Below are 68,096 nucleotides of genomic sequence, written 5' to 3'. Positions count from 1 at the left end.
AAAAACCGTTTGGTCAATAATTCTTGTCAGTTGTACAGTTGTAAAAGCTTAGAGGATTTTTCTCCCCCTTGAAAACTAGAATCAACTAATAGGATCAGGAATTTGTGCAACAAGACGCTTGGCATAGTCCAAATATTCATATATAGCTGGGCTGCTTCAACCAAGCATATATTTTTTATTCCTTTATCCTTGGTCCTGAGTATTTCTAGTAGATAGTGTGCAGGTGGTGGAGAAAGAAAGTACATGTCTTAGAAAACTCACTGGTCAGACTAATCCACAGCAAGATTCAAATAATAAAGCAGCAGTATAATTTGTATAAAAAATCAATACATTAGCACAGCAGAATTGGGTCTTTAAGTGGGGGTTGAAGATGCAGAACTGGCTGAATTTGGAGAATAAGTTCTGTGGGCATAACCAGGGTGACAGCTCTGCACAGGCACTCTCCAACCTCCCAGCATACTTAGCACCATTCTCCCCTGAAATCTTCTCCCCAGGCAGTTTACACTACAATTAGATAATAAAAAAAAAAACAAACTGCACTATTATATTGTGGTAATAAGTCCCACAAGTTAACAAAACATTGCCAATTATAGCAATCTGTCTATCCATGTTTAATGCTTTCTCATTTCGCTAAATTGTTTCTTGTTCTGGTATCATGGGAGAAAGGGAAAAACATAAATACCCACAAGGTCTCTGCTATAACTTGCCCTCTGAGGATTTGTTCTCTTGATCTTTGCAGTACTACATCTCTCTCAGAATTCTTTTAAATTAAAATCAAGCTGTGCCTTCCCTATTTCTCTTATAATTGTCTGGACTTTTTGATTAGGTAAACAGGGTTTTAGTATTTCTCAACCACAGCAGAGCACACTGCATATGACCAGGAACAGGTGAAAAGAAACCCAAGCATCTAAAACAATCATCTTTTCTCAGAAAAACCTCTGTGGAAAACAGAATATTTTATTTCAGCTATTTAATATGCAATGAGAGCCAGCTGAAAAAGTTATCCCAGGTCCCCTAGGTAGCATTTTTTATTAAAGAGAAGAAGAAATATTGAATTTAAGTAGAACCAGAACCAGAACAATTTTGAGCAATGCACAAGGAGGCTCTATGACCGAGTCTCAAGGGATTTAGAAATACCTTCCACTTATACTTCAGATTTTGGTCTTCACATGAAATAGTCACCTTCTCCAGTAATCAGCACCTTTATGGAAAAGTCAGTCATTTGAAAAAGGAAAGCATTTCTCATTTATTTTATTACTAAAGGTGAAGAAGCTCCAAAAAGGCCAACTAATTTCAGCCCAAATTAATTTCATATGGGATTTCCTTCCAGAGATAGCACTAGAATTCCTTAACCACTCCAGCACTTCAGCCCCTTTTCCTCCCTGAACATATGGATTTGAAGAATTGGTTTTCAACTCCAGCAGTGAGAGAGACACAGCAGTAAGACTGAGAACAAGTTCCCATGATTGCTGGACAGACAAAACTGCAGCATTCCTCTCTCCTACAGAAGACAAAAGCAGAAACACTGCCAGCACAACAGACAGGTCCCCATCCTACTGGCAAGAAGCCTCTTGTCTGGTTTTGCAGTAATAGCAAAATCCTGAAAAGCCTCAATAATAAACTGCATACTCCTTAGTGTCTGCAGATTCACTACCCTGATTTAAGCAGCCACCAGCCTTGAGTGCAGATGAAAAACACACATTTATTCCCTTAAAGATATATAATCTGCTGCAGCCCCAAGCTCCACAGCATGCAGAGACATAGTCATAGCCAGCACAGGATCATTCATCCATGTAAAACCCCCGTAGGTGTATGATCTCATTGAAGGACTTGAGCATCACAACAAGACAGGCTAATTAGGATCATCTGGGGACAAAGGGGCCGGTTTGGCAAGAGGTTTCCTCAAGCATTAAAGATGTTCACCAGCAGCTGAGTGACAGAAATTTTCAGGTCCATGCAGAAAAAGCACGTGAGCCGTTGTCCAAGAGTGATATATTTCATGGCAAGAGGCTATGCTTTGCTTTCAGCCTCAGTATCTGTTTGGTGAGGAACTGAGGGCACTCCAGCAATGATCAGTCCTGGACTGGAGTCCCTGCCACATCTCTGCCTGGCTTTCTGGGGGCTCCTTCCCTTTGGTTCTCATAGCTGTGCTATAACCAGCGCCTTGGAGCTGCAGCTCCCAGAGTCTCAAGGTCACATAGTGGTATTCAAAATAGCACCACTTGTACACCAGAGCCCAGAGGGCCCTTCAGTGCCTGTAGGCAGCTCATATAGCCTGTTGCAGGGAGCCAGGGCTGTGGAGCTCTGAGCAGGTATCATGTGGCCATAAGGAAACTGCCCTTCAGCTGCTCCCTTACAGCAGCACTTTCTTTTTTTGAGCATTTACTATTTTTATCCTTTACCTGAACAGAAGCCTACAACCACACCTCAAACCACTCATCAGAACAAATTACATTGATTCAAAGAAAGCCTTGAAATTTGCATGATCCAGGAATGTGGAAGATCAGACTGCAACTGGAAGACAGGAACTGGAATGGCTTGGCACAACACTGCTTGCTGTGGGGTACTGCTGATAAAAGGCAGGTAACCTGCAGGCCACTGCAACCATGTGGCCTCTATTTCTGCTGTGGTCACCTGCAAGTCTTCCATATCTTCTCATTATGATATCTAATACACAAGATAAAATTGCCACAGAATATTCAAAGGGCTCCACAGGTATGGTCTGTATGTGTATCTTGGGGATGGACAAGGTGAAAATTGCTCCATATTTTGGAGTGCTTGAAGTAAATTTGCTTGAGTAAGCATCAGCCAATTGGACCTTAGCAACACTCCAGCTTGACTCTTAAACTGCAGAAAGGGTATCTCCTCCTAAACTGATGGTGAGTCAGAACATGCCACTGGGATCCTGCACTGCCACTATGTTCAGAGAAAGTCAGCCTGAGAAAAAGGCAGTCAGTGAGGCTTTGCTTGTAGGACTGGGTGGGGCAGACAGAATCCAAGTTCTCTGGGACAAATAATGTTCCTGCTCTGTGTGTTTATGCAGCACAGACAACTAAGGAAAGCTGGTCTAATCATCAAAGTAGTAATATGAAGTCATAACTCCATCATCAGGATCCACTTTTTATGGAGGCAGGTAATTCCCACTCCTGCTTTACAGATAAGAAAACACAGGCCAAAAACACCCCCACAATGAACACAAGGTCAGAGTCAGTTCAGAGCAGGAGAAAACAATTCAGGCAGTGTTGTTAAGAACTCCTGTGCCACATTGCCACTCCTCAGCTCCCTTCCAGCACTGCCACCATACACAGAGCTGCCCTGGTGTGTTTTTACAACTCACACAAGCTCCAATACCTGCAGTTGAAGGCACCTTGTCCTCAGAAACAACTGAACTTCTGCCCCTCCGGCAGCTTCACTGGCAGAATTTAATACTAAAGCGGTGAAGATGTTTTCTGCCTCACAGAATGACAACAGGCTCAGGCTGATCTGACATGCTCTCTGTTCTCTAGCAAAAAATTATTTTCCAAGGGATTTCCGCCCATAATACTACGCCAGGTAGTCTCTCAACACGAGAGCCAGAGAAGGTGTTTCCCTGGGAACAGTAACCATGGCAAAGTCCTTACCAGTCTCTTCCCCTCTCTACTACAGGAAGAAAAAGAACAGCAGATGCCCGAGCTCTGCCTCCATAAGGTCCACAGGCCCACAAAGCCATAAGCAACCTGATCAAATATTCAGGAAGGAACTTCAATGAATTCCACTGTCTTTTACTGGACACCAGACATTTCTGCCCTGCTGCACTGAACTTGGAATGCCTCAGTACAAAGAGTGCAACTGGAAACATCAGTGTTACTGAAAGGTCAGCCAAATACAACAATGCATAGGTAGGCACTGAGCCCAAAGATCAGCATGGATGGATCACCCACAGAAGCAGAGGTACAATGGACTGGCTTTGCAGTTTTCAAACCCTGACATTGTGCGTTAGAGCCCTATTAAAGAAAGCATCTGCAAACCCCAGTTTGTGAGCAGTGGCTGCAGCCAATAACCTGCTTCTGGTCCACCTCTTTTTCTACAGAATATTCTCGATTTACCAGGTCGAATGCAACTCTCTTTGCTGAAGAGATAATTGAATCTTAATAAACAATTTACCTTCCAAGTACTATCATATTGCATGCTTTTGGCAGTCTTCATCATGCACGAGTGAACATGTTATAAATTTCTGGATTTGAGGTTTACTAAGTATTTATTCAAGTTAACAGGGTAAATGAAAGGGGGCTCTTTGAAAAATCTTTCTCTCAATGACATAGAGAAAAAGGGTTCTATGATTCAGCAATCTTGATATATGAATTGACAGTCAACAGCCTAGATTTCAACTACATCACTCCTCTTCAGAGTTAACATGCAGTTAGCACAAATTGCTAGGCACCAGTACCTTATACTAGCAACCCCCCTGAGAGTGGAATACTGCCCTGTACCTGAGCTGACTCACACAGAGCACAAGAATCTCTGTTGTGCAACTTTCTAAATACAGTCAAACCAAAATCTTTACAGAAAGGAAGATATTGACCTTCCACACATTAATTTAGAAGCACAGGGTGACAGGCTCAGCTGGGTCATGACACCCACCACTCCAGCTCTTTACATTTATTTTTTAAAAGTATTTTCCATGCACAGACACCTACTCCTGACTTATACAGAAAACTAAGTGTCTAACACCCAAATGAAATAAATATTTATTCAGAATGAGTCTAAGATTCATTTTAACCTCCTTTAGGTCAAATCACTGCAAATATCCCAGAACTGTAGCCAAGTCAAATGCTGCAGTCACACCTGAGTTAATACCCAAATCCAGACATTTGCCTTTAATTATCACTGACTCCTCAGAGAAAGCATTAAGAATATAATCTCTTTTTTGCAAATTGCCTGGGGATGCAATGCAATTACCACTACAAGATGTTATTTTGTTTAAAGATGCTGCACATACCTTTCTTTGCCATGCGCTCCAGTCTAATGCATCCTCCTATAAAATCATGATAAGATTTCATTTCTCCTTCTGTTATCCGGACAGCAGTGAAAGGCAGATTCCTGGGTACCTGTTGTCCACATTTCCGACATCGAGAAGCCATTGCCCCAGCTCAGGAGACTCTTGTCAGGAATCTGCTCCCTGTTTGCTGGAATCCAGCCTGATTCTTCAGCCGTCAGTCCAGCCTGGTGACTTTATCCCACTTAGTTCATTCAAGGTCACCCTCGCCAGCAGGATGTTCACCATTGCAATTGGCTAAGACTTTTACAGGCTTACTGACTGTGTTTGTTTCTCCCTCCTTGCTTTCAATATCAGTTTACTTTAATCTCTTATTCAGAATGAAAGCTGTGAACCTCAGCACAGCCCATGCCCTGAATGGCTTCCTTATCATTAATTTAAAGCTGTCTTATAAGCAACAATGAAGAGAGAAGATCCCAGAAGCACATTGCAAGATCACAGAATTACTCTTAATAAGCATGCCAGATATGTTCGGAAAATCTTTTTCTTTGAGAAAAGGTTTCTCTTCGTGATTTTTGGTCCCTTTCAGGCTTAAGATTTTATGATTCTTCATCTCTGAGAATGAATTTTTTTACTTCTGCATTTCAGCTTGGACGGTGCAAGGAGACTGCTCTGCAGAGCTGCTCAACCAATTACTCACACGTCTGGCAGTGGCACTGGGAGGCTGCAACTGTACAGAAAAGCCCTCTGCTGCTGTGCACAGTCCCTGCTCATAAGATCTGATAATCGAAATGAACAGAGTAGCAAATGGAGGACAAGGGAAATATTGCTGGCAGACATGTTCTGTTAGCTGTGCAACCCCCCAACTATTTTTTTTTAAACAAAGAAGTTGGATCCATTAGTTAGGCACCAAAAACAGATATTTGAAACATACATTTAGAAATCCCACTCTGAAGGGGCTGGATATTTAAGCTGACTTTTTTTCCCATTTAACAATTACTGTGACACAAACCACTGGTTAGAGAGCCGTATGAAGAAACTAGTTATTGGGAAATTGAGTGCAGAGAGCACTCAATCCTGATACAGTGAATTAAAAAGGACCTTTCCCTAGGATCGGCAGGGGACTGCACAGGAGATGCATAACAGGCACAAGGCCAGCACTGGTGACAGTGCAAAGAATACAATGAGAAACCAATGAATCAGGGCTGAGTTGCCAGCCAGAGCTCAAGTGCAGTGACCTGAGCACAGTATGAGTTTCCTGCAAGGATCTTACACACAGACTGAGAACCTTTGCCTTCCTCTGCCTCAGTCACTAACACCTGTTGGCACCTTACCTAGTGCCAGAACATACAGAGTTCAGCTCGTGGCCTGCTCAGATCACAGCTGATCCCTGGACATGGAGTGGGAAAGCAGAAGGCTAATTAATCCAAATTAGTGAATGACCTAGAGAGGACAAAGATGCTCAGGAGCAAAAAGCCTCCTATGGTACCATAACTAAAATGCTGAATAACTGGCTGGACTGCACTGAATGCCTGTAAACTGAAATATACAGAAATCAACTCATCCACCCCTATTTCTTTCCCATTCCACGTACTTGCAGCTTCTCCTCTGCCAGTTCTGCTGCCTCAGCCACACAGGGAGCGATGTTTAAACTTCCTAACCCTGCACACACAGACTGGCCATATAGTCAAACAGCTACCAGAATTGAGAACTGAGTCTCAGAACCTCTTCTTTTGATGAAATGAAGCTATAAAGGACATTTCCACTCTTAAAGGTAAAAGTTTTTACTACCTTCACCTCCAAATTTGCTATGTGGCATGAAGTTGCTCACTCTCCTGTTCTTTGTCTTTGTCAAAATCCTGCCTGCAAATTGAGAACATTGAAGTACTGATCAGTTGAATAACCTGATTAATTAGCATTTGTAAAATATTTATTAGAGCTTCCATAGAGAAATCTCTAGGTGACAGCAATATTTTACAGATAGGGGGAGCAGTGGTACAGAAGGCAGAAGTACTTTGTAGAAAACTTTCATGATGGGATAAGAAAACTAGAAACACAACCCTGCAGTTTTATCTTTAAACATTTCCTCCCTCTCTTCTTTCATTACAGGGGCTCAGGGTGTCCTTCCTTGCATGGACAAACACGATATATCTTGGCAAATAAACTTTTCTGACAATATGTTCATGTCTGACACACAGAGATGAACAACGAGGGAGAATCCAGCATTTGTGGAAATACATTTCTGTCTGCCACCCTTCCTCGTGAACAGTTTCCCATGGGTACCCACATGGATTTGCAACAGGAGAATCTGTGACATGTTGTATTCCAAGGGGGAGACTTGATGCTGGAAATGGATGCAAGAAGAAATCTGCTCCAGGTGTGAGCTTTGGATGCACAGGTAGCCAAACAGCACACAAAAGGGAAATGATCTAAAATAATTTCCCAGTCTTTCCCTAGGAAAGCCTGATCCATTACAATGCTAAATACAAACCTTTGCTGCCTGGGGTACCACTGCCATCACCCAGCTCCAGACAGAAAAATAAGCTGACTGCAGCTGCTACACATTTAGCAACAAGGCACATAAAGGTCACCTCAGGGACTGAGTTCTGTGATGCAAGGGCTGGGATGGATGGACAGAAGGATCTGCTTGCTCTACTGTAAGTTTCATTGCATTCCCATTCACAAGCTGGGCTAGCTTCTCCTGACACATACAGAAAACCGGACATAAGAGCACTGAGACCTACCTTGTTTCCTACCACATGAATTACCTCTTCTGTACTGGTCTGGCTGTATCTGCACAGGAGCTGCAGAGAGCTGCCTTGCAGAAATTCTTTTATGTAACATGTTACCAAACGCACACACAGTGTGGATGATGGAGAATTCACAAATTTCCTCCATTAGCTGAAAGTAACCTTTTTGAAAGCAAGTTACTGCTCTTTGTGTGCAGAAGGTTGTAGTGCAGGAAACAGGTACAGAAAATGGTAGGCATGCTTCCCTGGGTCTTCTCCATAATCATTCAGAATGGAAGTGTATTACCTTCCTGCTACTTCAAACAACCATAGCAAAATGTCTGGAAAATCCAAGGAGGAGGATATTTCCTGGTAATGAATTGCCAGCATTGCCTAGCAACATAATCTGGGTTGGTCTGTCAATGAATAAGGAAGTAAATAAATGTAAGAAAGTGTCATCAGAATTTAAAAATTAAAAAAAGCCACACAAAAAAAAAAAAAAAAAAAAAAAAAGAAAGAAAAAACCCCACCCCACAACCATGACCCAGATACCCTCATTATCCAAAACAGCCTGCAGAACTGCACTGGTTCGCAGTTTCAGTAGAAATACCAGTTTGCCTTGGAATTGATGCTTGCTGGAAAGTGCTTGCTGCCATGGCTGTGTGGCCAGAGGAGGGCAACAAATTTAAATTCAGCTCAGTTAAATCTGTTTAAGCCACATGTCTCTTCGCATGAAACAAGATGCTTGTGCCTCAAAAAGCAGTGCTGTGATGGTTGGTATCACTGTTAAGCACAAAACATGGAACAAACATGTCGGATCTCAATGATGCTGAGCCCAAGGGACATAATTTCCTGTGAAGAATCAAGATTTGAGTTTGAGAACAGCATCTATGTGTCAGAGGAAGACAAGAAATCTGCTTCTCCTGCAAGTGCAAATGAGGCAGCTAGAAAACACTGTAAAATACTTGCTGTTTGCAACTTACCCCACAGAGTCATTAAAGCAATTGAGGGGAAACAGGCATCACTTTTCCATCAGAGCCTTGTAAGAACCATTAAGAAAGTTTAGTGTAGAAGGGACTGAAAAAATTACTGCTCTTATCCACCAACATTTTAGAAATGAGAAAACATAAAAACCCAACAGCAAAAGGTATCTTATTTATTCATAGAGACCAGAAGCTCCCCCATCAATGTATGTAGTATTCCACAAATCTAAGAAATAAGTAATCTAAATCAAATGCCACTATAAATACACATAGAAGCTAAGAAAATAACCTATATTTCTCCCCTGAAACCCCAACTTCACATTTTCCTATTTCATGATGTTTTATCTGATGTTTGAACTAATCTTTGATAGCTATGCTGAAACACATTTTCATTTTGCATATGCCTCAATAGCCTTCCTTCTGCCTTCCCATCTTCCAGATCATGAATCTGATAAGCCATGAGGCATTTCAGTAGTTTGACACAAAGCTTTCTTTTTAGAGCACTCTTGGTGCAATGGTAACATCCATCCCAATGTTCAGCTAGAAAACAGAAACTAGTATTTTTATTAACTTTCATTTATTTTCTTCCAAGTAATAAAAAGCAGAACAGGACTTCCTCTCCCTCCTTTTTTAATAAAGGGCTACATCCCAGACATTGTTTTAAACCCCAAGGAGTTAAAGGAACAAGCAGAGGAAAAAACATCTCTGTTCTTGAAATTCCTTGTAGTGTACAGCACTGTTGCAATTACAACAGGCAGTTCCTGCACTAGGAGGCACTAATTCCAGTGCCATATGGCTTCAGAATCTCATTACACTGATCTGCTTAAAGTGATTTCTTAACGGACAAGCAAAACATTTTTGGTCACCTTCAGCAGAGGGAAACAACAATTCTGCCACTGTTGACGCACACAGACTCCCACGCAAACTGCCAAAAGCAGGAGTGAATAGTGAAGATCAAAGGACAACCTTAGCCAAAGAACTTCTGTTGTCATCTCAAAGCTGTGAAGACATCAAAGTTATTCAAGGGCCATTACCATCATTTAAAAAAAAATTAAAAATCCAAAACAAATAAACAAGAATGCAGACAAAAAAGAAACCCCCAAGCCAGTGACATCACTGCTGGATTAGATAAGATTCTCAGGAGATCAGGAGATGAGCAGAATCTTTACAGGCCAAGCAGTGGACATGAATTGTTGCTGCACCTGCAGGGTTTATTTTACCTGACTCTCCTGACCTCTGCAACTAAGAGCAGATCACCAAGAGCAGAAGGCATTTCAGTCCTGCTAGGCCTCTGCTTGGCAAGATAAACAAACAGACTCAAGAGTTACAAAAGTGTAGCTGGCACAAGGGCAAACAGTAGCTAGATCCAGGGTTTAGGCTTGGATGCCGTTATTCCAGTCTTGATCATGAAAATTCTTACAGACCTAAGTGAGACCAAGAGCCTTTCAGAGGAATCTACCCAAAACATAAATGGCTCTTGGCTTAAAGTCACAGGAATAAACTGAGAGACAAGGAAATGCAAAAGAAATACGTGAGAGAGACACTGGGTAACGCGGAGAAGGTTGTGATCTACAAAACCAGGCATGCCAGAACCCCATTCTCCAACTCCTAAACCGTATCACCAGTGCAGCACCAGTGCATGGGCACAGTCTTTGTGTCATGGCCCTCCAGCAGTCCCATGGGAGCTGGAAAGGACAGACTCTGGACATTAAGAAGGGAGCATATTTTCTCCTCTCTGCTCTGCCACAGACACACTGTGTCACCTCCAGGACACAGTAACTTAATCCTTGCTGTCATTCAGAGCACTGCACTGGATTCACTGCTCTATTCCTCTTTCTTTTCCCCTTCACCTTTTTTTCCCTGCAAGGAACCTCTGGAGCAGGCCCAGTGCAGAACAGCTGCTGGATCCATGCAGCCAAGACCACCAGGACAGCTTCTTTCCCTGAGGAGCAGCTGTGCACATTCCCTGATGGAAACAGCATTTTTTTTTTTTGCTTGCAATTCATAACTTGAAACACATAAAGGAGAACCAGAAAGACACAGGGATAAAAATAGCATCTGTGAGCATCATAAGGGCTGTTGATACTCCAGGCTTTTGGACACATGCCAAATGTTAGCTGAACAGGACGAAAGAGCTTCTCACATTACAAAGTACAGTAAAGGCCTTTCCAATGTTTTCTTGCCATCTCTCTAGCACTCAACATCAGTTACCACAAGGGGTAGGAGATTGGGCCTTAGGGACTATTGATTTTTCCCTCTTCGCCTGTCTGTGCACTGAGGTTCACTCAGTCACTCTGTGCAGTCCACAAGGAAAGAGCTTTTGTAGAGCTTTCCTAGACACTCCTTTGTCTGACTGGGCTCTCAGCTGGCAGATACACATCAAACACAGTCCTTTAACATCCCCAGGGCAGGGCTTGTGTTCATCTAGGGAACTGAGGATAAAATCAGTCAAAGAGGAGTTATTCCCTCTGCTCTGGTAATTGTGAAGTAGACCTTTTTTTTTCCCCAGGCCAGGACTGCTGTCAGAAACCAGAGGTCTATCCTGAAGGACCTGTCCACACAGGCATTTCTCTGTGCTGAGCACCAGCAAATGAGAGGATGGAACACTCTCCTTTGTGTGCATCCACAAGTACAAGCATACAGGGCAGCTGTATGCTTGCAAACACCTACATCCGGGTAATAGGAATTTGTCCTGCTCAGTGCATTATCCTGCAGAGCTGTTCCTTCCTCATGTCCAGCCCACAGCCTGTACCATTCCCAGCCCAGTTTACCCACCCCAGCTTTGTCTCTAAGCCACTAGCTGTAGCAGATTAAAGGTTCTAGAAAGACACAATCTATGGGGTGATTTCCCAAGTCACACCAAAAACTGGTGTGAAGCAGGAAAATAAAGGTATGGTTAACCTGCTAGCACATGCACTGGTGCGCACCATGTGTGCATTTCCTTCACCTCTCCCCACCTGCAGCACTGCATCACACACCAGGCATGGCAAGGCAAGACATTACCACAAACAACCACACCCCCACACTCTCCCTCTCCTCCTCAGCCAGCACAATTACTGGGTTTTGTCACCATACTCAATCTCGAATATATAAATAGGATAAATTTACAGGAAACCAAGAGTTTCAACTCTTTGTCAAAACCAGGCAAGAGCTGCTAAAATTATATGGAAAAGGGCCAGCTGGAATAGAAAAAGCATGAGTATGAAAGCTTCATTTCCTTTCATACCAAGACTAAAATTATTCATGGATCTATATTAACAGGCAAATATGCCCACACAGTAAAAAAAGACATCTGTAAGTCAGCTTCAGGTGCAGAAAGAGTATAGAGCTGCACCTGACTGATCTTTTCCTACATGAAGCAGCACAAGGGTTTTTCTGCAACATTACACTAAGGCACAAAGACCTTCCCTGTCAACTCCAAGGGTCCCACATGCAGCATTCACGTGCTGGGAGGTGCTGAGCACTTTCTGCACAAGGTTACACCTCCAGCCCACAGGAAATAAGGACAGTGCTTTGATTTCAACAGCACCGTGGACATAAATTGCCTAAAGCTGAGTGGTGCAATGTTCTGATGAGATAAAAAATTACCCTTTAGTCTGTCAGGAAACCCCATTACAAATGTTTTCTGCTGAGCAGCAAAGATTAACTCAATAAAATGTATCTAAATCCCACATCCGTTTATGGACCTTAGTCCCAGTAGGCATAAGGTCACTTCATTGCATGGAGCATTAAATAATGCTTTGTACTTCTCCAGTGATTCTCAGCTGAGCACTCTGGCACCACAGAGAAATTGTTAATCCCATGAAATAGACTATTTCCTTTCTAATTGCCAATAAAAGGATACATTTTAAGAAGAATATTTTTGCTTAGATATATTTGAGTATGCATCTGAGAACTCTTTGAAGAAAGCTTGTGGGGGAAGGAATAATTTCACCTAAAGTTTTGCCCCACAAAAGCCTAAAAATGGGGAGGAGTGTGCCAAAAGCATATACTCACACATCTCCCGCTGGCCTGAGAGCCCTTTGAATTGGTTTAACAATAGTTTTACCGTCTCTGAAACCACTTCTTTGCTGCTCCTTTGTAGAATAAATGCAAATAATTCTACACAATATTTTCTTGTCTCTTGTTTAAATATACTTGCTTCAAGAATAGCAATCAATTGTAAAACAAACAAAAAAATACAATATTTTTAACTATATCAGAAGCATTGTAAAAATCCACCAGAGAACTTTAAAATCTCAATACAAATAATGAAGCATAAGGAAAAAATTCTTCAGCTGGGAACTAAATCCCAAGATATTCATACATTTTGTCTAAGATCAATTGCAATTACTGTAGTAAAGCTAGAAAGGAAAGAAATATCTATTAACATACTAAGAAATATCTCTTTCTTGGTTGTAGCCTTAAGCAAGGCACATAGAGTATTTCTCAATGTTATTTTATATTTTTCATATTTTTTTAATATTTTATGTAGATTTTGTAGATATCTTCATCTTTCCAACACTGAATTTAAAATAGAGTTCTGCTCATTAAGATTTTGCAGCATTATCTGTGTCAGTCTAATTACCACTATGCACACATTCAGGGTCAGCAGGTCTCATAGGGAAGGCTGCTGAACTGAAACAGCTAAGAATGAACTAATTGGGTAAAATAAAAACAAAACACTAATGAGGAGTTTTAAGACCAGGGTCAGTGACTGATCCCATATATCAGCACTGGCAGTGGACATGCCAGGTAATTTAGAGCATGTGAGCTCTATTGAGAAAATATTTTGCATTTGGCAGCAGCATGGAGTCAGTGTACACTGAGTACATCAATCAGCCTGAACTGCCGGAGCATTCTCACCTGAGACTTCCACCAACACACCCTCTACCCAATGCTACTGCATTTAGGAGGGTCCCCACATCCCTTCCCTTTATGCTGTGGGTAATGCTATTTTCAGCTGGTTTCTCTGCTGTTCCTGGCCTGCAGTTTAGGCTTGTTAGATTAATTTAGACCTGATATATCATTTGAATGTCTCCATCTTTGCTCAAGTATTGTAGGACACCTCTCTGGAGGATGAGAATGAACATACTAATATCAGTCTTATTTTTCTGTAAGGTATATTCCTAGGCTTTTTATTTGCTGGCAGATATTTTAGACTTTTAATAACTTCTGTGGTGTTTAATCAAGTTATCAAAATCACAACAGATTCTCACATTTGCTGAAAGAGAAGCTGTTATAAGATTCGGCTTTCCTACATTTTCTACAGATTCAAATAAACAGACGTGTTTTCTTCTAAATAGGAAAATGGATTTTATGTGAAACTTATACTATTGTTTCTAAAAAGATCAAGAATAGCACACGTGTAGTCAAGTGATGTCTTCCTGTAGTATAACCCAGTTTGGATGAAAAGCTGAAATAGAGAACTTGTGTATCCCACTTTCAAAGGTTCAGCCCCCATCTCGCTGTTTATCTCTGGTGACCTCGGTCCTCTCCGAATTAGTGCTGCCGCTACATTGCATGGGGATGCTGTTGCCTCGGGAGCTGAGAGATGCGACGGTTCTTGGGGGCTTGGGCCGGGAGCGGAGCCCTTTGGGGCGGGAGCGGGTCCCCTTTGTGGAGAGGGTCCCCCTTGGGGAGCGGGTCCTTTTTGGGGAGCGGGTCCCTTTTGTGGAGCGAGTCCCCCTTGGGGAGCGGGTCCCCATCCCGCGCCCTCCAGCGGCTCCTCCGCAAACAGGCGGCGCTGGAAGCGCCTGGATCTCTCCAGCAACGAAGAGCAGCTCCTGGGCACCGAACCCGGCAGTGCTATCACATCCCCTGGAAAAGGGGCTTGAAGGAGAAAGGCTCCTCTGCCCAGCTCTGTAACATCCTGCCTTTCAGCTGACCCGAGAAGGGTCTGGGGCAGTGGAAAATGCAGTGTCAAAGCGCTGCTGTGCCCTCTGCTGCCCTTTCCCTCGCGGCGGAGGAGGCTGCTCTGGCACAGCTTCTTCCTGAGACCAACACACACACACACCCCTTCCCCAGGCAGCAGCCCTGCTCCGCTGTCCTGCTGGGAAGAGGATTCAGTGGGTGACTGTTTCAGTTCTCCTTCCTATTGCTGGACTGGGAAAGCCTCACACAGTGCTGACATCTCAGCTCTGAAGGGGAGAGTGGGGCAGGCAGTGTGTGGCCTTTACAGAGCTGCTGTTGCAGATATTGGGGTAGAATGGGTACAAAATATCACTGACAAGCTCCTCTTTGCTCTGTCCAACCAGTTCTGCTATTCACAGGGCAATTGCTGCCAACTCTCTGCTGCCATTCAAGACAAAATGATGCAAAAGGCTCTGCTGTATAGCCAGTGTGTAATTCAACATGATCCAAAATGACAATTGCACATTGCTGAAACTGCATTCTCCCCTAGCTGAAAACAAAACCAGGAAGATGGATTTTTATGAGCTATCAACAAAAATTACTAAAAAGTTTACCTCAAACTGAACTGTGACTTCAAAGCCAGCTGTGCAACCTCTCCTGGTTTTGTCAGTGTGGAAGGGGAAGAGATACTAGACCCAGATAACAGTACAAATATCAGAGACAGAGGAAATGGTGAAAATAGGTTAGAATCTCTCATTTAAAAAATAGGGAGTCTCTTTTCACATAATAAGCTGATAACCATAACAAGGATGAATCAGGCTTTTCCAGGAGTCTTCCTGCACCAAAAACTGGCATGTAATTGCCGGGAGCTCTCTGATCGGTTATGCACCTGCTTACAGCTCAGGGTCATGCTAAGGCCACAGCTATTTCAGTTTGAAATAACCTTTTCTCTGGATATTGCAAGATCAATAGTATGGCTCCTATATATGTCATCAGCTTTGGCTTTTATGCTGCAAACACCAATATTAATCCCTTTAAAAATAAGCCTTGGCTTCAGAGACGTCTGAACCACAGTATAATGGATAACAGCAAACTTCAGACTCAGGGGGGAAACATTTATAGTCATGCTTTGTTAGGTGAAGAATTATTGATTGATAATGAGAAGCAAACTCTCCTAACAGTAATTCTAGCCACAGCAATTTGGTGAGAACATGAAATCCATACCAGACAAAAATGCTATCAAAGTGTTAAAGTTGTAACGTATGATTAACAGGCAGCATATTCAAACTTCTCACATCCAAATCATCTAATTTCCATTTGTCATTGCTACTAGAGCTGCGTGTGTTTGCTGCAGTTCTTCTCTCAATACCTGTCAGCAAGTGCACATCCTTGGAAAGTTAAAATTAAACTGGAGATACTGCAGTAATAATAACTGGAAATGCCAGTAACTGTAGGCTAATTGCCTACCTATGCATAACTAAAATTCTTATAGGTCTTGGAATTCAAAGGCAAAAGTCACTATCCTGAAATACTGAAAGACATCCTCTCTGGTTTCAGATTTTCTTCACCTCTTCACATTGAACCTGAAGTGATTTTCCAGTATAAAAAGTGAGTAAATCCTACAAAATCTCTGGAGCTCAAGGCATGTAAGAGGAGAGTCAGATCCTATCAGCAGCTGTTGCCAGGCAGCCCACAATGCTGTACATCACCATTGTTTGTCTTGTATTTATGTCTCGGAACTGCAGATAACTGCTCTTTTATTTGGGGCCAGCCGTAGATAATTCATTGCCCAAGGGAACCTGGAAATCACACAGCTCCTGGTCATGCAGAGGAAGCAAGAGCTAAATGGTTTGCAGCCCCTCATATCTTGTTGCCCTGGGCAACAGACTGCACTGTGGAAGTGGCAGATCCGGCCTGCCTCATATGAATTCTATAACTTAAGGTGTTAATATATGGATTGATACTATGACAGCCCCACTGTAGTACTATTGGGGTGCTCATGCATTAGGTGATATGAGTGGGTGCATAAACAGTGTCAGGATAAGAGCTGCTGGTTTCCATCCAAGATCTTTGAGACACAGATGGAGGTAACTGGAAGCACAGATATTACAGGTTGCACTGATGGATGTGGGGAATCTGAACCCAGATCCTCTCAGCCTGGCTTTCCTTGAGCTCTGACAAACTCAGGATCCCCATATGAACCCAGAACAATGCTGACAGTAGGTGCTAACTCTGCACTGCCTCTTATACCTATTTGCAGCAGGGGCTACAGCTGGGTCAGCTACAGCTGAGTGCACTCAGACAAAAATATCTGGTCCCACGGAGTGCTGAGTACCAGCAGTTCCCCATATTCACACAGAAATAAAGAGCTCTTTGCATCTTTCTGGATCAGAGACACTTGGCTGTAATATTGATGACAGATCATTTCCCATCACCTCTTTGCAATGTTTCAAAGGACTTTGGCTTCTGCAGAAATTTAACCTTTACTCCCATGCTTGAGTAATCCAGGTCAGGAATCAGTGACTTTTAAAATCAAAATAACTTTGGACTAACATTCCAAAAAGGACCTTTGTGTCTCTGTTTAAACTTCCATAGAGTCAGCTTTGCATTCACTGTAATAGTCCTGCACTTATTGCAACTGAGTCCCCAGAGAACTTCATCTGTGTTGCAGTCATGTACCTCTGGAATCAGGGAAGCTCTGCAGATACAAGAGAGGGCTGGGCTGGCTGCCTTGAAGGGCCAAGCAAGTCCCTGTGTGCTCAGAGCAGGAGAGCCACTATGAGATGGTAGTACCTTATACTGGAGCCAAATTGTGGGCACAGTAAACCTTTGAGACAGGCAGAGCAATGATACTGATATGAGTAGCAGTCTCCATGAAGGCACAGACACTCAGTGCTTTGGCTGTGCTTGTTTAGCTCCTGACTGCCCAAAGATTCAGGACTCAAAGGTCATAACAGCATCCATTTTGGAACAACATGTCTTCAAAAATACACCAAATACAATGAACAGCAGGTGCAAAGCTGGTTTTGAGCTGGAGTGTAGGTGTGGGTGTGTCCTAGAGTGACTGAGTATGTGTGCTGTTCTGGCAAACAAAATAGATAATCATTTAATGACAGCATGAATTATTGATCCTGGTAGTCTGTCTTTCCTCTGGCCATTTTTTGGGGGATATTGTACTGTACTGTTAGGTCCCTGCAATGGCTAGAAAAGATGGAGACAGAACACAGCAGCTTTGTAAACTAAATCCTAGGGTCCACGGAAATTTTTGATTGTCTGTCTCAATTAAGGACTTCACTCCGTACAACACTGCAGGAAATATTCTAATAGAAAACAGGATGAATGCATAATTATATTCAGAATAATTCATTAATGCAAAATTATTTGCAGGCCTCTGCTGAAAAGGCACCAACCTACTGCAATGCTGCAGTGCAAAAGACAAGAAGTAGGTACATATAAATGTAATGTATTTCACCCTTTAATGAATGCTGTTGCTTCAAATTTTACCAGCCTGATTTCACATGCTGGGCATGGCCCTCCTCCAGTATATGAGTTCAATCATTCCTCACAGACAGTTATGCTTTTGGACTCACAGATGCTATCTGTGTTGTGCTTACATGACAGCGGGGCTTGAAGATACTGTCATCTCAACCCAATTGTCCCCTACACATCTGTCCCCATGCCAAAGTGGAGTCTGCTGTCCTTTGCTCCACTAAACTCAAGAGCTTTTTACAGTGTTCCTGCTCCCTAAGCAGTTCTTCCTTCCACACCATGACTTACAGATCACTTAGGTATTTACAACTGATAATTTTCCATCTATGCATATAAGAGCTGGCTGTTTCTTCACCCTGTCTCCCTTCTGTTCCTTGGTTTCAGTTCTGGCAGCATCTGCTGCACTGGTTAGTGTGAGTCACTGATTAGCAATGATCCATGTGCCATGTTATCTCTTTCACATCATTCTCCAACATTTTCTCACGTAAGCAGGATCAGGCAGCATTGCAGAGAACTTAAATTACTCCCAGTCATTGACCCACTGACCACCTGGGGCAACCCAGATGTTACTGTGCTGAACTCTAAAGGGAGGTACAAGAAGCCTGGACTGCAGGCTAAAGCACAGCATTAACACAAAAGATGTATGGTTTCTCTTCTCCCAAACATTTGAACACAAGCCCAGCTTTGAAGAACAGGAGAAAATGCACAGACAGGACTAGTGTCATGTACCAGACACTGTGATGCCAAAACTATTTTAGCAGTCATCTGGGCCTCCTTCAGAGAATTTCATCCTAGATCAAACACTAAGTCCAGCCTTGGGACTAAAAGAGGCCTCAAATGTGGTACAGAAGGGGGAAAAGAGGGACAGCAATAGAATTGATTAGCTTATTTTCTACTCACTGAGATAACTGAGATAACTGGAAGTACCTTCCCAAATCCTGATCCTGTTTCCCTCAGGGAAACGTCCTCTCAGGGGAACTCTTGAATTCAGGCACCATATGGAAGGTGAGAAAAAGGAATTAAATAAAAGATGAGGCAAGAGGTAGAAAAAGGCCCTTGTACTTAAAAAGCTGCCAGACAATGTGATAGATGTCAGCTTAGTTTAATTTCCAGTGAGGCCATCTGAGCTCCCCTCTGCCATAGAGATGGGAACAGACAGAGGCTCCTCTCTGCCTCCTTTTGGTCCTATTTGCTTCTTAAGCTTGGGCCTTAGCAATGCAGAATGGTCACTACTGCCTGCCCTGTTAGCAAGCAATGACTTCTGCCAGCACCAGCATCTCTCATTGTGCCTGACTCAGAGACCTCACACAGGAGGAAATCTCCTGCACTTGCTTCACCCTGGAGACTCCTCCCACTTTCTCCTTCCAGGTAACCCAGGGCTTGCCCTGGAGTGTTTAAGTGCAGACTGGGAATCACCACAGTCTGACTATCTCACTGAATGCTGCTGTCATTTTCCCCTTGCTTTTGACCTAAGCTACCTCATTCTTTTTCTAAAAAATATTATTTGATAGCCAGCCCTCTCCCTACCCCTAGAAAATGAAAATATGCCCAAAAAAACCCCAATTCCCCAGGACCCAACAAAAGACTACCATATAGTGTTAACAAGATCCTGCTCTGGAAGTCAGAGGTTTCTGCTTTCTGCTCCACTAAAACTGCCAGTAGAGGGCTAACACTGTCTGAAATACAGGCCTGAAACATAGGAGGCATCAGGAAAGCCATGAGAAGAGCTGACCCAAACAGCAGACAGACTTTCTTCCAGCTAAAACTTGTATCCTGGAATAACTCATTGGAGTCCCAACTATTTTCCAGGCACTAAAAAATGGACTGCAGAAGCCAGTAGAGCTTCTAGGGATGTACAGAACCCAGTGTCCGGCAAGCACAGCTGTGGAAGGGACCAGAGGCATCACCACTACTAACAGCTAAACTTGGATGCTGCCACCTGACTTTACTAATTTCCTTGCATGTTAAACACTCCTCCATGCCAACAGACAAACACCTACAAGTCATTACTGAGGTAGATTAGAAAATAAAGGACAGAGGGAGACTGCTGTAGCATTACATTTAACAGCAGCAACAGAGAGGCTTTTGAAAGAGAGAGTGACTTAGAGACTGACAGATTGGATCACACCTCAGTTCCATCCAGCATAGTTCCCTGTCTCCAACAGTTGCCATCACAACACGCTTAAGTAGAAAGTGTGAAAACCTTGCAGCAAGCAGATGGTGGATACCTACTCCTATTCCCTTTTCTCCCCAATGTCCTGGTCTTTTACTGGCATGAGAGTGAAAGTTCATGGTGTAACAGCCAGTTTTGGGGAGGATATCAATAAATTAGAAAACAGGACTGTAAGCAGCCTTTCAATTCTGTGAGGTTGTGCATGGCTCTGCTTAGTGCATGACACTCTAAAAGAAATTATTAATAGTATAACACCTGGATATTGCAAGGTTTCTCTTAAATTCTGTCAAGGATGCCAGGATCACATCCCATATGAAGAAGTATTCACCTAAAGTAAAAGATGGAATATAGAAGAGAAGGATCTCTGACCTGTTCTCTCCTGAAACTGAAGCAGCCTTAATGCATGCTACTGTTTCTGGGAAGCTCTTTAGTCACCTCTGTCTACCTGAACATGAGGCCAAACCATAAATATTTTGTCTTGAGACAAACTAGTGTTCTGGATCCCAACTCACAGCAGTTTCTTATAGTCTTTATTTCTGATAATGTCTCTGCAAACCAGGTTAGAATGTGGGCTTTAAGCAAGTCTGTGGTACTTGCAATAATCTACATGTTGGAAAGTGCACCAGGCACATCTGCACATTTTTCATGGATTTCTGTGAGAGCTTAGTTTCCACTTTTTATAGATACAAAAGTCGCAGCATTAGCAAAACACTTTTAAACAGTTCCTTACTAAACTGTTTTCAGTGAAACAGCTGCACAGAATAGGCCATATAGAATGGGGTAAAATTAATAACCACAATCTAGGAACAAAAAAGTAAACAAGTAGCTTTTTTTAAGCTGTGAAACTAAAAAAGGAATTGCTGTTATCTCTCCTTTCCCACATTCCACCCTCCCACATGGAATCTCTGAGGTCTAATAGAATGAGCTTATTTCCCTTGTCTTCACTATTTTCATCTTTCTCTTCAGATACTATTTTTATACTTGGCATGAATTCAATATTTTGGACCTTTGCCACTTCACCAAGTTTGGTGAAAATTGGCCAACAGTTCAAAAGCTTTACTAGGGTACAGAGATAAAGATACAGACAACATGATCAAAGTCCAATGTTTTTATAGTAGTAAGTTAATGGGGAAACTTCAACCAACCATTTCTTGTAAGCATGAGATCCCAAGTAAATTTAGCAAACCCATTTCTGCAGTTTTCTATTGTCATATTTCATTGGGAATGCAGTGATAGATGCCCCTCCCATGCCTGTATATTACTTTTGGTGAGGAAATCTGGCGTGCTGTGGTCAATGGAAAGACCAGCTTTCCCTTATTGTACACCAGAAATCCCTAAGTAGGACAGAGACACAGAATCCATGATTCAAAAAGAGTTCCTGAAATGCATGAATGCTCTAAAACAAAGGCAAGAATTTTATGTTGCAAAAGAATTTGATTTGATTTAAGCCTTTGCACAGGAGTAGCAAAGGGCCTATTTGATATGGTACCTCAAAAGTTAATCTCTTAAAATATACCTTTTTTGTGTCCTTGATGTCCATAGCTATATATCAGAAACATTGCAATTGTCCGTTCAGCTGTGACATATTAGGTTATTTGTGGCTTTGTAGCATAAAGCAGATTCTGACTTGTGATGCTTAGCCACTGGCCTCGGACAAGTGCCAACTCGGGTTATTCCATTCTGTTGACCTAAATTCCTCTCACACAGTCAGGTAGATGCAGTATCATCCTTTACTTCCTGTCCCAAATTATAATACAGCTTTTCTTCACAAACACAGGTATTTTACACTGCTCCCCAACTCTAGTGGTTAAGCAAAAAGTGATAGGAATTGACATACCATAGTTAACAGATAGGAATTTTAAGTCCAGAGATATCAATCCTAAACTAAGTTTAGTCACTGACTTTCCTTTTGATTTCCATGAAGTTGCTTAAATTCCTTTTTGGTTTTTTTTTGGAGTTTTTTTCCATAAAATGAGAGACTGGGGAAATATGAGTGTGTAAAATCAGATGAAAGATGACATGAACATATGGGGTTATTTCTTGTATGTATCATTTGTGCAATGTAGTGCTTTCTGCAAATTCCAATCAGTGCCTCTCCCATCAGGGACACTGACAGTCAGCTCATCTGGGTCCAGTTAACACTTGAAAGGGAGGAGCTCTTACAACTTCATTGAGAACTGTGGGGAGCCTCTAACTAAACCCCATCTCCTGTATGTTGTGGAATTCTTTATTGGCAAGAGAGGAGCCAAGCTGCTGGCCTTTTGAGACAGCTCACATTGGTTCTGGCAGCTCCATCCTATAATAAAATCATTTTAAGAAAAAAATCTGCGGAAAATGGGGCACTGGGTGGAGGTGATTGTGTGCGCCACTGTGCCCAGAATGTTGCCCACACATAGCAAAGCTGGCATCAGACTTCTGGGGGCCAACTGCCAAGTGTGGGTGGGTAGTGAGAGCACAAAAGCATATTCCTGGGGGCTTTGCAGGCTGGAAGAGCTGTACGTGTTCCCACAGGCAAATAATCCTGCCGTCAGCACCAGGCATGGCACGCTGCAAAGCTCTTCCCTCCCCAACACAGAAGAGCTGCCACTTGTCCACCTACCCAAAGGACAGGCTTTTTCCAAAATTGATGAGTGTTTCCCCAACACCTCCCAACAAACAAGTTCAATGAAAGTAGGGTAAATTTAAAAAAGACTCTTGACGCAGTTTTGGTAACAAGATTGGGCAGTGTTGCCGCTAAATCCCAGATAGTAAGCAGAAAGCCTGCTAACATTCACAAACCACTCCTGTCCTAGGCACCTGTGGTGGCCCCATTACCTCAGCCACACCAGGACAGTCAGGAATAATCCCAGGGAGGCTGAGGGAGAACAGGGCTATTTAAGAGATCTAATTTGGTCCTCTGTTGTTTTACACTGTTTGAAGATGTGCTACCATGAAGGCTGGTAATAGAAAAGTACCAAGCTAAGAAAGCTACTGTGGAACAGGAAAATACCTTCAAAGCTTTGATTTTGATCCAGGTGAGGCAGGTACTGTATGTATGAAGTCTATAGCAGGATAAGAAGCTTTTTTTGCCAGCACATGAACTGTAACACAACATGAGTCAGCTAATGAGGGATGAAAGCTTTTGCCCAGGACAGATAAGTTGAGCCCCAGGCAATTAACTTTGTGATACTCTTATTGACACATTAAAAATAAAATGGTGTGTCATTACTTCACAGAGACCAAAATGATCCCATAAAGGTTTTATTGAAAATGTAAAGTTCTTTTTTTTTTAATGTTCTCATAGAGTTCTTTGGCATTTTGCAAATTTTGTGAATAAATTTATTCCCGCCTGCTCTTGGGTGAGCTGGGAGCTGTGCTCCCATCCAAGAGCTGGCTATGTCCTAGAGAGTTTGAATCCCACCAGTCCAAGTGGCAATATGAGGGTGAGAGTTGTAAAAATAGTGAACACAATAAATGGCCAGGCATTCCCTCAGTTTCCTAAGGGTGAGAGCCCTTTCACTTGTTTAAGCTGGAAAGATTCCCAATGAACATACAAGAGACCCCTGCAGCTTTCCAGGAATTTTTCTTCCAATAAACTACTGCTGATTCAGCTAAGGCAGCCATGTTGTAACATGTGATTCATAAGCATGGTGTATCATCATCATCATGGGTTTGGAAGAAATGTTCTTCCTTCAGCCAATAGCAAATGTTTTAATGTTACTTTCTTCCATTTTTGCACAACTATTTTTGCCACTTACATGATTCAATAAAAAATTACCTCTGCCTACAAAAAAAGGCAGGCAGACTCCACAAATAGGGTCTGGTTTGTAGGTTTCAAATGGCTGGGGAAATGGTAGGATTGATTATGCTTCCTTGATGGAAGCTGATCAGTTAGGCTCTTGCCTCAGTGTGAAAGGGAAAAAAACACCAAGATCTGTGACCTTCTCTCCTCTCCCAGGGACTGGCCTGCTGGTTGACCTCCAAGAAACCAATGACTCTAGCATCAGCCTCATGACCCAGAAACCTCTCTTGAATGTAGCAGAGAACAGGGGAAAGGTTCATCAACATTTCTATGACTTCCTATTAGACAATAGTATATTACATAGTAGGTAACATAATGCTATGTTACCTCTAACAAATCCCTTCTGATATCAAGAGAGTATCATACCTCAATATGGATGATGGGGACCTCCATTGAGTTTAACAGGAAAAACAGAATATATAAAAATATTTTTGGGTCTCCTGAAATACTCTTAAAAACAAATAAAAAAAATGCTTCATATTGAATTTCAGATCTTCATTAAAAAAATGTGAATTCATGTGACTTCATGTCAATCTGAATTTGCACCATTGCAAAGCAATTCATGTTGGCATTACTGGGTCAAAGAGCCTGCTGCTGCAAGCTCTCCTGGCAATCATACTCTCTCCCATCCCAAGCTCCTGCTGAGGTTATCCTGGAAAAGATTTTGGAGAGATGGGGCCTGGTTTTAAATATTTCATTGACTTTGAATCTGCTTTTGCACTATTTCTTTAGGCAAGATACTGATTGCATGTGCTCTATTAAACTTAGTTCAGCTGCCATAGCTAATATCAAACCAAATAATAATGTTGGTCTAAAACCTTATTTATATATTCTCTGAAAGCCAAATTCTGGTCACATTCTGTTTCACATACAGATTGAACAAAGCCAGTGAAAAAGGCATTTCAGGAACCTGTACGACATCTTTGCATTCACAGCACACAATCCATTGCAAACACCGACAGCTATAAAATTTGCTCCTATGCAATTCAACTTTAAACGTTCTCTTTATGTGATGCAACACAGCTGCAATCTGCTTTAACTCAACTGTAGGTAACAAAAAAGGGTCACAAAAGCTTTTCTCAGCTGATATTTTAATCACCAGCATCTCCTACTGTCTTGCTGGTTTCAGGTTCCTCAGTTGCTGGTCATGCAGTCCCCAGTGCCAGCAGGTGGGTATCCAGCTCAGACGCATAAGGATGCCGATGCAAAGCATAGGGCCTCACCTGTATTCATTGGCACTTGAATGTTAGAAACAGTAAAATAAAGCCTGACAGAGAGAAAATCTTTTGAGGTCCTGTTCCTGTCCTAGCATCTTCCAGAAATTCTGAAACAGCAAAGGCCATGAAAAGATTCTCCGAGAGTGGGCTGCTATTCCAGTATCACTAGCAAATGCACAGCACATTAGCGCTGCCGTTGCTCCAGCATCCTCCCACACCCCCTTTTCTCCACCACCTCCCTGCAAAAACTGTGCTCGTGTATTTTACACAGATCACTTCACAGGTAGGACACGAAGCTCTTACTATTCCTGCTTTTCAGAGAAAACATGCCTGGAAAACAAACCATCAATAAAAGGCTGTGTAATTGCCCAAAGCCAGGAATTCGCAGTCTGCTGATGGCTCCTCTTTCACGCACAGGTGTGATATTGTCACACAAAGGCAGCAGCACCTCCTGGGGGAACAGGGCCCCCGAATCCACACAAATGTAGTAAGAAAAATAAAGATGCCTTACCCACATGGGTGATAACCGTAGTCAGTCGCTGGGTGAGCTCCTGATGTGACATCTCTTCTTCTTTTAGCCAAAAAAGCATTTCACACAGGGAACTACACAGCATCCAAAAAAAGATGCACCCAGAGTGGGAGGCTGCACACTCACTGCCTCACTTGCACACAAAGCAAGGACCACTCCCACGGCACGGCCCTTCCAGCTCTCACATCTTCTCTTGGCTGCTCACCTCCTCCAATTTGCTGCCATCCATGCATGGACCTCGAAAAGCTCCTTCCAGACGGGGATTTTACCGCCCTTGACGGAAGGAAGGGAGCAGGAGGGGGGAAATATAAAAGGGGGGGAAAGCAGACGAGTTGATTGCTTATGGCTTTTTTCCTCCCTTCTCCCGCGGATGAGGCAAGGGATAAAGAGACAAACCAGCAAGCAGATACCTTCCTCCAGGGAGACTTTTGGATGGTGATGCTGCGAGTCAGGGAAAAATCCTGGAGGTAGGAATGGCATCGGGAGGAGTGGAGCTGGCAGGAGAGCTCTAACAACAGCTGCTGTGCGACGCTCCCTTCACCAGCGTGCCTGGGAGTGGAGAACAGCACGCTCACAGCCTCTGATGCTCCCCCTCAGCCCCTGGGGCTTGCAGGTTTTCGTTGAGTGAAACCCCGCAATGTCCCCAGAAACCCTCCTCCCACCCCCTCTTAGAAGCCCCTGCCTGCGGGGCCACCGCTTCCATGGAGGGGGAGGGAGGGGGGCATTGGGCGTTTTCCATGTCTTGTGGCCAGAGGCTTTGTTGCTCCACCTGCACGGACAGGATCGCCGGGGTCCTGCCTGAGCCCACAGGACCCTCTCCAGCTGCACGTGTACAAGCAGGGTGAATTAATCAGCCGTGGGTGCTGGGCAGGGCTCACCAGCGATCGTGGCCACGGAGCTCAGCGTGCCACCTTCAGTGGCCAGGGCAGGGAGCAGCTGTCCCTGGGTGCCTGCGACACAGCTGAGCCTTGCCCGGACGCGTGGCTCACATGGGGTGACAGGCTGCCGAACAACGGGAAAGCTTCATCAACCCTGCTGGCTACAGATCCCAGCTGCTATCCGAGAACAGGGAGAGTAAGGCAGGAAAGGAGGCGAGAAAGGGCAGGACAAGCCAAGCACTTGTACGTCTCCATTCCATCCCTCTTTGCACTTCATCCTAGGAAGCCTACCTGAAGCTCCACACAAGGTAACTCCGGAAACATGGAAAACTTACTGCACAGCTAAAATGGGAGAAATAAAACAGAGAAGGGTGCAGCTGCCTGCAAGATCTGCTCTATTTCCACAGAATGAATTCAGCTCTAAATCCAGATCCCTACCTGTTCATAGAGTTTTGCTTAAGTCCACCTTTCCAAGCATGCCAAAGAACCTGACACATGCCCAAAGCTGGAGCTGTAAAATACCCCTGTGGGCTCAGCAGATGTTACAGCACAGTAAGTGTGCCTGTCCAGGTGTTGCAAAAAGGTTTACCTCTGTGAAGGGAAAATCCTATAATCAGCTGGCTGACCTACAAGCCAGTCTGAGTACCTGTGCTGTTGTCCTCATTTTTGGCTGACTGACCAACAATCAGTCAGAGAAGTTCCTTGCATACTTCAGTGAGTTTAACAGCAAATCTGGTTGAAAACATGAGAAGGATGACTTCAGAGCCACCCACCTGCCAACAATTTTGGATTAAAGCAAAATCCATTTTTTTCTGAGATCAAATTTTACTGCCTATCTGTGCAGTAAAGGTCAAACTGCAGAGACCCTGATGAATGTTAAAAGGATTCCCCCAGCCAGGGAAGAGATGGCATCATTGGCGAGGGGAAATGTATGTGGGAAGCAGGCTGACATCTAACTATAATATTTTTGGGGAATTTGAAAGGTCTGGGATGCTTTATTTTTTTCTTGAAGGGTCACAGATGCCAGGTAAGAACACGACTCTAGGAAAGTCATCATGTTTCCAGACACTTCAAAGGCTTTTTCTTTTTATTTTTTTTTTTCCTGCAGGCACAGACAGTGTATAAGCCCATTCATAAATGAAATACACTGAAAAGCAGAGTAGATGATTTGCTCTCACGACTCCTACAGCAAGGCTGTTCAAGAACATCAAGGATAACTAAGAGCCTTTGTCTAATTTCTAGCTAGATTAATTCTCAGCTATTTTAAGACCATATGCTCTTATACCAACTTTCTTATTCAGCATTAGTAACTGCAGACTTGTGGATATTTGCTATTTTAAGATCCCTTTTCTCTTATTATTTGTTCTTGTTATGTTAATCTGCTTTCCAGCTTTCCAGCACACCTTCAAATAGCTTTTGAACATGTCGGTCAATTGCAATCCAGTTCAGGAGAGAGGAAATCTCACAGGTGCACTGAAACTCAGCCAGGTGCACCAAGTCTGAAAGAAAGAATACAGCGGGGCCTCACTAATTAATCTTTGCTGCTCCCTGTCCTGCTTAAACTACAGGGTGGGTTACATGGGATCAGTTCAAAGCTAAATGGGATTCAGTCCAAGCTGAGGGTGCTGTCCCTCCCTTAGGATGTGAGTGATAATAAACAAAAGGGGGGAATTTTGGTGGGAAGGTTTAGGCAGCAGGACACAACCATGGGATAGCAAACTCCATTAGTTTTACCAGTTACAGGATGGTTTCTTTATACTGCCAAGATTCAGTGGTGCCTGCATTAGAAAAAGGCTACTGTTCATTGTGTATATTGTCATTACAAATTCTCAGATGGAAGAGCCACAGGGGACTGAACCAAGTCAAAAATACTGCAAAAGCACAGGTGATCTACAAACCCAAGCTGAGAAAGGGAAAAAATAGGAGTGTAGACTATAGGGATTGTTTGGAGACACAGAGAAATGATAGCCCTGTATCTGTCACTTGAGGAATGGTTGAAAGATACTGAAGTAACTTAGTCCATCGATGGGATGGTAACAATTTCCAGTGCTGGGAAATTTTTTTTGTGAAATTGAGCCAATACGTTTACAACAAACACTGACTTCCCCTCTGAAGGGTAAAAGCCCTTGCTGATAAACATGTGGTAGAGGTACAGAGGATGATGATTTACATTCCAGGCAGGGATCTCATTGAAAGCAGAATCAGGGGCTGTGCAAACACCATGGTTCCCCTGCTAAGATGATGACCAATAGGTAAAAGAATTTGATTTTTCCATAGAGTGACAGCCTGACAAATCACCAGCTCTTTATTAGATCCTGAATCAAATATCTGAGGCCAAAGCATTGTAAGCGATGTTAATAAAATTAAAAGTAAATTGCACACTGCTAACAAAAAGTGTTTATAAGACTCTATGGCCTGAACAGTATAAGGGGAAGCTCTCACAGGGGAAAAGGATCTTTTCTTTTTTTCATCTTATATAGCTATAGCTATACATCTTCCTTCTGTCACTAAAAAACACTTAGTCAACTGAGCCTGAAGAGCTGTTGAGAATCAAAATGAGATCCATCCCTAAAACTAGCCCATCTTCTTCACTGTCTTGATTATTTCCATTTTCCCAGTCCTACGTAACCTTTACAAACTCATCCATCTTTTAATTTTTCATGAAAATCTCCTTCCAGAATATGATTACAACCTTCTGGTGTACAGAGTTCATCTGAAGACATTTCCATAGCAGAAAAATAGGCAGGCTGATGGAATAACAGAAAAGTTTAGAATCCCTTTACCAGCTTTCTTCCTTTGAAAACTTTGGTACTACTTTGGTATCATACCCTTTCCCTCTTTAAATTTTGTCTCTAGACTGGCTGATCCCTGTATCAAAGGCTGCAGCTCTGTTACTTGGGAAGAACTAGAACACTTTTGGCACAATTGGGAAAGGTAATTACACTGCCAACACTTCTGAATGGCCATGGCAGTACCTAAGATCTGCAGCACATTTCCATCAGTAGAAGAAACTGTTAAGTGAGTCAGATACCTCTTTGACTCACACACAAAGAAGGCACATAGAGTGCTGCTTCCTTTCTGGATCAGTCACATAGTAAAGGAAAATAGCACTCCATATTTTAAATTTTCTTACTTTTATGTTATTTGGAGCACTTCAGCCAATGGTGCTTTTGCTTGGCTTTTTAGAGAGTCACTTTTTAGTGCTAGTGCTTCTCTGCTGTTCTCAGCTTTCTGCCAGCCTCTCGGTCAGCTCCTGTGACAAATCTGGGCTTCTCTGCCAAAACTTGCAGGAGCACCTTTTCTGCACACGCAGCTCCCCTGGCAACGCCTGAAGCTCTACCCTCACACTTAGACTCTCGCCTAAGCTCTGCAAAGACTGACCTGCTTTGCCTCAGATGCTGTTTCAGCTACTTGTAAAGGAGCACAGCGCCTTGAAAAATCCATTCTGAAGAAAAAGAGGCCACTGAAGATACAACACTAGTTTTAGCAAAATTCGCCACTCCTCTCCCTGTCCTCCTTCCCAATCATAAACCTTTCTGTCACCATCACGTACATCAATCATTCACTTTCTGTGCTCCAGAACAACTGTCCTGACATAGGCTGGGGCAGTGGCCCATCTGTGAGCAGGACCATTAATATGCCCTCAGGAAAGAGCACATGAAACACCACTTAAAGAGGCCACTTAAAGAGATTATCCCTCTCCAGCATTTCCCTGTCAGATTGCAGTGATCTCTGGTTCAGGGACTTTCTGAGTTTAAGTCTGCATATGACTGATAATATTTAATTCTCTATTTCTTCAGGAATCTGCCTAGTTATTTTTTAAATCTACTTATAATTTTGATGGCCATAAAGTTTGATAGTAACAAGACTTGCAATTTAAATATACATAGTGTGAAAAAAACCTACTACTTTTGGTTTTAAATCTGAAGCTCCATAGTTCAGTTTCAGGCTTCTGATTCCTGCATCTTGAAAAGGAATGGATACTTTCCTATTTGCAGTATCCACCTTAGCCATGATCTTTTATACAGTGATCATATCCCACATTCACCTGAGCTGAGACAAATGCTGTCCTAGTTATTATATCTAAGGGGAAAAAAAAAAGAAGTCCACTGATACCTTCAACATTCTTGCCATGCTGCTTTGAACCTTCTCTTGTTTATGCAGCTTGGACAGTGAAAACTGCCAGTGCCAGTCTGCTCTGTGTTGCTTACATGATTCTGTCAGAAGTCTTCCAGTGTTAAGAGTTAGGAGATGTTTGCTGTTAAATTTTTACAAAAATCCATATGCCTATGTTTATTGCATTAATTTATTTCAACTCTTTCCTCTTTTAAAACAAAGCTTGAATTTTAGACAAAGCTGTTGAATAGAAGTGACTCTGTAATTTTTAGACCGAGCTTACTTTTATGTACTCTATGTAGTTTATTTTAAAGAAGCCATTTGTCCACTTTCAGCCTCATAAAAATCCCTGAGCTGATCTCCTAGGAAGCTTTCGTGTCAATTGACTGGAGGTCTAGATTGATGGAGGCATGGGGAGGTCTCCAGGGCAGCAGGCACAGTAACTTATAAAGACAAATGTCCTCCCCTTAATCAATTTTCCTGCCCTGCTACTGTCACTAGCTTTTGACACATTGGTTTTTTGTCAGATGAGTTCTTGAACCCTCATTCTGTGGCTGTTCGTCTGCAAATGGCTCACATAAGACTGGTATACTGGTTTCAGCTGGGATAGATGTGGGTTCTTTCTTAGAAGCTGATACAATGTTGTGTTTTGGATTCAGCGTGAGAATAATGCTGATATGAAACTGATGTTTTGGTTGTAGTCAAGCAGTGCTTACCCTAAATCAATGACTTTACAGTGTTCTCATGAAAAACTGGGAGGGAGCATGGCTGGGACAGCTGACCTGAACTGCCCAAGGGGATATTCCATGCCATAAATGTCTTGTCCAGTTTATAAACAGAGGATTTGGCCAGGAGGAGCTGATCACTGCTCAGGGATGGCCTGGGCTCCAGTCAGGTTTGTGTGAATCACTTGTTTGGGGCCTTATTTCTTACTCTCTCCTTTACATTACAATTATTATTGCTATTTTTCTTGTTATCTTCAGTACTACTATATTTTACTTTGTTTCAATTATTAAACTTTCAATTATTGTTCTTATCTCAACCCACAAGTTTTACTTTCTTTTTCTGATTCTCCTTCCCATCCCATCACAGGGACAGAAGTATGTGAGGACTGCATGGATTTAGTTACTGGCTGAGGTAAACCATAGCAACTGGGAAGGGTCCCCATTTAGGTCAGCCCAAGGAGCACCGACTAGGCTGGTGTAAAACACAGTCTTTCCCATGGAAAATGCTAGATAGAAGCAAATGAGTGGGCATGGTAACTGAGTTTGATCTGTTGGACCCTAAGATGGTGAGTGAAGGCAATTGAACAGAATAGAGGAAGCATAATTTTCAGTCCTTATATATAGGAGGGAGAGAAAAAAACCCCAGGGAGCAAGAGAGAGAAGCTTGGGCTTCATTATTCCTTTCTGGAATTTTAAACCTTTCTTAAGGTAATGAAACTGAAAGCTGTGTTGTGAAGTTCAGTTAATGTAGCAGAAGGGAAATTCCACTGCTGAATTGAACCTCAGGCTCATCCAGAGCTGACAAAATGCTGAAATGCAAGGTACATTTGAGGTGGCTCCATTAAGGAAAGTGGATTGAAAGAGACCAACAAATAGAACAAAGCTTCAAAAAGACAGCAAAGCTTTATACAGTTGCAGAAGGAAACTGATTTCAGAAATCATTTGTTACCATGACTTGGAAGTACCAAATATAATCACAGTGCAGGGCGGGGGGGAAATCATTGCATTTTCATCTAGAACAAAACAACTTCAGTAATTATAAGTGTGGGCATTTCTTGCTAAGACTACAATCTGGATTTCATTCTTCAATAGAATGCCAGATGAGAGGAAACAATTTATTTAAAATTGCCCAGACAAGAATTACAGGTTTGACTCACTGACAGAGTTATGTATTTTCAGCCTACATTTTTTCCTACAGCTCCTTTTCCAAAGACTGTTCTTCTGTTGCCATAGAGACCATTTCCAGTCTCTTTTCACTTCCACAGGGTCTTTTCTGGGCGATCACTACTGCAGCTTCCCGGGCTATTCTTTCTGTGTCTCGTGCCCAGGAGTAGCCAAGGGAAAACAGTAAAGCAGAACATCTGCAGCCACAAAACACCCAGCTGCTGGTAGCAGAAATACTTCCATTTTTTTACCCACAAAGCTGGTGTGTAATTGGAAGAGTAAGCTACAGCCACCCAGCACATGGAAATGTGGGCGTTCATCACGACTGCCACATCTACTAGGATGTTTTTGCGTCATTTAAAGGGATCTGTCACATCAATCACACTCCTGAGTTTACTTTTACCCTGGCTTAGCTGTGATGGATGTCATTGGAAACAACGGGAAAACCCAGAGGATTCACTTACGCTTCACTCCAGCACCAATAACCCTGAGCCTGCACACCGGGGGGAGCTGCTCGCACGGTAGCAGCCAGGCCGGAGCAGGTTTGAGCACCAATAAAAGCCCATAAAGGAGAAAATGTCTGTCCCAGGACAGGCCCCGGCCAGCCTCGGGCTCTCCTGGGTTTCATTTCACTTCGTGCCCAAAGGGGAACGGAGCAGGGTAAGGGAGCAGGCCCTGCCTCAGGACTCTGCAGCAAGTCTCACTGCACAGAGAAGTCCCTCCTCCGTTTGGTCTCGTGCAGCGCTTGTTATTTTGGGGGGATCTTTTTGTTCTGTGTTTCACATTCGGGGGGCGCATTTGGGGGGGTTGGAGGCTGGCACATTTGTGAGGCGGCGCGCGCGCGGCCGCCCTGAGGAACCGCCCGCTTGGCGCCCTCAGCGCGCGCTGCCCCCTCACCCCGCCCCTTTAGGTACCGGGGCGCGAGCAGCGTGACGTCACACCCGGCCCCTCCCCGGCGGCGCCGCACTCTGTGATTGGCTCTCAGCGGGCGGAAGTGGCCCCGCCCCCGTGCGCGGCCGGGTTGGCGGGAAGGGCCGGCGGGGCCTGAGGGGGGGTCTGGGGCCCGACACAGCCCGGCACAGCCATGCAGGCCTTCCTCAAGGGCCCGGCCTCTATCAGCACCAAGCCCGTCGCTGCCAAGGAAAAGAGCGCGGCCGGGAGCAGCGGGGAGGGCAAGAGGACCAAACCCATCCCCTGGGTGGAGAAATAGTAAGGGAGGCTCTGGGGCAGTGGGGGTACTGGCCATGAGAGCGGAGGTTGGCTCTAGGGGATATAGAGAAGTCGTTGGTGCATAGCAAAAGGGGACCGCAGGTGTGGGTGTCCCCACCAGGGAGAAAAGCTTAGCTTTCCCTGTTATGGGGGAACTCCAGGACTGTGAGACATTGTAAGTGTCTATTGTGGCTGCTATTGAGCAGAAAATCTTGGCCATGTCAAGCAGTTCTGTTTCATCACTGTGTTTTGGTGCATGAGTACATTTAATACTTTGTTTTTTTGAGAAGCCTTTATCACAAAGTGGTAAAATATTGCAGTTCTGCTTTTAAAAACATCTCAGACAGGTGTTTACAACAGAAAGAAACAAGCAGCTTCCTGAGGTAATACATATTACCTCAGTAATTCAGTAATTAGACCAGAGGCAGTATTCAGTAATACAGACCAGAGGCATTAGACTTCCTGTTGTGATTTTGACTTAAACTACAAAGTTCAATGTGATTCTTCAGTATCTGATGTAATCAAAAGGGCAAATACTTTTCTCAATTTCAGCTTTCCTATAAAACTTTGTTAGCTAATACATTTTATTTAATGTCTTTTTATTTAGTCGTCCCAAAAATGTGGATGAAGTCGCCTTCCAGGATGAAGTTGTAGCTGTGCTGAAGAAGTCCCTGGAAGGTGCTGATGTGAGTGTAATGACAACATCTACCAATCAGCATTTTTAGATAGACACTTGTGTCAGTGGCATTGAAAATTTCTCTTTTCCAACTCAGCAGTGATTGTTTTTACAGTGGTCCTTCATGAACAGGCTAAGTGACTTCCTCGTGATAAATGCTGTTGTGATACATGGGTAAAGCTTTTTATATTTCTAGTCCTTTAGACATGGTGGAATTGTCAGTTCCATTATGCAGTTTGGAGTTTTTTTGGAAAAGCTCAAATGGCAAACTTCTTGTTAGTAGTTTCAAACCCAGAAAAGCTTTTGTTGTCTCCACACTGCTACTCCACTAATACTTGTGCCATTCATGTTTAAGACTAGAGGAGAAGGTTTTTCTTTCATAGACAAGTCTGACTTGCCAGTCACTCCTAAGCAATTCTAGTGATCTGTCAGTGCTTCTGTGAAACTGCTAAACACTAAAAATTTTGGCTAATGAGAGAAATTTATAAGTGCCAGGTCTACTGCTTGGATAGTGATTCCCAAACTTTTTAGGTTAAAGTTTCCAAGTAAGTCTCTTTGGCTTTAAAAAGCTAAGTATGGCAGTTACAGGGTCTTGCATGAGCCAAGAGTGTGGACGAGCAGAGCATTTGTAGTTGCAGTTATTTACTCTTGCATTTACTCTTGGATAAAAACTTAGTAAATATTTGTTATGTTTGATGGCTAGTTCTTCCAAAGCAGCTGATGTAGAGGTGAAGGGGATGAAGGGAGAAATAAAGGACACAGCCAAGAGATGGCTGTGCTTTTTTCCAAATATGAACAATTCCTTCTTTTGTACATACTGTGACTTTTTTACCTCCTCACCTAGGACAATCACACTTATGCTTCAAGAGCTGTCTGTTTTCATGGGCTGCAGCTTTGGTTTGCTCTGCAGTGATATGAGTGCATTTCTCTCTGAAAAATAATACTTTAATCAAAGCTTGCAGAAGCAGATGTGCCTCATTTGTTTGAGCATATGAAGCCAAAATCAAACTGGTACAACACAACTGCGAAAGAGTTGCACTTCTTTCTCTAGTTCTTTTCTCCACGTTCAGTTTGCTTTGAGAATATTCTTGTAATGTGACCTTTTCAGGTAGTGTTGACCCCAGAAATCTGTGTTTCAGCAATGCTGCTGGATTACAGTATTTATAGAGTTGAGGTAATCAGGAAGGAACTGTTAACAGCAAAGGAGAAATGAGCTGCTGCCACCTATTCTGTCTGGACATATCAGTTGTGTAACATTGCTTAGGTGATGGGTTGGGAAGTTCTATTTTGAGCAACAGTTATTTAAAACCCTACAGCTTGTGGATCAGCAGTGTTTTTTGGATTCTGAGCCTTGTGCACTTGTGTTGACTTTTGGCCTTCTGAGTTGAAAAGACAAATTATAATTCCTGTTTATGGTTATAGGCTCTGTATTTTGCCATAGCTGTCCAAACTCAGCAAGGCAGTTGAGAATAAAATCATACAAAAATAAAATATTTGGGTTCTTTTAAAATTTAGACATTGTTACTAGTTTCTTGAAAGACTCATTCTGTCAAGAAGGCAAAAGTGAATTGAAACTCTGAGATGGCCAGCATGTACTTCAGTAAGTACACATTACTGCAGAGGTTCTTACTGAGTTTGGAGATTTGGTGAGATCTAAGAAACAGCTGTGACAATGCTGCAGGTTTGAGTAATATGCTTTATTTAAACCACAGTGTTGGAAATGGAGAGTCAGTCCTTTGTTGATTGGCCTGTATTTGTGGGCCTTGATTTGGGACCTGCTAAATGGAGCAGGAGTTGTAACTGCCTATAACTAATACAGAAGTTGTGACTCCCTATAGCCAATATACCTTCATCTGTAAGTGCACACATTGTCCTATTATAAGCTGGCCACAGCAGAGTCTAAGCGGGTTTGAACTGGAGAAATTGATTTCTGTCTGCCAGGAGCGTTGATTTGTTGTTGGTTTTTGGCAAAAAACCTGAAAACAGTCATGGTATTCTTTAGTTTTCATTTGCTTCATGATACCGTAATAACTGAAAAGAGAGTGTAGGATTATCATTGCAATTTACATCTTTACTTGTACTAAAACTTCTGGAAAAGCATCTGAGATTTACGCTATATGAGGTAGCTTTCCCATGAGCAGAGTGATGCCTGCAGGTATCCTGCTTACTCCTTGCAAGCATGGAAAAATGGATAACCAGATCAGGTTGCAGTTTATTTAAAAATACTGACACAGTTACATAAAGGATTAGGTTGTGCTTGCTGAAAAGTGGTGTAAATATTTCAGTGAGAAGCAAGCAAAAATGAGGTTGAAACAGAAACAGTGATAAAGTTGGGGTGTAATGGAATTAGGAAACAGATTCTAATTAAAACCTTTTATCTGCTTGTGCTTTTTTTGAGGACAGTAGTATGTGAATTAGCACAGAGGCATGAAATTATGAATCTCCTCACAAACATCTACCCTTGCAGTGTGCCAGCCTAGCACAGAGATTGGTGAATTTTCAGCTGTCATTTAGTACACCTCATCTCTGTGGAGCTGTCATAAAAGACAGAGAGGGATAATACTATTGTGATATCTAAACTTGAAAAGGTGTTTACTAGTAGGGGATGCTGTTTGCTTATTAGTAACTAGGGAAGCAAGCAACAGTTTATTGGCAGAAAGAGCAGGCAAAACTTGAAATTCATTTATTTACTAGAAATTGATTGAAGATTGAAATTCTTCTATCTCTACTTTTAGGGTTCACGCACAGTTGAGTTTGTGCTCTATGTCTTATCTTAGTTGTTAAAATGGGATGTTTGTTACCCAACTGATTGTCTCTGTTTAATTTTCTGCTTATGGGTTGTGTATGCCTGCATTTTTCTCTGCTCTTTGGCTGGTTTTGCTGTTCCCATTCTGTCTGCATTACATGCTATATTCAGGATAGAATTCTCTAAACTAATTTTAGTTGACTCTTTAAAAATAGAATGCTTATTAAGGGCTAGAAATCAAGTCAGTCTGAGAGGTTTGTCTTTTTGCTATTGGTTAGAGGGAACTTTTGGATTCTTGTTTTAAGAATGTAGAAGTGGAACATGCCCTATTGTCAAAGACAACAGTTTTACAGTGATAGTTTATAAAGTGATTGCTTGAAATAGTAATATAGAAAACTATGACTCCTATGTCAGCTGGGAATCTTCTTGATTTCAGCCAAAATTATGTCATGGCTTATACAAATTTTGTTTATACCAGCTTTGTTCTTTGTGTTGCTCAGGCAGATTCATGAAGATAAAGTCATATTCCCTCTTAGCTTTTGTTTTGCTGAGCTAACTAAATCAAACTCTTCAAAAAGTCACTTCTCATAAGATAGGTTTTTCACTTCTTTAATCACTTTTCCCAGTTTGAATTCATCATCCTTGTCTAAGGATGACCTGAACTGAGTGCAGCTCATTACCAGTTAGTATTAATAATTTACATCTGTATTAAAAGTGCACTGTTAGGACCACCATGTTACGCAGGCTTATACTCCTCCTCTGACAGACAAAACAAAACCAGCTTATGTTCTATTCCATCTAATGAAGGTCAGATATCTAGCAGATACTTAGTTATGTTCTCAAATTGAGAGATTTTTTTTTTGCTTTGTGCTGCTAAATGTCATCTTAAAATTACTGCTGCAGTCTTTGCTGTGCTGCTCTGATCTTCCTGTGTCAGCATATTTCCTTGATGCAGTTGTATTTTTCATGCTGAGGTCATTAATTAAATTATTTTAAAGATCATTTAAGCTAATTTCTTTAAAAAATGCTAGTGGTCTCCCTTGAAAACTCCTTGGATGGCTGCAGGAATTTGCCAGGGCTGTGCAGTGCAGTGAGTTGTTGGCACTGTCCCTGTGGTCGCTGTTGGGCTGTGTCCGCTCTGGCCTCGCTGCAGCCCGGCGTTCCCGAGCTGCCCTGTGCTCACTGCAGTGCAGTTGGTGGCAGCACAGAATCCTCAGCGTGGCTGGACAAGGCAGGCTGGGGAGCTGAGAAAGCAAAGGATGGTTTCATCTGCACTGCTGGTATTACCTGTGCTGTTTAAGGCCATTCTTGGATAAATCTGGGTGTCGCTGCAATCAGAACAGTAACCTCTGTAGGCTTTAGTGATCTCAGACATGCCCTGGAGTGAATATATAAAAATAAATATAGAATGGAATATCAGTTTGAATAGAACATGGGATGGTGCCACCAAAGACCACTTGTTCCTGCTGTGCTATAAACAGCAGCTGTTGGCCTCCTTTTGAGGCCTAGAAGTGAAAAACTTGTCATTATTTACTGTGAGGAATAGACAGTTTCTGCTCTGTTAGCTGCTCATATTGTCAGTAGGTTTTCCTGTTAGTGGATATTTTTTTAATTTGCTTTTCTTACAAATGATGCCTTGCTGTTTCAGCTTCCCAATCTGTTGTTCTATGGCCCACCTGGAACTGGAAAGACTTCCACTATTTTAGCAGCTGCAAGAGAACTGTTTGGGTAAGCTGGAATCAAGTTGCTTCAGTGTAATCAACTGCCACATGTCTCCTAATCATGTGATGAAGTGCCTCTGGTCATTGCCTCCTCTTAGGTAGTTCCCAGCATTTTTTCAGGAATATCTTCATATTCTTATTCAGTTCTAATATAAGATTTCTTTCTCACTTGTCCTGTAACAAGTCACTGATTCCTGTTGCTGGTATAGACTTCAGCTTGGCAGCCATGTAACCACTTAACAAAGAGTATGGAAAGAATATGGTTTGCATGTGCCTTGCTGAACCTTGTAAAGGAATTTCAGTGTTTATGGTTTACTTAGTAAGTTGTTAGCTACACATAGATCTCAAAGTGCTTCATAAAATGTCTGACTTGTAATCTCCCTGTTATGCACCATTGAATTGTGTATGGAAAGTAGTATTGGAACTCAGACTGAAATTCAGGATGTATACGTCCATTAACTCTCTTTTAACACTTGGGAGTTTTTGAGCAGTGAACTCAGTGATCTATGAGCAAAAAATGGATGAGGAGGTGGTTTGATGTTATGATCAAATGTAATGCTGAATTCAATACCTCCCTCATTCCATTTGAAATCTTTAATCTTTGACTCACTGTTTTTTTTGAGAGAACCACATCTACTTAAGTAGCAGGAAGACCACTCCACATTGCGAGTCCATTTTCATTACTAGGATTTAAAATCCAGTGTATTAATTGTTGGCTTGTTTCTTGTTTTTTTAAATGGAGTATAGTTCTGCAGCTAAATACTGCATGTCTTATACTTTCTGGATATTTCATTCTAGTGATCCTGTTGTGGCATTTTACTTGTTATTTTACATTGCTCACAGGATATCAGTAAAAAGGCATATAATACAGTGCTCTGAGCATACAAAGCCAACTTCCTACTTTCTTTTTCCTGGTTAACTGATGTAATTTTATACTTCATTGTTTTCTGTAGCCTGGGAGGAGATTCTAAAAATAGCTAATGGAAATTCATACTTAACATTTTATGATCTCAACTATCTTTTAACAATGTTATTTAGTAATGCTGATAAAAATAATCCCTGCCATTCAAAACAGCCAGAAGGGTTGTTGTTATATTTTATGACATATCATTACAAGGGCTAGCAGCTAATGTATTGTAATAAAAATTTTGCAGGCCTGATTTATTCCGGCAAAGAGTCCTTGAGTTAAATGCTTCTGATGAGCGTGGGATACAAGTGATTCGGGAAAAAGTGAAGGCTTTTGCTCAGCTAACGGCATCTGGAAGCCGTTCAGAGTAAGTACTGGATCAAACCCCTCCTGCTTAGGACAAAGCATGTGGTTGTTTTTGTTTCTAATATAAATGATGGGTCAGCACTGCCCAGAAGTTGGCAACACACAGTGCTTTGGCTGAGCTTTTAGTTCATGGAATTTCACATTGGGGGTTTGAATACCCAGGAGGATTTTTACTGTTGCTGTTATCGTTGGAGGCAGACAGCAAAAACTCCACAAGGTCAAGACTTCTGGGTTTGGGCACATGTTGCTGCCTTTGAAGATGTTGACTACCACAGAAAAATTTCTTTGGGTAAATTGTGCCAGAAGTCACTTCCCTAGTCCTTCTAATCTGCAGGGATTTCTACAATATGGATGTTGGTTTCTAAAAGGATTCTGGTGTTAGGTGATGGGAATCCCAGTGCAGGTCAAGCCATGTGTATGGACTGTGGAAAGTACCAGGAAGAAACTGCATGCCAAGACAGCCTGGCAAAAAATGGTATTGTGTACTGAAATCAGTCTGTTGAGTATTCTTGGGAATTTAGGGAATCAGGAAGCCTGTAAAAAGAAGAGCTACATGAAGTGTTAAAGAAGCAGCTTACAGTAAGAGTATGTATTTTAGAGGACTGTTGCAGTATTCAAGTGTTGGTCTTCCTACGGGAACTCAGTCCCCGCCTTTATTACAAATATTAGTCTTTAATCTAAAAATAATTTTTAAAAGACTGAACCTCTGAATCTGTTCTATTTATCAAGGATACATGCTTAAGTAAAATATTATTTGCTATTTGCAGTGATTTTTTTGTTTATGTTTTTCACTGTTATTTTTTTCCCCTTGGTCTGGACATTTCATGTCTGCTGAATAACAGATTTCTAATTTTTCAGTGGTAAAATGTGTCCTCCTTTTAAAATTGTGATCCTGGATGAAGCAGACTCTATGACTTCAGCAGCCCAGGCAGCCTTAAGACGCACAATGGAGAAAGAATCTAAAACAACACGTTTCTGTCTTATTTGTAACTACATCAGCAGGTACACCTGGAATTTGTTGCTTGTTTGGATTTGCTGTCTGGTCTGTAGTCTCTTTTTTATTTTTTCCCTGCTTAAAAGTTGATATCTAATTTTCACAGTTTTCAGTTAATAGAGATGTCACTATGTGCATGCAAGCCTGAAACAATACTTAGATTTCACTTTTAATTTTTACAATATTGTGGTTTTAGGGTTATTTAAACCTTAAGGTATTTTAAACCTTTTCTGCCTCTGTTAACTTTTTCTGTGAGAACTTGACCACAACATTAATTTACCACTCTCCTTCCTTTCTTTCAGAATAATTGAACCTTTAACATCTCGATGCTCCAAATTCCGCTTCAAGCCTTTGTCTGACAGTATCCAACAGCAGAGGCTGTTGGATGTTTCTGAGAAAGAACATGTGAAAATCAGTAATGAGGTAACTTTGTGGTTGCCATGTAATTTTACTGCTTAATCCAGTGTATAATTGCAGGGCAGCAAAAGAAGCCAAGTCAGCATACTTTTCCAGGCTGCTCAATTGTATGAAATAAAATACATAAACTCATTTATTCTCATTCCATAGATGAGATGATTTTTAAGTCATCCTAAAACCAGAGAAGTGTCCACCAGAGAAAACTAAAGCCAAACTGTAGGGCTTTTTGTTCTCTGCTGAGTGTACTGGCATTAAACCATGCTTCTTTCTCAAACTGCCAGCACACATTTGTGTTAGTAGAGAGGTTGTTTTGTAACTTGTGTATTGTGCTTGGCTCTGACAGTCTGCTTTATGCACCACTTGGTGTTTTAAAGTAACTGCTGATAAAGTGTATTGGATTTTAATTAACAGTGAACATTTAACTTAGTATCTCCTGACGTTATTTTTCAGGCAGTATCTTACCTGGTGAAAGTGTCAGAAGGAGACTTAAGAAAAGCAATTACTTTTCTTCAAAGTGCCACTCGCCTAATGGGTGGGAAGGAAATCACAGAGAAGATAATCACTGAAATTGCTGGGGTAAGCTGTGCCTTACAGCTTCTCCTGGAATTACTCTGAAAAGCATTTTTCCTACCTCTATCTGCCTCTAACCGCTCACAGTTTGGTAAAAAAATAGTTTTATACTCACTAGTATTGCAGCATGGTAATGATACACTATCAACCAGAGTTTTAAAGACTGCCTGATTCTCTACACTTACTACATAGCAGGTTCCTAGCAACTTCTTCTGTAAATCATGGAAAACTGTAAAACAGTCTTATAATTCAAATTGAAGTTGAAATAATCTGCCCATAAATGTAAACTGTGGGGGTTTTTGTGGGAGAGTAGATTAGAACATTTTTTTGTGCTTTTCTCTATGTGTGTGTGTAAAAGTATAGATCATTGCAATATTGGCTTGGAAGCACCACAGGGAAATGACTTTCAGTAGCAGCTCATTTTCAGCTTAATGTTCACAGTGGCAGTGACAAGGATCTGTGTGTATCCTGCTTTTTAATGAAACAGCAGTGGTTTGTTCTAGAATGACATAGGCAATACTGAGAGGCACAGGAAAACCTGAGAGAAAATGTGTTTAATAAAACTTGGGTGAAGGTGTTCCTTTTGCAACAAAATACCCCTGAAGAAGGGAATGTGAGAGTAGGAGTTGAGAAGCTGAAAAATAAATGGTCTTTAATGATGGACACACTTCCCATGAAGGTGCTGCCATAGTAGCTAATTGTAGGGGTTGGGAGGTTCTCGCTTTGAAGAAACCAAAGACAGTTGCTACTGTGCTGAGTTTTACAGAACAATTTCAAACATTTTCACAGTGAAGTCATTGTTCAGTTTTGTGTATCTGTAAACCAGCTGGTATCTGAATTGATATCAGCCATCTGAAACCTGGCAGAAATTGACTGTAATGATAGGAAAGAGAAGCATGACATTCCATTACTGAAAGAATGCTTGTTTAAAGCAAAGGAATCCAACTTTACATCTTCATAAAAACTTGGAAGTTCTTGGTCATTCACAACTTCTGTGACCCTGGAGTGACCTTAGTACAAAAGCTTCATAAAGCTTTGAAACCAAACTGTCCAGGCACTCAACTGACAGTAATCAAAAATCAATGAAGGGCGAAAGAGGCAGCTTGTCCTTGCACAGTGACATAATGGCATCTGTCAACTTTTTTCCTTCTGATTATTGTCTGATCTTGTTGCATTGGGCTTTTTTTTGAATGTCGTTGGTGTGTCACTGGAAATAAAACCTATTTGCTGTGTTCTTTAGGTGTAGAATGGTACAGAAAGCATTGGCTGATCTAATTGTTGAAGAATGTCCTCCTCTTAGTCAGTGTCCCAAATAAGCAGTTGGATTTAGGAAGGTGACTTTGACAGTCTATTGTCATGATACAGTTTTTGTTTTAATATCACCAGCATATGACAAATGTCACAGCCTAGTTCTCACTTTTAAAATTTATTTAGTCTGTCTCATATACTTGCTAGAAGTGGATGGGTGGGTAGAGGAATGGAATCCTGAAATGACCTCTGCCATGAACTGTTTATTACTGTAAGCATCAACACCAATTTTAAGTTTACAGAGTTGAAATTAAGAAATGTCACTTCTTGTTACAGGTCATCCCTAAAGAAACAATTGATGAACTGCTATTGGGCTGCCAGAGTGGTTCTTTTGAGAAACTGGAAACACTGTCAAAGGTAAGAGTCCTCATAATGCTTAGTGCCCTGTGAATCCTTTGTTCCAGGCTATGCCTGAAGAACATTTGGCTTCAGTCAGTTTGGATGCTCATTTGGGAAGTGTCTCACCAGTCAGGACCCCCAGTCTTTCCCTTCTGAGGAAGGGCTGTCAAAGTTGCAAATAAATTTCTCTACCAATATGACCCTGGCTTTCTCCTGGGTTAAACTGATGGCATTGTAGATCTGCTTAGCTGAACAGAAAAATTAGGTTGTACCAATGCTGTTTCTATTTTCATAAATTTCTCTCTCCCTAAATGGCTTCACTTCAATGACCATTGTTCTCAATACTTGACATTTTTGTAACTGGGCACTACTGACTTGTTTTAAAAGCTGTCTTTAGTTGCCACGGGCTTTATTTTATTACGAAAGCTTTGGTCTTACAGATCTCTCAATGCCTGAGACCAGCAATGACCAGATGAAGAAAATAAATCCTAAGTAGGTGGCCCTTTAAAATGTGAAGGCTGTGAAACTGCCATCTGACGCTGTGGATGCCAAGCCCTCCTAATTTTAGAATAGGATTGGACAGGTTCAGTGGAGGTTGTTAAATGTTTTAAATGTATCATAAAATTTCCAAGATGTAAATTGCCTTGCTCTTGCAGCCTGTCTGAGGTGCTCATGCTGGGTTGCTGTTGGGCAGGATGCAGGGCAGGGCTGTGCACAGGCTACTGAATTGCCCTCTACAATGTACAAGTTCCGTACTAAATTGCAGTGCAGTCTCTCAGTTCAGACAGAATTTTTCAAGATTCTTTCCAGTTTCTGCTGGTGTTTCTGTTGCTGAATTACTTCAATTTTCCTTTCTCCCTGTGCAGAATCTCATCAATGAGGGGTTTGCTGTTGCTCAGCTTGTAAACCAGCTGCATGACACCATTGTGGAGAGTGAAGATTACAGTGACAAACAGAAATCTGCCATAGTTGAGAAACTTGCAGTAAGTCTAGCAGGAGTCAAAAAACCAAAACACATTCATCTCTACACATTGATTTTTGTTTGCACAGTCTTTCCCAATAAGTACATGGTGATTTTTTGTTTCTGAATGTTTCTTGCTAGAATGCAAACTTTTTTCCTGAGAAATTTCACAGGAAGTAATTGAAATCTAGTTGAGTGAATTATTATCCATATCATGTTGTTCTAGTGGGTTCAGTCAAAAGGTTTGTGGGTTTGGTTGTTTCGGGGCTTTTTAATATAACATGGGAAAACTAAGATGAGTTAACACTTAAAAAAAACCTCAGGAGCTGCAAAATGCAAGTTTTTATTCTGGTGCATAAAATATGCCTTTCCAAAAAAGAGAATATTAATTAACTTGCCCCATTTTTGATGAAGAAGGAAAGCCAGCTGTGGTGGAGGTTTTGCTAAAATCACTGCAGGCAGGTGCTGTGGGTGCCCTGCAGTGATGCTCCAAGCAAGGGTTTGCAGGGCCAGTGTCACACCCCTTTGCGTACAGAACTTTCATGTGGCGGCCTCCTGTAGGAGATGAGATGGAGGCTGGAGTCCAGTTGTGGGGGGGTGTGATGTGGCTGCTGGAGAAATTTGTTAAGAAAACAGCTGGCAGACTTCTTGTTCTCCACTGTACCCCAAGACACAGCTACCTCGAGCATCGCCATTTTTAGAGTGTTTTCCCTTCTCTGTTCCCTCTGCAGGAAGTGGACAAATGCCTTGCAGATGGTGCTGATGAATTCTTGCAGCTGATGAGTCTCTGTGCCCTTGTCATGCAGCAGCTCACACAGAACACCTGACTTCTCCGGCAGCTTTTGTTCCAGGGGTGGCTGGGGCTCTCAGAGCATGTGCTTGTGTACTTTTGTACTGGTGATTTTGCTATAAAAGAGCTGCACTGACTGCAGTTAGAAAACCTGAGGCTGGAATACTTTGTTCATTTTTTTACACTGGGTAAAGAGCCTAGGAGTCCCTTAATGCTCCTGGCTCTGCAGTTATTTTTGTGTGTTTACAATTGAAAATGATGTAGCAAAGTGGGCATATCCATACTGAAGTCTACATTTGCTGCAAGTAGAGACAGAAGGGTTATTCTTTGTAGTGTAAATTGGCTTGGAATAGACTGACTTGACAACATGATCCTAAATATCCCTGTAGAACAGAACTTTAGACTGAACCCAGCTCCTGCAGGAGGTACAGCCTCCACCATCTTGTATCTCATCCTTTAGGGTTAAACGTGGCGAAAATCACTTTTCTAGTAAACATATTGCAACTTTTAGTCCATTCAAGCTCTCTAAGGAAAAGCAAAGGGTAGGTGACGTTCTGAAGACGTCACTTGAGACTTCCTGTTATCTCACTCCATTCTTGCTCACAAGCCTTTTTAAAGCTGTGACCTGGATGAGCATCTTTGGGAGATGCCCTTTCAGAGATGCTGTTCTGACCACCAGTCCCTCCTTCCTGAATAGTTTGGGGGTGAAAAAAAAAAAAAAATACCCTTGGACAGGTATTAAGCATGAATGATGCAGTGGAGAGCTTTTTCATCAAGCAAGCACCAATCATTAAGTGAGCCATTTTCTACTCTGATGAAAGGGTGTTTCAGTGTTAAGGACACAGGTGCAGCAGCCCACAGCTTTGTCACTCAGGTCCACACTGGCCCTTGAAGCACACCCTGTTCCCAAGTCCAGAACCATCCCTGCTATTAGTGACAAAGTACAGGAGCTGTGGGCACAAGCACAAGGCTGCAGCAGTTGCCACCTTCAGCTCCCACCCTGAGATAGCAGGTTGCTGTCACCCTCCCCTCAACCCAGTAAGAACTATTTACAATTTAAGTGAATATAGAAGTATTTTATTGAACATTCAAACTTCATTAAGACATGTGCAATATGGCAAATTTTACTGGGTTTAACCCTAACTAAGACAATAGTATGATTGCTTGCTTGCTGGGGCTTAGCAACAGGGTCCAGATCACACTTACCACTAATTAAATACTTTATTGAATAAATACATATGAAACAAAAATGCATTTTAATGCTCTTATAAAAGTTTAGAGATTTTGAAAGGCCTTTCCAATTTAATCTGAGGTGTAAGTACATACAATAAAGGAAGGTAGGCTAGTTTAACATAATTGGCTGACTTTATACAGCACTTATATCTTTTAGTCCATAAGTAAATTATTAAACGATAAAGAACATCTAATACAACCACTTCTATGGAACTAGGAAATAAATTTCTAATAAAGAAAAAATTTACAGACCCCATGACTTTCCACCCAACCCCAACAGTCTAACCCTAAAGTGGACAAAGCCAATGGCTTTCCCCACAAGAGCTCACGACAGAAAGTCGCTTCTCTTATCAAAAATCTGTATTTCTGATCCGTAATGAGCATTGAGACAAGATTCAATATATCCCCAAAGAAAGAAGCACAATGCGCGTTGTGAATCGCCTATTCAGCAACAGCGAGCACTGGATTCACAACCACCTCATCCCGGGGATTAAATGAGATCAGCCACATTCATCGGCATCTCCTCCACTGTAGTATTGTAGAAAGTCTCAATGTCTCGCAGGATCCTCTTGTCCTCTTCAGTGACAAAATTGATAGCCACACCTTTTCTGCCAAAACGGCCACCCCGGCCAATTCTGCATGAGAAAGAAACACATTTATATCCAAGTTAACCTTAAACATCTGCTTTACATGTCTGCAAGATCCATTCTTGACTGCTGCTCTGTGATCTGCCACTGGCCAGTCTATGCTGCCTTAAGAGAGCCAGCTACCACCCAAGTCACATCTGGTCAGGAAAAACCAGCAGCTGGTGGCAGCAGCACAGCAGGTCCATTCCATGGCAGGCAGCAGGGCACACACAGTTACTCTTTGGCTGCAAAGTAAGATTTTCATTTAATACTTGGTGCTGTGTTCTGAAGTCCTGGGTCAGTCTCTCTCTGTTCAACTATGCACCCACCCCTCATGCATCCACTCCCAAGCACAGAGCACAGGCTGTTGTTTTAACAATCAGACCATGACTAAGTTAATCCAATTTCATCCAATAACATGGAACAGCACACTCAATTTCAGAATTTTAATTCAATGAATTTTTTTCCAGTGGGAAAACTTAGGGTTTGTTGGTTTTCCTTAGAGAGTAAAATCCAAGTTCAATATTTTTAAGCCCACATCAGTGCATGCGGTTTAGTTACACCCACCGTGAGCTTCACCTTCCTACAGACTGCACAATAGAGCACCTTGCCAGCAAGAGCTAAATACACAGAAAGGGCTCACAAAACTTAGGGGATAATCATGACAAAATAAATAAATAAATACCAACTCGCTCTTTATTCAAACTGTGCCGCTTACGAATCCACGTCCTAAATTACGTCAACGTCGTTTCTGAGCACCATCTTGTGTCATCAACTGCTGCTATCGACTCCTGTATTTTTTTACATCAAGTAACAAAGCACAGTTTACTTAATTTAGGGACAGTCACTAGAAGCAGTTAACTAAACCTAGGGAAACAAACTGAAATTGCTACCAGAAGACACCAGAGAGGAATCCCACTAAGAAGCCACCAAGAGCAAACATGGCACACACAACATGGACACAGCTGAACCTCCACAAGCGAAGGCAGCCCTACAAGCCAGAATTAAGGTCTGTCTTGTCACTGAGCAGCAACAACTCCATCCAGAACCCAGATCAAGCTGACCCTGCTGTCAAGATGCTGCACCAGCAGTACAGTGTCACATTAGTACGTCACAGCCTACGTGACAAAAGGCAGCTCGGTTGCTGGCATTTTCCCCACAATTCCAAGGTTCATCAGTCATCAACTGAACCTGTTACATATCTAAGTTTTCCCACTGCTTTAAATATTCAAAAGTTCTGCTCCTCTCTTGTTTCATAACCACTGCTGTGCAAGGCAGGGCTTTTTTAAAGCCAATCCACAAGTGGTTTTATTCCCTGCTAGCGCTGAGAAGTTTATGCATGGATGCTAACACCTCTGGTTTGGTGAGAACCACAGGATCAGGTAAGAGGAGGACATGTGTGCCAATGCCCACATCCAGCACAGCACAGGGACTGACTGGGGGCAGAGCCAACTCACCTGTGAATGTAATTCTCACGATTGGTCGGCAGGTCGTAATTGATAACCAGGGACACTTGCTGCACATCAATGCCACGAGCCTGCAAAGCAATGCTAAATCTTTAATGAAAGTCAGGGGCGATTTTTATATTTATCTATCTCGGGCTTTTGTCAACCACATCATTAGTTATGAACTACAACTGTGTAGTCCACAGTGGAGCATGGTCTTTGCTATTCCAAAAGGCTCCCAACAGTTCAGGCTACAAAAACCATCACTGAATTATGAAGCTTTTGGGACAAGGCCGTAACAGGGACATGTTTAATGGAAGAGAATGCTCACCAGCAAGTCAGTGGTGATCAGGACACGGCTGGACCCTGATCTAAACTCTCTCATGATAACATCCCGTTCCTTCTGGTCCATGTCACCATGCTGGAGAGTTAAAACAGAAGTACAGTACAGAATTAGTACAGTTCCAATGCACCAAATGATAATATTCTTTAGAACAAAGAGCATGTATGAAACCCAGCGTCCCTACCTGCTGTGGGAACAAAGCAGGTAGGGATAGAAAGGAAACATTTTACTTTAAGCAGGGGGAACGATAATACAGCACTGCACAGCTATATTATAACTTTCCTGCTTCTCACAGATATCCCCTCATCACCACTTCTTTTCCAGTAAATACACAGCATTTCAGTGACTGGAAGTAACAATTCTTACCAGAGCTGAGACTGTAAAGTCCCTGGCATGCATTTTCTCTGTAAGCCAGTCTACTTTTCTCCTTGTATTCAGGAAAATAACAGCCTGTGTAATGGTCAGTGTCTCATACAGATCACAGAGAGTATCCAGCTTCCATTCCTGAGCAAAACAAAGATAATCAGGAAACACATAATGACACAGACAGCTCAGTATGTAACACGAACTTTAAACAAGGAAAATAACTCAATTACAACTGATTGAGCATGCTCTGGCACACAATTATATTTAGTATAACCTGGAACCCAAGTGAGGTTTTTGCATCAATTGTTGCACCAAATCTTTAGACACAGGACACTGGACATTAAGAAAGAGGTCCACCCTAGTCCTTTTTGATCTGGTGCATAGTTTTTCTTCTTCTTGAATTTACTCTACTAGCATTATTGCAGAAACTAAAGCTCAGCCTTGGTTTCCACAATTTTAGCACAGTGCTTTAACAAGAAGGTAAGAGAACTTTAACCCCTCCTGCCAGATCAAGTATAACCAATACCAACCTCTCTTTCAACATTAATGTAGAACTGCTTGATACCCTCCAGAGTCAGTTCTTCCTTCTTCACCAAAATACGGATGGGATCTCTCATGAACTTTTTGGTCACTTCCAACACATCCATTGGCATTGTAGCTGACAGCAGCACAACCTAAAAATGTTACTCTGTTAGTACATACTCCATACAACAATTTTCATATGTACAATTCAGTTCTCAGCCACATTATAACCAGATCTGCATGCATCAACTTTACCATGCAAAAGCTTTTTTACCTGGATGTTTGTGCTTAGTTTTTGAAAGATCTCATAAATTTGATCCTTAAATCCACGGCTCAACATTTCATCAGCTTCATCCAGAACAAACATTTTGATCCATTTTGGTGCTATTGGAAAAAGAGAAGCATTTCCTGAAGTTTCAGAAATACACGATCTTTTACAAACATCACTTCTGTACTAAGCTTTCCAGCAGAACAAATATACTAAAGCTCTTAGTGGGAATGAGGCTTTCATTGGAAATTTATTAGCAAGGGCTCAGTGAGATTCATACTTACAAAGATAGCGCCTGTTTAACATATCAAACACACGCCCCGGAGTTCCCACCACGATGTGTGGAGCCTCAGCCTGGAGTTTCTGCATTTCATTGCGCACATTTGTACCACCAATACAAGCGTGGCATGTTGCTCCCATGTAGTCTCCAAGGGCCAGGATTACCTTCTGAATCTAAAATAAAACCTTCCATTAGTAGTTCATAGGACAATAAAGCTTAAGCCCCATTATCACAGGCTCTTATACACTTTGGAAGCAGAGACACCAAACAAGGTCTGTGGAGCTCTTGGAACTGAGAGCTGCTAGAAAGACTTTGCCCAACTTCACATAACTCAAGTAGTTAACTAGAAACCAGAATGCAGAGGGACAGTTAAGTTACACTTTTGTTCTTACTGGTTGAGCTTGCTGACTGAGTGACTGCCATGAGGCAATTACTAAGCTGAGAGCAGGGCCACCAAAAGTGAGCTCAAGCTCTCAGTTGCTCAGGCCTGCATGGTAAGCACTTGGACACTTTTTGAGCTGTGTCCAAGGGCAGCACTATAAGCCAGGTTTCAAAACAAGTCTCACCTCAACAGCTTTAGAGTATAACAAAGGCCTATACACCAATGATTTTTGTTTGTTTTCTGTTATGTTTAGCTTTACCTTGAAGAATTGTCACGTAACACTGGCATTTCTAGCCATTCAACTAGTATAGTCTTGTTGAAAATGACAGTACAAGTTTTCTACTTTAGAATTGGTTCAACACTGCACTTAAAGACTCCAGATTACTGATGCACTTATCCTAAAAATTCAAGTATTCTTGAAGTTATTACCACACACCCACTTAACGTAACAGAATACCAAGCCTCGGAGGTGGAAGAGACATGCAATTATGTTGTCAAGAGAACGTACAAAGATACAAAACCATTTAAGTAACCAAATGCGCACAGCAGTTTTCATGTTGCACAACTGCATTTAAGTTTAAATAGCTTCCAAATAAGTAAATTGTTTGTTTCCACTCAGAACACTGTGCTTTAGTAATTGTTTTTCTGCTGAAGATACTCCCTCCACTTTACACACAGCACAGCAGCTGCCTCCTGCACTCCTGCCCCAGCACACCCTCCATGTGCATCAACTCAGCCATTCAAGGAGGCAGAGAACTTGTGGGACAGAAGCCAGTTTGTAACCCCCATTACTTGACACAAAAAGGGTTCTGAATGGATATTAATTACAGCCCCTTAAGAAGCTTGGTAATGTCTCACAGTTGTGAAACCTGAAACCTATGCAACACACAAAGTTTTTTGTTTTTTTAAACTACACTATCAATACCTGTTGAGCCAGTTCTCTGGTAGGGGCCAATACTAGTGCCTGGGACTCCTTGAGATCAATCTCCAACTGCTGCAGGATGGAAATAGCAAATGTGGCTGTCTTGCCAGTACCTGACTGAGCTTGAGCAATCACATCATACCCTAAAAAAAGTAGGATACACATTTACTGCTCCCACACGGGTCAATCATATTAGTTTTATTTAATTCCCCTTGAAGTAAGTGATCAGTACTACAGAGTTCTCTCCATTTCAGGTCAGTCCCGAAAGATGGTGTACCATCATATCACTTGTTCAATCAAAACTGAGATTAGTTACTACTGGACACTAATGAAATATATGCATTTTACAATACTAAATTATCTGATGCCGATATTAATGAATCTACTGCATACCTTTGATGCATGGAATAATAGCTCTCTGCTGAATAGCTGAAGGCTTCTCAAAACCATAAGCATAAATGCCCCTTAGAAGGGATTCTTTTAAATTCATATCATCGAAATTGTCAACAATCTCATTCCAATTGCTCTGTAATAAAAGAATAAAAAATAATAAATTTAATACTCCTGTCCACCACTGATTAAATTCTCAGGTCAGTTCATAAGTGCTCACCTCGATGACACCATCGGGCTCCATTCCCTCTGGGCCGCCATGGTCTCTGCCACGAAAGAGAACACGCTGTTAGCACAGGAGGCACCACCACGCAGAAGCGAGCTAACACCTCGGCTGAGAAAGCGGCGGAACCCGTGACAGATCATTCCAGCAGGTGCTCTCAGCTTTTACCAATGGACAAACTCCTACCCCTCTTCCTCAGTGGCCCGGGCGCCAAGAAAGCTCGTTCCCAGCTCTCGGGGCTGGGCCCGACGCCGCGGGCATGGGCGCACCGAGCGCGCGCTCCCGTGGTGGCGCGCGATGAGGGGGGGCGGGCGCGCTCCCGGCGCTGCAGCGGATCCCCCGCCCCGCCCCGCCCGGGAACTCTCGCGAGAGCTCCACCCCTGGGATTGCGCAAACCGGGCGCTGCGGGCGGACGGCGCCGGCTGATCGCCCGGGGGGGGCCTCGGCCTTCCCCTCCCCCCGCAAAAAAATATAATGGTTTCGCCCTCGGCGCGGCCCGAAAACCCGGGGTGAACCAACGGCGCGTGGCAGAATATATGAAAAAAAAAAATAATAAAACCACAGAAAAGCATTTAAGCATTTCAAATTACAATACAGCTGTATACGAATAAATTTCGATTAAGTCCTTTTCAGGGCTGACTAGATCGCTAAAAAAGCCACTAACGAATACTGAGGCCCAAGGACTAGAGCTAAACCGTTGCTGAACGGCGAGCAAGGGGAGCGCAGGGACCGAAACGTCTAGAACGGGAGGGGCCAGAGCGCAGGGCTGATTGACCACAGCGCCCTGCCTTCCCCAGGGCGCCCCAGCTCCCACCCCTCCACTTCTTTTGACATTTCCTCTCTCCCCGGCTGCCCCCGCGTGCCCCACGAAGCCCCCGAATGAGTTAAGAACCCAGGCCCCCGCCATACCTGCTATAATCCGCGGAGCCCCCTGACATGTTCCGACCACCAGCTCTGTCCTCAACTGAAAAGGCAAGCCCTCCGCGGCGCCTGCCTTATATACCCGCCCTGCTGCCGGACTCGTTGCGCTCTGCTCTGCGCATGGATATATACCTTATGTCACACGCAAAAAAGCACGAATCCTTCTGGATTAAATCTTCTGTCCCAAGAGATTCCCGTCACGCGACTTTTTGAGTTAATCCGAAGGTTGTGTATGAACCTCTGGGGTCTACGAGGTTACGTGGAACATAGAACTACTTTTTTTGTCAGATCGCGGAAGGATATTGCACCATTGAGTGCGTCACAGCGCCCCACTCCTTCCTCCCTCTGCCTCCCCTTCCCCCCCGCGCGCACGGGGTTTCCCGTCCGGTCCCTGCTGCAGCGCGGGGCGGGAGGGCGTAATGGCGGCGCCGGCTTGGCCGGGTTGCGGGGATGCTGAGCGGCCCTGCGGCTGGGGCGGCATAGCGGCCTTTTCGTGGCCGCGTTTTCCCCACTGTGTTGGCTGTTTTTGAAGCCCCGGAGTTGGGGGGTGACAGAAGAGAGAAAGAGGCTTCCTCGGGCGGCGGCCAGTGGCCGCGCATCCGCCCCATCCGCACACAGAAATGGCTCCAGCCTCCTCCTCCTCCTCCCTGACAAGCGAAACACACCCCGAGCTGTCCCCCTGCGCTCCCAGAGTCGGGGCAGCGTTGGTCATGAGGGGGCAGCGCTGGGAACTCCCGGAGAGGCCCTGAGGCGAAGGGGGCAGATGGAGGTGCCTCTGAGGGGGCCCTGGCCCCGGGCTCACACTCAGTGCCCGCCGGTGGGCCCGGGGCTGCATCCCACAAACTTGTCCCGAGGCGCTGAGGGTGGATCATTCGTAAAGGGGGTGCAGGAGTATTTGTAGGAGACAGGTTAGGTGGTCCTCGGGGTGCAGCCGAAAGCACGGTGATCTGATGTAGGTCTCAGTACAGCGGTGTCCACGAAAAACCTGTCAAGAATGATTTAAAGGTTAGTGCAGTTCCAAATAAAGCACTAAGAGAGCTGTTACTGTGCAAAGCGATAGCATGATTATGCCCAATGTTTTTGTACTGTGGTAGAAAAAATATCGATCATTTTAATGCTCTTTCAGGTTTTACAATCTATTAATCAGTATTTTTATGGAAACAAATAATACCAATTATAAGCAATAATTTTGTGCCAAGTTTGTATATACGTGTATCACTGCAATCTGTTTCCATAGTGATTATATATGTTGAAATGGAGGCAGTACTTGAAAAACTCAACCCTTGTCTAGAATACTGTAAGTTGTCTAGAACCATCTAGAATATCCATAAAGGGAACCTCTCAAAGACTGTATATACCTTAAATCTTCCTATTATAGCATTTTCTGGGGCAATATCTGTAGATAGAGTACAACCTACCTCTATCCCAGCAAAATTATACAAATGCAGCTCCACTGTCAGGGCCTCCTAATGCTCTCAAGTTCTTTCTGTCCACCCCTGCTGGGTAGAAAATATTGAGGATATTTCTTCTATTTGCAGATAGACATGCAACAATAGCCAGAGGCCTTTTAAATGAATGGTGCCAGTTTGTGTGGACTGCTAACCTCTGGCTGAAAACCAGGATGGACTAAAGAAAGAATGTGAACACAGTTTTGGCCTAGCACAGTTAGATTTCTGACTGCATTAAAAGTGGGAAAGTAAATGGGGAAAAGTAAATGGAAAAATAACACTACTGAATATTTATTAAGAAAGCTGTTGAATGTGATTTGATGAATATTATTATTCAAGTACTGCATTTAAGTCTTAGTAGATTTGCAAATCTGAGAGGAAGATATTTCCAGACATATGGGAATTTCACGAAAGTAAGCCATCATTCTTCACAGACCCGAAATGGCATCTCAGAAACAAGTATTTATCTTTTCTGATAAAGAAATCAGTGTCATTTCAGATTACCCATGTATTCAGATCAGATTTGACAACAGTTTTCCAGTAACAAGGCTTTTCTGGCTTTCTTTAAGGAGAAATTGTTCTCATTGCTCTAGCTTGCTGCAAATCTTGTTTTACTCTGCTTGGCCAAAATTCATTTTGTTAAAAAAAATAAAAAAACTGTAGAAAAAAATTTAAATTATTATCTTCAATCAAGTGGGACAATTTTTAAAATTAATGTGGCCAGTGCTAGCCATACTCTGCCTGGAATAATTTGTATTCTGAACAGGAAGGATCAAGCTGAGAGGAACCAAAAGGTCAGATTTTGTCACTGACAAAAATTTTGTACCAACACTGGGATTTCATGTGGTCCTTTGGCTTTAAATCTGATTAAGTTTTTTAGAGCAGCTTCAACTGAAAACTTGCTCCCCAAGGACTAAGTTCATGTTATCATCAGGCAGAAGAGATACCAAGAAGACACTAAATTATATGTATGTGCTGTTAAAGATAGGATCCACAGCCACATATGTATGTACACTTAATATACTTCTGTAGATGTTTCCCAAAAAGACAATCCCAGTGAATCATGAGCTCTTTAGTGAGAGTGAACATAATAACACGTTTATTAACAGGGGTAACAGATGGACTAGCTGGTTTAGCAGCTGGGTTTCCAGTGATTATTCATGCAGATTGAAGTAAGGAATGACGTATCTAAAGAAAGCAGTAGGAGCTGACACCTTCTGAAACTGAACTCCTGTTGAGCAATCCCTTCTCACCAATATTCTGGCAAAGGCGATGGTACAGTTTGCATTAGGAAATCTCAGAAATCTTTTAATAATCTCATGGCATGATTTGAATTTGCCATGAAGCTGCCAGGTACTTCACAGGAAACCTGTAAAATCCCAGAGTTCTTTTCCTGCATTTGCCAGTCTGCTGCCACAGTTCAATCTGTGTATTATTTGATTGCCGTGGCTGGCAGGGCAAGGAAGTTGATGGTAAACAGACAGAGTTTGCTCCCAGTAGGTCATGTTAAGGATCAAGATGATTTGTTAGGGTGTTGTTAGCAATAAGTAATGTTTTCAGTTCATCGGTCCCAAAGGATTCTGCCTAAACAAAAGCGTGCTTCCTCAGATGTAGGAGTGGATAGGAAAGGTTCTGGAAAATGTCCAGGGGACAAAGAAGGTCCAAATTCCTGAAGTCCCATGCTTGTTGTTTAAATGCAGTCAGGGTGTCGTTAATGCTGACAAGCATTTTTGGTCACTCCATTGAAATTACAGTCTAAAAAAGCTGAACAGTAAGAATTTATAAGATACAGTGTTTTTAATGATTGAGAATGTTGGCTTTGTATTCTGTAGTACCTCATTGTAATCTGAAATGCACATTATCATGACTTTAAGTACATTGGGTTGTTAGGCTTGCTTTGTCATCTTTTTTTAAAGTTATTTTCCAACTTTGTTATGTTTTGACAGATATTTCTAATCTTTGTAACTGTAGTCACAGTTGTGTTGTGAAATCTCTATATCCCTGTTGAATGAATTGAAAGTTCATCCAGAATCTCCTCTCCCTGTGAAAGTTCTTTCTCACTGAATAGTTGTGCACTAGGCCAATAAGGAACGTATTCAAAGATGCTTAAATTATTTAGGTGCCAAGCACTATGGAAAGCCAGTGGGATTTAAACTGCTTTGGTTGATTTAATTGTCCCACATGCTCAGTCTGTTCAAGATATTCAGGCTTGTGCAGAGGATGTGGGGTGGATGGGGCCTTTTGCTGGCCTCCTGACTCACTTGTCTGAAATGTATGTGGGGTGGTTTGTGGCTTGTGCTTCCTAATTGCTTGGAGAACACGTCTCCAAAGAGTGTTCCTGCTTCAGTTGTGCAGAATTTTGTTTCTTAGCTTAGCATTGCCAGTTGGATCTTTTTTTCTTGATTATAATAATTTGTTAAATTATTTAAGACTAATTTACATAAATTTTTTGTATTTTTTTTTTTAAGAAATAGCAATGTTGTGTGAATTTAATCTTTCAGGTTATTCATCTATTAATTCATCTGTTCTTACAGTTTGGAGTTTAAATTCAGACTTACAGGGACCCTTCCACCTTCAGAGGTTTGCAGTTATTTGTTACTTAATTCTTACTCTGGAATAATGAAGTTCTGGCTGAATTTTTAAGAAAGATGGTGTTTCTTTTATACAGTGGGACAGTTCTTGTAAACTGCTGCTGAAAAGAAAGCAGCAGAAGTGCTCTGGGACCTCAGAGGAACCTTGGTTTCTCACCCCTCTCCCAGGGGGTCAAAAATTTTAAGAACTAAGGGAAGTTAATTACTGCTTATTTTTATAGCTGGTATAGTTCCATTCAGAACTTTAAATTTGTGAAAAATTTCTCTTTTACTTTGCTTAGCATTTGGTTGGTCTTCTAATAAAAAACTAGGGTTAATTCTAGAAAGTAAGCATTCAATTTCTTAGCGGAAGTACGTAAATTACCGTTAATTCTTTAAATTAGTGTAATATGAGAAAACTGTCATGTGGAATTACTTATGGTGGTCTCATAATTTTAGTAATGATTCTGGTAATAAGAAGAATGTTGTCACAATGAAATCTTAACCCAAATACTTGAAACAAAAATATGCTTTTCTTTCTATGATTTTTGTAGTTGTCCAGTCCTCTGCATGCTATAAAACTCAATAATTACAGTTTTTTTGTCTTGAGTGTTCTTCTTGATTGAGCACTTAGATTCTTTGTTTCCAAGTTTTCAAGGCTTGTAGTCAAGCCCAGGACATGAAATCAACTTAGTTCTGTTCCTCTATTGTGTTAAGCCCTCCTAGTGTGACCACAGACTGGAATTTTAGCACTAAAATTGAGCAGATGATATCTATTAGACTTGCCATTGACTTTTCTTGGAATGAGAACTCTTTTTGCACTTCAGTTTTCGTCTTTGTAATATGGGGGTCATATTATTTGTTATGTGTGGGCAAATCCTTGAAGAATGTGGAGATTAGTAGTAGAAGGAGGCCTAGAAATCTTTGATAGAAGTTGCAGGATATTTTCAGGGTAGAGTTTGTTTCTTGTATTACAAAAGTAAATAAAACTTTATTTTTATAGAGACATGACCCAGGTGACAAATGATAATATCCTGACACAGTTGTGGTTACATTTATTTTTTAACTCATGAAATACTGCACGTCATATATTTCTGTGAGACAATCTGCAAAGAACATTTTTTCCAGTTCTGAGAGAAAGGTATATATAAGCCTGTGCATTATTTTGAAGAAAACCATTTTCATTCTGCTATTGGTTAACCATCTCTGTACATTGTTTATTCCCATGATTATGCAAATTTGCAATCTACTGCCATTGCTTGAGTTTTTTTAATTGCTGATTTCAGTTGGCTAAGTTTTGGAACAGCCACTACAGGCAGACCTATATCTGTATTTAATTTGGGTACCTTTCCTTACTGGTAAAAACATTGAGTGTTATGTGCTTCGTAGGAGGAAGTAATGCATGGGAATCCAACCCAAGATGAAAACATCAAAAAGGCCAAGCAGGCCTTTGACTTTTACAGGGGTAAATTCACGGGACCCATTTGTGGTAAAAAAAAGTACTACTCTCTATTGTATGCTGTAGATAAGTGTACTGTGATAGATGTTCTGTGTCCTGACTGGTGACAGCAATGAGCCATGTGACTCTGTCCCCATCCCAGTCACATTTTTGGACGTCAGAACAAACACACTGTGCTTTCCAGAGTGTAGGTGCAGCACTTTGAGTTATGAGAACCTATCTCAAATTAGTGACAACAAAATGTCTGGTGTTATCAGCTGATACAGCATTGCACAAAGAGCTTTGCTTTGAGTGTATTACAGGCTGTAATACACTCTGAATTTATTGTCAGAATATTTCAAATGTGTACATCCCTAAGCAGTAAGACATCACAGAAATAATTTCATTTTTCCCTAACAGAAGCTATTTCTGTCCATATCCAGTGTTGCATATTAACTGAATTCTCTTGTTTCTTCTCTATCAGATCATTTTAACCTTCGCAACAGTAGTTTTCAGTTTATAGGGCTTGTTATAACATGTAAAAGTTAACAATAAAGTTAAATACTTTGTCATTAATAAAATGAGCTGTGTGATCAGAAGTGTTGGCCTCAAGGTAAATCTTAATCTCTACAAACTGAAAGTTTCCTACTGAGCTTTACTTTTCGTAAGGAAATTGAGACTGTTCATTTCTTCGGGTAACTATAGCTCAGATTCCCCAAGTTTTTTTTCTGTCACTGATACTGGCATTATAGATGAATAGTTTCAACTTTGTGCCTTTCTTTCATCTCTTTGGAAAATGGAAATGATTATCTCTAAAGAATCTCTTCAGTTGTAAACTGAATAAAGCTGGAACTGATTGCTTTGTGAGCTGTGCTTCAGCCTGCAAAGCAGCCAGCTCAGGGTGGGAAAAAAGTTTTAAAAAAGTTTAAGAAATTAATCAAGATAAACATTGTGACTTGTTTAATCATCTTATTTGTTTGTTTTCTTAATCCTTTTGAGTTTTTTTTTTTAATTAAAAATATAACTATTCCATGGCTTTTGTCTTTAACAGTGTTAGAGATGCATATTCTTCTTGTGGCTGAGTCTGAATTGTGTGCCCATGAAGCTGAAGTGCCAAGTGAGCTGCTAAATGTAACTGCTCTGGTTTTTGGAGCTTCTGTTTAGTGCCAGGAAGCTTCTGTGGGCCAGTCCTTATCCCCAGCTGTTTGTGCTTCAACCCATCCCAGAACATGATTCTATATTATTTTGTATGCCAACTGAATATCACTGGATGAGACAAAAATGAACATGTGAGGTGCTGGATTAGTAAGAAATTCAATGTTATACTCTCAGGTTGTGCCCAGGAACACCTGCCCCTGTTTTCCACATTTTCCAGCAAGTGTGGACATGGACTGCAAGCACAGACAAGATGCAGGTGATCCCTTTACTTTAGCCAGGAGTACTGTGGTGTTGCTCATGGCAGTCAAGGACATGCACTTTAACACATCATGTCACAGCAATTGGCAGTGGCCAGAAACCTTTGTTCTTTACACAGCAGGAGAAAGAAATGCGAGTTCATGCTGAATTGCAGGAATATATTGATTCATTTATTTTGTGCATGTGATAAAAGTGATTAGATTGTAAATTATTGTCAGTTTTTGCAGTAGAATGTATGTGCCTCTATTCAAAATATTTTTATCTTGTGCTTTAATTTAAGAGCTTCTGATAATAATTGTTTCAGAGTCTTAAGTAGTTGGGTTTTTTCTGTCATATTCAGAAAAAACCCAACTACTACATATTCAGGCAGCATTTATTTGTAGCTCATTGTTCTGATTATTTTAAAAGTAACAAAGTAAGAAATCAGGAAAATTCTAATTTCAAAGTAGACTTTGAACTTTAGTATTTTAGTACTCAGTAACTACCCAATTACTGTTAGTTTTTCTTTCATTGCTTTTTTTTTCTCTAAGGTTTGTGTTACCATTTCTAAATATATTCCAATATATACTTTTACATGGGTTACAAGACTGCAAGATTTTGTATGCCATTATTGCTTTTATTTCAGTAGGATTTTAACAAACAAAGCACTGATTTAACTTATGTGCTAATGACAAATAAAGACTCAGTCAAACAATGACAAATTCATAGAAGACTTTATTTGGATGTGATACTGTGTATATCTTGAGCTCAGAATTCTCTTTTTTCACCTTTCTGTCCAAGAAAGCTGAGTTATCACAAAGATGATTTTACAGTTAATTACCCAAAAGGAATTCTCTGGTTTCCTTTAATATTCATTTGAATTGCTAATATTAATCTCTTCTGGGAATACAACTTTGTACCCCCAGGAGCACACTCTTTTTTTTAAATAATTGTGGAATTGTATTTACAAATTTAGATCACATCAGAATTGTCTTTGCTGATTTCCTGGGCTAACAGGCTGTGTATCTTTATGCAGAAGGAAGGAGAATGAAGTGAGAACTGTAAAGGACTGCTGCCTCAGAACTGCTGTTGCCATAGAGCTGCTAACGAGGAAAAAAACTGCAGCATGGATTTCTTGTGCTGTTGAAGGTAAGATGAGGGCACAGCAAAGACTGTAGGAGGGGGAGGGGAGGCGAGGCAGAGGGAGGGAGAAGAGGAAGAAAGTCTGTGTCCTTGCTGTCTAAAAAAGGAAATTCAGTGTCAGTGTTCATGAGCAGAACTGCTGGTGCAGAAGAACAAAGCTATCTCAGTTGTTTAGGGTAGCAGGAGTGATGAGCAAGCAAGCACACTCCCATGCTTTCAGGAAATGCTGCAAAGAAAGGAGGGAGAAGAGTGACTTTTTCCTTTAGAAAATACTCACTGCTGCTTCAAGGTAGCTGCTTTTTGATACTACTTTGGCATTAACGTTATTACCCTGAATAGACAGCCATGAAAGAACTCAGTAGGGAGAGAAACGAGAAGAAAAAGTGTTGGTAAAAAATTCAGCATAATCTTAAGCTGATGAATGCGGTTTGTATGTATTAAAATGTCTCAGTTGTTACATTCATCTGTGCAGTGCTGTGAAACCTTTCAAAACGCAAGTGAAATTATGTTTTTTTGTGGTAAGATTGTTGTGATATGTTGATGTGTTATAAACCTTTTATCAATGATCTTTTGTCTTCTGTTATCAAAGTAGATGTCTTTTGAGTGGAAATGTATAATAAATAAATAAAAATTAATATTAAATACTCAAGCATACTAACTAGAGAACCAACATCAGACAGGCTTTCTGTAGGATCTCTAATGGGGTTAGGTTTTCCATTTAAGACTTCAATATAATTGCAGAATTATCTGCAAAGCACTCATGCAAAAGCTGTGGCTGCTGTTTCTACATCTATCACGTTACATATTTTTGCTCTTCTTCACCTGCTCCTTCTCCCAGTTATTAGGTTGTTTCTGAGGCAGCTGAACCCATGTGCCCTGCACAGCAAACCCAGCACACCTGCCATGTTTGCATGGTGGGGCCTTGAGGAGAATAAAACAAACTGTGGAAGCAGTGATAACGCCGTCTTAGCTATGTTGATACTCCTGTGTTGATATTGCTTAACCATCTGTTTGCTGTGTTATTGAATGTGCTTGGATAGATCAGCCCTTTCTCATAATTCCTTGTTTTGCACTTCATCACCATTTACCAAATAGTGTTTGACTGTTCTCCTGGAGTATGTTTGTAGTTTGGGTCAGAGTGAATTTTTTTCTATAGCAGCCTGGTAGTAAGACTGAGTAATTCAGGCTGTAAATGTTAGGGCTTCAGATTTTTATTTTTAGTATTACTGTCTCCCAATGTGAAATTGTTATTCTTTAAGTGTATAGAGTTTAGCTCATACATTTCCCAGTCATGAATGGCACTGGGTGAGATCTATCAATCATGAATACATAAGTTTCCATTTCCAAAGTTCGTCATGTGGAATTGGATGTTCAAGTGTATTTTTACTAGCCAGACTAATTTTTTTGATTCAGACTAATTTTGTCAAACTTGTAAGCTACAGAAAGTTCTTCTGCTTTCTTTACAACCATCCTTTTGATTTACTTTGCTCCCCAGTGCACTGGGGATTGATAGCATCCTGTTAAGGTTTGTGGGGGTCCTCTAAGCCACTGCAGGTGAAGTTCAAGTTTTAATCCATGACTGAGGTATCCCTTGGCAGTACAAGTGATGGTGATTTAGTTCAGTGTCAGCAAGGGGTTTAGTCTCCTTCTCTGAACAATTGATAGTGCATTGCTGAGTGAATAACTATGTTAGAACTGATTTCCACAGAGCATTAGGTGTTACATTTCAGAAGATATCACTGCACTTCTGAGTCAAACCAGTTTGGGTTCTTCAGAGATACGAGGTGATTATTCAAGCATGACTGTAACGTGTAATAAACACCTCTTTGTAGTATAAGTGCTAAACAAGAAATGGATGGATCCTATCCCAACAAAAATTTAGTTGCCTATGTAAATATTTAGTGGACGGTTAGTGTTGCAGTCTAAGATCAATGTAATAGTTTTTCATTTGCAAAGGGGTGGGCAGAAGCGCAATATTGCTAAATGACAAGCTATTCTCATAAATTTCCAAATAGTGTGAATATTTATTGCTTCCAGTTGATGGATTGATGGTGGCTAGTATGTATTTACAGTGAAAAAGAGCAGACCTACAGTAGTGCTGATACAGAAATATCTTGAGTGGAGTGCACTCACATTATAACCTTTATATTGCTGTTGTTCCTATGCCAAACTGTCAGTACAGATCTATCAGTTTGAGTCAAAGTTTCAGAGGCATCTTGGTTGCCTTATGATACAAAAGCAACTTAATGAAGTTGAACAAGACAGAGGAGTTGTTTGTAAATCTACTAATCTGTCTGCACCTTTGTACTGAATTCTGAAGAAAGAGGTGATCTTGTAGTTTATGCTTGGTTTGTCTGCTTATTCCACTTGATTTATATTGTGGGAGTGGTCAAGAGAAAAAAGAAGTATGGCAAACATTGCCCAGAACACTCTAATCTCTGTATTTGGGCCAGGAAAAAAAAGCTGTTAAGCCACTAGTGCTGCTGTGGTTAATACCAGGACTTGCACCAATTCCCAAAACACTATGAAATATAAAAGCTACTTTGATGGCTAATGCTGCCCATAATTACCTTTTTGAGGTGTTGCACTGCTCAATTTCCATCTCAACCACTCCAAGTAATATCAGCTTTCCACATGATAGGCTTTGGCTGAGTGCTCCAAGGCCTGATTTTTGAAATGCTGAGCACCCATAATGCTATTTAAGGTTAATGGGAGCACAAACTTCTCTGCAAAATTTAAAATTGGGCTTCTGCACACAAACCGGATATTTTAGTTTAGCAGTCACAAGACTGCTTAAATGATCAGTCTGAATTCTGGATTCGTTCTGAAACTGATTTTTTTTTTCTTTTATAGAGAGTGAGTTATGTCCCATTGTACCCCTTTGTTTTTATTAATTTTGTGAGCACTACTACTCTTTTAGTCAGTACACAGCTAGTAGAACAACTGGCACATAAAAGGAAGATAATTGAGTCATAGTAGATTTAGTTCTTTGTAATGTTTTATGGCATTATTCTTTCTTTTTCTATTGGATTAAATGGCAAGAAATTAATGTCTTTTGACATGCTTAAGGGTTAGAATAAGAAATAAAACACCGCTCCTTTACATGTGTCTGGTGGATTTTTCAAGGCACTGAACTGTAGTATTTTGGATATGTAGGTCAAAGTCTTTCTTTAAACATGCAGTAGCTCCTGTTGATACTCTGTTGATAAGCATAACTTGAAATCAATAATCCTCAATTCTTGTCTAGCCCAACTGTTTGAGTTTTCTTATAGTAATCTAAGTTTTAGTTAAAAATACATCCTTGTTCATTCTCTGCCTTAGTCAGATTTGTTTTGTTCCCTTGTTTTTCACTCAAACTATAGTATTTATTTTGTTTCAAGCCAAGCGCTCTGTTGGATCCTGTGATAAGTGCATCCAGTGTAAAGTGGAGAGACATCCACCAAATTCATACAGGGCCTCTCATACGTATATTTTGTCTTTGTGTTTTTAAAACAAATATGCTCCTTTAGCATGACTGGATTCTGCAAGGAATTCTGATTTTCCGTGGCTCAGTTTGAGTAAAGTATTTTAATGCCTGATCTTCAACCCACAGATCAGCACTATCAGTAGTCATGGCAGAAGAGAAAATAATCACTATGAGGTTTCTAATCCCTTTTACTCTGTAGTGGTAGGAGTTACTCCTTTGAAAGTTATGGTGGGGTTTTCAGTGGGCAGCAGATTGAAACCGTTTCAGGAGCTGAAGTATTCCGAGTATTCATTGTAGCAAGATGCCTTACCCAACTAGAAAAACCTCCACTCTTTCCTCCTTAGTGCACCCTTTCTCTTATTTTGGAATGCAGTGGAAACATTGTGTTATTAATTACATTTTCCCAAATGAACTTGCAAATAAAGCTTAATTAAAACTGTGGGAGTTGCGTTACACTAATGTGGTCTTGTAAACACAGCAGAATTAGGAGTTGTGGGTGAGTAGCCAGTTACAGAATTGAAAATAGCTACCCCCATTGTTATTTTTAATGAATATTTGAGGAATTTGTACATGAGATTTGATACAGGTCTGTCTACATGACAATGGCCATGTAATAGTGTCATTTCTAATTCTGTAGCCACTTAGACTCATTTATCCTCAGAGCTGTTATTCTTAAATTGGGAGCAATTATCTTGCTGGCTGAGAGACTTGAGGAAAAAAGGAAAGAAACGGGTTCTTACATCCCATCAAATAGCAGTGTTCATCATTAATGCTCCACATATTCTGATGTCAAGTGTTTGCACAGCTCTCTCCCATGGCTTATGCTGTGTGAACATAGCGCTAGAGGATGATTGGAACTGCTGAGTGTGATGAAAAGGTCATGTCTGAATTATGGCAAAAATCCAGTAGTCCATCCAGCTGAGGAATTTTTCATATGGCCAGTTAAAATATATGTTTTGTTTCATTGTCAAAGATGGAATGAACAAGGGAGGGAGCACATGAAATTCAGACAGCTGCAGAATGGCCATCATGTGGCTGTGGATGTCAGCAGTACGAGCAAACAGAGGTTTAATTCAGACATATTTTCATACCCCAGGCTCCTAGTTCTGATTATCTGTATCAGTAAGAATCCAATTTTTCAGGTGCAGGAGTAGCCCTTGTTTTTCATATTCATGAAATTACATATAGAGTGTAATTTATACACTTTACTTATAGTAAGTAACTGGTAAGTGTTGAAGCTCTATTGCTAGAGCTTAATATTTAAAACAGATGGCACAGACGGGGTGTTTTTAGCTACAGTGTTACTCACCCAGAAGAAACGCTGAGTGTTAAGCCTGCTAAACCATTCCTGGCAATGACAAACCTGAAAAAATTTGGCGATCATGAGACCTGTGACAAAAAATGGGCCATCTGCTGGCCAAGGAGGAAAGTGCTCGTTGGGCGCTGCGGGCCCTGGATAAAGCGCTCCAGCATGATTCCGGCCGGAGGAGAAGCCGGGAGTTTTGCAGAGCTCTTCAGCAGCTCAGCTGGAGCAGGCCTGGTCAGGAGTTTTCGCACAGATTCTTCCATCCGAGAGTTTTGTAATAATTGAGACTTTCTATGGGAACACGTCAATGAGAAATTGAAAAGTTCCTTTCTAAACATATCTAAATGTTCTGTTTCAGAATTTTTAGATATGGAACACTGATTTTTGTTCCAGAATGATTTTTTAAAAAGTAATTGCTTTTAGAAATTATATAAACAAATGGAAATTGTCATCTTTGTGTTAAATAATAATGAAACTTCACATTACCACTATAGCACATGGTAAACAGTCACTCAGTCCTGTGTTTCACTACTTGTGGTTGTGTATGTATGCTCTGTGGGAAGAATATATCAAGAGTGTGACTGTTTTTTCATTCAAATCAGGGAGACTGGAAATGGGAAGAAAACTTTTTTTTTCTTATGTTTGCATCTTTTTGTCTTCATTGTAATTTTGCATTAATTACTTAAATGTCTACTATAATTTAAAGAAAAACTGTTTTGATCTTATACTCCTGTTAGCAATTCAGTATACACAAAGCATTTCCAGTAACAGCCAAAACCATACCAATCAAATATTCAGAAGGAAAGAAACAGAGAATCAAAGATAACTCTCAAGGCTTTCATTTGCGTAGCTTTGTAAGTTTAGTTATTGTCAAAACAAGAAGATAGCCTTTGCATATTATGCTGCAAGGAAATGAATTTATTAAAAGGGCTGGATTTGATTAGTGATGGATCCAGGGGCTATTATTATTGTACCTTTCTTTAAAATAGGGCTCCAGCAAATTTGTATGACTTCTGAATTTTTATTTTCAGGAAGAAAGGAAGTATAATGGTTCTGATACCATCAGTCATGACAGATATCATGCCTGTCTCCATCCATCCCTATATGTCAGCCAATTACACTGTGTAAAAAAAAGATCTGATGCACAGAACCATGCTGAATTTATACTCACTGTTTCTAATTTTTGATTTCATTACTTTTTCAATACATTCTAATGAATTTTCTAATACAATTAGAAAAAAGGAACCAGGCATTGAAGACAGGAGGTGTGCCTACACTGTCAGGGAATGCTTAGATTTAGGCAGTATGGGTTCTGTTCTGTGATGTGTTGGGGGCTCTCCTGCCACAATCAGGGAGATCCCTCTCTTGTTTTTTGTTTTTGCTCTTGCTCCCCTTCTTGAGTTCCTGTCTTTTATAGCTCCTTTATGATTGTACCTTCACCCACTTTTCTATCCCAGTCACTGTTTCAATTTTTGCCGCTAATTTGCTGTTTTCTTTTGTTCTTCTCACCGCAACCATATCATGCTACTCTGCCTCTGTTCTTTCTGCTTCTGTGTCTTCTGACCTTTCTTGGTAACTATCTCCTCTTTGCAGATCATTCTTTGCTTGTTATGCCAAGACCTCCTGATCCTGCTCCCGTCTCTTTTGTGTTCTCTGAGTAGACTTCTCCTGTCTAGTTCCTCCTCACCAGGGAGGTGATGACTGTAGAATCATAGCACACAAAAGGACCCATTTCCAGCTGTTGAGTACAAAATCTTGATGTCATAGCAATCTTAGCAGTTGGGATGAGCAGAATTGCAGTGATGGAGGGCACT

At 41.6% G+C, this 68,096-nt stretch overlaps 2 protein-coding genes and 3 non-coding genes across 5 annotated transcripts; 1 reads left to right on the top strand and 4 right to left on the bottom strand.

The window, feature by feature from the left end:
• The first annotated feature begins 33,584 nt into the window (after nucleotides 1-33,584).
• On the top strand, nucleotides 33,585-45,750 carry RFC4 (replication factor C subunit 4). The gene is made up of 10 exons (XM_058843686.1): nucleotides 33,585-33,800; nucleotides 34,408-34,486; nucleotides 38,871-38,950; nucleotides 40,098-40,217; nucleotides 41,075-41,218; nucleotides 41,513-41,633; nucleotides 42,078-42,203; nucleotides 43,782-43,862; nucleotides 44,711-44,827; nucleotides 45,537-45,750. Exons 1-10 carry the CDS (start codon nucleotides 33,676-33,678, stop codon nucleotides 45,630-45,632), a joined length of 1,089 nt encoding a protein of 362 aa, XP_058699669.1. The 5' UTR covers nucleotides 33,585-33,675; the 3' UTR covers nucleotides 45,633-45,750.
• Nucleotides 45,751-46,656: 906 nt separating this feature from the next.
• Nucleotides 46,657-53,648, bottom strand: EIF4A2 (eukaryotic translation initiation factor 4A2). Its single transcript, XM_058843685.1, has 11 exons — nucleotides 53,505-53,648; nucleotides 52,593-52,638; nucleotides 52,376-52,508; nucleotides 51,986-52,125; nucleotides 50,683-50,851; nucleotides 50,405-50,514; nucleotides 50,139-50,282; nucleotides 49,609-49,746; nucleotides 49,231-49,320; nucleotides 48,912-48,991; nucleotides 46,657-47,463 (listed from the first exon to the last, which is right to left on the bottom strand). The coding sequence occupies exons 1-11, from the start codon at nucleotides 53,531-53,533 to the stop codon at nucleotides 47,319-47,321; spliced, it is 1,224 nt and encodes a 407-aa protein (XP_058699668.1). The 5' UTR covers nucleotides 53,534-53,648; the 3' UTR covers nucleotides 46,657-47,318.
• On the bottom strand, nucleotides 49,403-49,530 carry LOC131581851 (small nucleolar RNA SNORA63). Its single transcript, XR_009278170.1, has one exon. It is a non-coding gene; the product is annotated as a small nucleolar RNA SNORA63 (small nucleolar RNA).
• On the bottom strand, nucleotides 49,910-50,090 carry LOC131581860 (small nucleolar RNA SNORA81). The gene has a single exon (XR_009278178.1). It is a non-coding gene; the product is annotated as a small nucleolar RNA SNORA81 (small nucleolar RNA).
• LOC131581862 (small nucleolar RNA SNORD2) lies at nucleotides 52,202-52,272 on the bottom strand. The gene has a single exon (XR_009278180.1). It is a non-coding gene; the product is annotated as a small nucleolar RNA SNORD2 (small nucleolar RNA).
• Nucleotides 53,649-68,096: the final 14,448 nt, after the last annotated feature.

Source organism: Poecile atricapillus, chromosome 8 (genome assembly GCF_030490865.1).
Source record: "Poecile atricapillus isolate bPoeAtr1 chromosome 8, bPoeAtr1.hap1, whole genome shotgun sequence".
NCBI lineage: Eukaryota > Metazoa > Chordata > Aves > Passeriformes > Paridae > Poecile > Poecile atricapillus.
This window is presented reverse-complemented; position numbering and strand designations above follow the sequence as displayed.

Coding starts and splice junctions, on each gene's coding strand:
- EIF4A2 (XM_058843685.1), bottom strand. CDS start 53,533: ATGTCAGGGGGCTCCGCGGATTATAGCAG. Junction 50,283..50,404: donor AACTAAGCACAAACATCCAG/GTAAAAAAGCTT, acceptor TAACATTTTTAG/GTTGTGCTGCTGTCAGCTAC. Junction 49,321..49,608: donor ACTTTACAGTCTCAGCTCTG/GTAAGAATTGTT, acceptor TTAACTCTCCAG/CATGGTGACATGGACCAGAA.
- RFC4 (XM_058843686.1), top strand. CDS start 33,676: ATGCAGGCCTTCCTCAAGGGCCCGGCCTCTATCAGCACCAAGCCCGTC. Junction 41,219..41,512: donor ATTTGTAACTACATCAGCAG/GTACACCTGGAA, acceptor CCTTTCTTTCAG/AATAATTGAACCTTTAACAT. Junction 44,828..45,536: donor CCATAGTTGAGAAACTTGCA/GTAAGTCTAGCA, acceptor TTCCCTCTGCAG/GAAGTGGACAAATGCCTTGC.